The following is a 60,948-nucleotide window of genomic DNA, read 5'->3' on the forward strand; positions in this document are numbered from 1 at the left end:
AGCTAGGACAACGAACACAGTTGCATTTTATCGATGGCAATTTGAATGCACAGAGATACCGTGACGAGATCCTTAGGCCCATTGTCATGCCATTCACCCGCTATCACCTCATGTTTCAGCATGATAATACACAGCCCATGTCACAAGGATCTGTACACAATTCCTGGAAGCTGAAAATGTCCCAGTTCTTCCATGGCCTGCATACTCACCAGACATGTCACCCACTAACCGGTGCCCCCGCACATTGGCTACCCGGACTATTTGCATTGTGTCCCGCCACCCACCCACCAACCCCCTCTTTCATGCTGCTGCTACTCTGTTTATCATCTATGCATAGTCACTATCTATATAGTGGCTTGCGAAAGTATTCACCACCCTTGGCATTTTTGCTATTTTGTTGGCTTACAACCTGGAATTAAAATAGATTTTGGGGGGGTTTGTATCATTTGATTTACACAACATGCCTACCACTTTGAAGATGCAAAATATTTTTTACTGTGAAACAAACAAGAAATAAACCACCCCCCCCAAAGTCAATACTTTGTCTCTCAATATCTTTTGCAGCAATTACAGCTGTCTCTTGGGGTATGTCACCATAAGCTTGGCACATCTAGCCACTGGGATTTTTGCCCATTCTTCAAGGCAAAACTGCTCCAGCTCCTTCAAGTTGGATGGGTTCCGCTGGTGTACAGCAATCTTTGTCATACCACAGATTCTCAATTGGATTGAGGTCTGGGATTTTACTAGGCCATTCCAAGACATTTAAATGTTTCCCCCTAAACCACTCAAGTGTTGCTTTAGCAGTATGCTTAGGGTCATTGTCCTGCTGGAAGGTGAACCTCCGTCCCAGTCTCAAATCTCTGGAACACTGAAACAGGTTTCCCTCAAGAATTTCCCTGTATTTGTGCCATCCATCATTCCTTCAATTCTGACCAGTTTCCCAGTCCCTGCCGATGAAAAACATTCCCACAGCATGATGCTGCCACCACCATGCTTCACTGTGGGGATGATATTCTCGGCGTGACGAGAGGTTTGCACCATACATAAGGTTTTCCTTGATGGCCAAAAAGCTCAATTTTAGTCTCATCTGACCAGAGTACCTTCTTCCATATGTTTGGGGAGTCTCCCACATGTCTTTTGGCCAAAACCAAATGAGTTTGCTTGCTTTTTTCTGGCCACTCTTCCGTAAAGCCCAGCTCTGTGGAGTGTACAGCTTAAAGTGGTCCTATGGACAGATACTCCAATCTCCTCTGTGGAGCTTTGCAGCTCCGTCAGGGTTCTCTTTGTTGCCTCTCTGATTAATGCCCTCCTTGCCTGGTCTGTGAGTTTTGGTGGGCGGCCCTCAATTGGCAGGTTTGTTGTGGTGCCATATTCTTTCCATTTTTTTATAATAGATTTAATGGTGCTCCGTGGGATGTTCAAAGTTTCTGATATTTTTTTATAACCCAACCCTGATCTGTACTTCTCCACAACTTTGTCCCTGACCTGTTTGGCGAGCTCCTTGGTCTTCATGGTGCCACTTGCTTGGTGGTGCCCCTTGCTTAGTGGTGTTGCAGACTCTGGGGACTTTCAGAACAGGTGTATATAAACTGAGATCATGTGACACATCATGTGACACTTAGATTGCACACAGGTGGACTTTATTTAACTAATTATGTGACTTCTGAAGGTAATTGGTTGCACAGATATTATTTAGGGGCTTCATAGCAAAGGGGGTGAATACATGTGCACACCACCTTTACATTTTTTTTTGTTGTTTGTTTAAACAATTCATTTTTTTCATTTCACTTCACAAATTGACTATTTTGTGTATGTCCATTACATGAAATCCAAATATAAATTCATTTAAATTACAGGTTGTAATGCAACAAAAAACACCAAGGGGAGATGAATACTTCTGCAAGGCACTGTACCTACATATTACCTCAAGTAGCCCGACTAACCAGTGCCCCCGCACATTCACTCTGTACCAGTACCACCTGTATATAGCCTCGCTACTGTTAATTTCACTGTCATTTTACTGTTCTTTATGTTTATTTCTTTACTTATCTATTGTTTACCTAATACCAATTTTTTTACTTAAAAATTGCACTGTTGGTTAGGGCATTTCACTGTAAGGTCTACACCTGTTGTATTCGGCGCATGTGACAAATAAACTTTGATTTGAGCATGTTTGGGATGCTCTGGATCGGCGTGTATGACAGCGTGTTCCAGTTCCCTCCGATGTCCAGCAACTTCGCTCAGCCATTGAAGAGGAGTGGGACAACATTCCACAGGCCACAATCAATAGCCGGATGAACAATTTACTTCAATTGACTTATTCCTTATATGAACTGAAACTCAGTAAATCTTTGATAATGTTGCATTTATATTTTTGTTCCGTGTATTTGTGTCCTGTCATAATGAAAGGACAAAAAATAATCAACATGATGCTGTTCCATCATTATGTTGTGTCAGATTGCAAAAAGATTAGGCTTTTCAGAAGAAAAGTAGTTGTGGCACAGCCAGGACCGGTCCTAGGCATAAGCAACATAAGGCCCCACTTAAGGCCCCACGTGCTCAACCATATTTTTTTTAAATTTTGTATTTTTTTGGGGGGGGAGGGGGGGGGGGGGTGCTCAGTCGGTCTCAACTTACTGTTGAGAGTTATAATGGTAGAATACATAAAGTAACATTTTGAAATGTGGGTGTGCATCAGCAGTTTCTGTCTTGTTACTTGTATGTCAGTCACTGACAGTCACTCAATTGGCCCATGTCAGCTAAAACATTTTAGATTGGTAAATTAGCCTAGCCAGCTATCTAAAGTTGTAGTAATCATGGTCTAATTACTGACTGGGCACACAGGGTATGTGCCCAGGGGTTCTGAGCGCCAGGGGGACCCTATCAATTTGGTTAATTAACACTCACTCAGATATCATATTACACTGGGAAAGTCATGCCAAAATGTGTAGAATTGCAGGAAATGAACTCTAAAACGTATTCGTTTTTCTCTCCGCTGTCGAGGGGGGCCACTAAAATGTTTGCTTTGGGCTCCCAAAAGGCTAGGGCCGGCCCTGCATACAGCTGTTCAAGAAGTTTAATAACTAACTGTGAATTATATGCCATTTAATGTTTTGAATAAGTAAGTTATATCTTTAGATGCTTTGTCTCAAACAACATCTGTCTAATATATCGTAAAATAAATGAATTTGGCTATATATAGATTGTTTTATTTTGCCTCAACAGGTTGTCCACATACAGGACGAACTGGTCCCAGGAGAGTGTATGCCTGGTCCAAGGCCTCCTTACTGTCAGTAGGAACTTAATTTTTCACAGAATTTAATTTGATGTAGAATGAATTGCTATATATACATTTCATAAGCTCTGAGCTTCATCATCATTGCGCAATTGTATGTAACAATATTTGGTTCAAAAGTTAATTTATTTTACTTTTTGACAAGGTCATCTCCTTCCATACATTTTGTTCAGAGGCAGCCCACCGAGTCTCAGAATGTGGTTCTCCTCAGAGAGAAAGTGACTCTGATGGACAATGTCATCAAAGTCCTCGAGCGTTCACGAAGCCAAGATGGTTCAGCTCAAAAAGAGGCAGAAGGACGAGGAGCTGCAGCAGAATAGCCATTGGAAGCCCATGGCAAATAACCGTGAAACGTGGCATCAAACTAAATGAGAATATGTATAGAAGAAAGCAACGAGCCAAGGACATGAACTGGTGGTGGTTGTCCTTTTTTAATTTTTATTCCCTCTGAATCCCCTAGGTTCTTCTTTAAAAATGTACTTCCCCCTGCACCTCCCCACATCCCACCATTTACTCCTCTTTATTATTTCCTTTTCTCCCCCTCTGCCTTCTTATTTCCTTTTCTCCTTGCGACATCATCCAACATGTCTGGGAAGTTCAGTCCAAATCACTGTAACACAAACACAGCAGTTAGCTTTGGTTCTAAGACACTTATCAGTTCATGTATCAGAATTCAACACTTTTTATTATAACTTCTGAGACAGCTGTGACTGATATGGCATAGGAATAATACCCAGGGAGGTGGAAACAGATCATTTTCAGATGCAAAGCTATACTGTTCTGTCATATCTATTCTAGTTCCGAAGTCATGTTTAATAAGGTTATGAGCCTGGCATATCTAAATAACCTGTGAGACATACAACAAATCTGGAACAGCAGTTTCAGGTGCATGTTGACATGACTCCATAGCAACCTCTATTCAGATTTTATTGGTAGCTAAAGGGAAAGTTAAAGGGGGCATCTAGTGTCTTCTGCATTTAACCCAACCTTTGAATCAGAGAGGTGTGGAGGGGCTGCCTTAATCGAGATCCACGTCTTCGAAGCCCGGGGAAGAGTGCCTTGCTCAGGGGGAGAATGACAGATTTTTACCTTGTCAACCTGGTTCTATTCAGATTCTAAGGCTTGGTTCAACACTCACCATCAATCAGACTCATTCCATATCTGCCAGTCTGAATCCTCTTCTGATGTCTGTTTGTCTCTTCCTCCTCTTCGCATCATCTCTATCATTCTCTTCTCTATCAGTTTCATTTTCACTTCCCTCTCCTTTCCTTTCCTCTCTTTTCCTGCTCCTTTTTAATTTCCTTAGTTTAAGCGCTCTATTTTTTCCTCCTGCTTTTGTACCTTTTTCTCAGCTTCAGCCAACCTTTTCTCAGCTTCAGCCAACCTTTTCTCAGCTTCAGCCAACCTTTTCTCAGCTTCAGCCAACCTTTTCTCAGCTTCAGCCAACCTTTTCTCAGCTTCAGCCAACCTTTTCTCAGCTTCAGCCAACTTTTTCATTATCCTTCTTCTCTTTCTCCAGGCACTTATCATCTTGTTCTGCTTCACTCAAACTTTTCTTCTCCTTTTCTTTTAACTTCTCCTTCTCCAGGTTCTTTATTCTCCTTTTCTGCTTCAAACCTAAGTTTCTCATCCAGTTGTTCCTTAATCTCATTCTCAAGGATCTTCAATATCTCCTTCTCTTTTTTTCTTCCAATTTACATTTCTCCTCTTCTGTTTATTTCCTCTCATTCTCCAGGTTCTTAATCCTCTCTTTCTTTTTTATTCCTCCAACCTGAGTTTTTCCTCCTTTTCTTTTCCTTCTCCAGGAATATCATCCTCTCTCTTCATTTCTATCTTTGTCAAATGTCTCTATCTTAAATCCCTCAGCCTGTTTTATCTTAATTTCATCTAGACATTTATGACTTTCCTTCATCTGTTCTATCAATTTATTATCTTCCTGTTTTTCTCTTCCTTGATATCTACTTTCTGTCAATTGCTCCTCCCTGTTATATCCCTTCTCACCTGCGCTCTGCATCTCTGTACATTTTTTCTCCACCTCTTTTTCCACAGTTTCATGTATTCTGACCCTGTGGTTCTCCCTCTCCTCATCTATTGTCTTCATCAAACATCTCCTGCTCCATTTTCTGGATTATACAGGGGGGGGGGCTTGGTCAGGGAGGTGAACAAGAACCCACTGGTCACTCTGATAGAGCTCTACAGTTCTTCTGTGGAGATTGGAGAACCTTCCAGAAGGACAACAATCTCTGCAGCACTCCACCAATCAGGTCTTTCCCTCTATACCATTTGTATTTCATTAACATTTTGACTATTGGATGTTCTTATAGGCACTTTAGTATTGCCAGTGTAACAGTATAGCTTCCGTCCCTCTCCTCCCTGGGCTCGAACCAGCAACACAACGACAACAGCCACCATCGAAGCAGCGTTACCACTCCAAGGCTCCGAGCGAGTGAAGTTTGAAACGCTATTAAGCACGCGCTAACTAGCTAGCCATTTCACTTCGGTTACAGCAGCCACATCTCGGAAGTTAATAGGCTTGAAGTCATAAACAGGGCAATGCTTGACGCGCAACGAAGAGCTGCTGGCGAAACGCAGGAAAGTGCTGTTTGAATGAATGTTTACACGCCTGCTTCTGCCTACCACCAGATACTTGTATGCTTGTATGCTCAGTCAGATTATATGCAACGCAGGACACGCTAGATAATATCTAGTAATATCATCAACCATGTGTAGTTAACTAGTGATTATGATTGATTGTTTTTTATAAGATAAGTTTAATGCTAGCTAGCAACTTACCTTGGCTTACTGCATTCGCGTAACAGGCAGTCTCCTTGTGGAGTGCAACGAGAGAGAGCGAGAGGCAGGTCGTTATTGCGTTGGACTAGTTAACTGTAAGGTTGCAAGATTGGAAGGGGAAAATCTGTCGTTCTGCCCCTGAACAAGGCAGTTAAACCACTGTACCTAGGCCGTCATTGAAAATAAGAATGTGTTCTTAATTAACTGACTTGCCTAGTAAAATAAAGGTATACATTTTTTTTTTTACAAATCGGCGCCCAAAAATACCTATTTCCGATTGATATGAAAACTTGAAATCGGCCCTAATTAATCAGCCATTCCGATTAATCTGTCGACCTCTACCCTGGATTACTGATCTCTGACGGACTCTGAGCCTGCCTGCCGCTCTGTACTTTAGGGACTCTGCCCTGGACTACCGACCCCTGCCTGCCCTTGACCTGTCCTTTGCCTGCCCCCTGTTTATATAATAATCGTCCATTATTTGAACTGTCTGCATCTGGGTCTTTTCCTGAGCCGTAAAACATGATGTATTGTATGCAGAGGCTGTAAAACAGATTGGTGGAACTACAGTGTGGAATGATGTAGCTTCCATGGCTGGTTCTGTAGTAAGTGGACCTAATGTCGGGCTGGTGTTAACAATATTACTCGGGTTGTGGAAAGCAGAAATGCCAGGTTGAAGGTTATTGTGGTGGTCAGTGCCGTTTAAGATGAGGGAAGAAAAACATTATTTTTTTCATGAGCATGGCCTTATTTCTATTACGACATATTGGATTCATATTTCATTCACCCAGTTCAATGTAAAAGCGATAAGGTTAGGCTACTACATGATTCTCAAATTTTCCGTATCATTGGTCCAACATTTGCAAACAAGTTTCTATTGGACAAATTTGGGTATGTGTATCCCTGTTTTGTTCCGTTTGCTTCCATTTCAGAAATGTTTTTCAACAGAATTGGAGGAATGAATACACCCCTGATCACGAGTTAACACAGTTCACTTTCATAGCAGTCACGTTGTTTTACTTCTCACATCTATGCGCTTTCTTCCTCTCACCTTGTCCCTTCACTTGTGGACTTCAATGCACAACACATCAGCTCCATGTGATCAGGTGAAAAAGCCAAACCGAGGAAAACCACCCCACACAGCCTACATCGTTGTCACCATATTAGCTAAAGTAACGTCATAGTCAGCATAGCTAATAGAACTAACTCATTATTAAACCCGCCACAATCATGCAGTAATGTTAGTGTACAGTCAGTAAGCAGTTACACCGGCGAGCCCCGGTGGCAAATCATTAGTCAAACCAAAAGCTTACCTTGACTTGGAAGAGTTCCAGTGTTGTTGGAAAGTCATAGCCAGCTAGCTAGCATAGCATCCCTCTGTTTGAGCAGGGTTTTTTAGTAGGCTAAACTGGCTAGCTGCATTTGTTAGCTAAGTAAGTCAAACTGACTGTTTAAAAAAAAATACACTTTATTTCTCTCTTGCTTCTCCTTCATTTTGGAATAAATTAAATTGTTCAACTACTGTCTTTCTCTCTCTGAGTCAACTACTCAGCAACTTTTTACCCACTGCAGTGCTAGCTAGCTGTAGTTTATGCTTTCAGTGCTAGATGTATTCTCTGATCCTTTGATTGGGTGCAAGAGCTCTGATAGGTGGGAGGACATCCTCCGTAAGTTGTGATAATTACTGTGTAAGTCTATGGTATGGGGTGAGAACCATGAGCCTCCTAGGTTTTGTATTGAAGTCAATGTACCCAGAGAAGGACGGAAGCTGGCTGTTCTCCGGCTACACCATGGTGCTACCCTACTGAGTGCTGTTGAGGCTACTGTAGACCTTTGCAAAATAGTGTGTTTTAATTAATTATTTGGTGCCATGTGATTTATATTTAGTATAGTTTAATCTGAAAAGGACAACTTTAAAGGTTTTACCATTTTTATTCCTCCCCTTCCTCCTCTGAGGTGCCTCCACTGAGACAGCAAAAGAGATATTGGGGGTAACAGATGGGCTCCCGAGTTGCACAGCGGTCGAAGGCACTGCATCTCAGTGCTAGAGGCATCACTACAGACCCAGGTTTGATTCCAGGCTGTATCACAACTGGCAGTGATTGGAAGTCCCATAGTGCGGCGCACAATTGGCCCAGCGTCGTCTGGGTTTGGCTGGTGTAGGCCCGTCATTGTAAATAAGACTTGCCTAGTTAAATAAAACTAAAACAAAATAATGTTTACTGTTGAAATGGTTGATGACAATCCTAAGGATGGCGTGTTTCAGCATGATGTAGATAACGTTTATTTATTTTTGAGGATGTGGTAGGAGTTAGTATGGATTTATTTTTTATTTTATTTTTCATGGTAGAACAGAATTGGGCAGATCATGATTGATCGTACTTTCCAGCACAATAGGTGGCGGCAATGCACATAAACGATTGTTTGTGGACTGCAATGATCTCATAGAAGAAGAATCTTTGTTCAAGTGCAATGGGAAGTATCGCGAGAGCAGCGGGGCAGAAGGGGAAAGCGGAAGAGCGTAGCTAGTGATCGAACAAGCGTTATATTCGTTAATATTTACATAACATCCGATTTATAAATCCAATTTTGTAATTCTAAACATATGTTGAGAGTCTAAGTATTAATCGAACTACTGTCACACTCCATTAGACTACACAATGGATTCAAAGTCAATCAATCTGTCTCCGAGAGAAGAAGGGGAGCTCGAAGACGGAGAGATCTGCGATGATGACACCGAGGAAAAGGTGTTTGCGCAGCAGCAGGGTAAAAAGAGGCCTAGTAGCATGAAAAACAGCAACTTCTCACGGAATACACGAAAATCGAAACAACCGGCACGAACTTTACTACCTGTCGTGGGTAGCCAGCCTACAGATTTTCGACTTTTAATTCCATACAACCGCGGACCTCATTCGCACAGTTCCGGCTTTACCGCAAACCACAGACAGCAAGGCGGACCAAGTGGACCCGACCGGCCGCCACTGGGACCACGCTGTGACCAGAGCCCGCGTTCCAGTTTCTGGGAACGAAGTCACACCGCCCTGGATCGATTGAGGCACCGGGGGAAACTAGATGACGGTCGCGGGGATTGGGGACGAGGAGGCTGGGGAGACGGGTGTGGGGGAGGGAGAGAGGCTGGTAGGCCTCCCACTGGTCGTTATGGGCCCGGGGAGAATCACAGTAACAAGAGAGAATCTCCCTCGAGAAACAAACGTATCCTTTGGCATTCATCTCACGACATCTATGTGATTGTAAAGTGTGATACATTTGTTAGGCTTTTACCTTAACATTGTAACTACACATTATAACATTTGTTTGGCTGGTTGTAGCTTCTAGCCTTGAATATGCCTTGATTTAAGTGTAGTCATATAGGCCTTCGATTTCATTGTAGTCATAATGCATCTAACTAACAATAGATCTGCCGTTTTGTAATGACTTTTGATCATTACACAGTATTCCCCTCCCTATCATCAAGACTCAATTGATGACATTTTTTTTTTTTTTTTTTAAATCAATAACAAAATACCCAGTGTTATTGAGCTGGAAATTAGTTTTTGATTGAAATCCATTTTGCTATTAGGGTCCAAGTTTGTAGTCTAACCATGTCATCAAACTCATAATCGTGCCTTTCCTTCACTCCCCGACCATAGAGAAGGTAATGATGGGGAGGAATCAGGTAAGAAACCAACAGATGATGCACAACAACAATGTTGCCAAAGTCGAGAATGGGCTTGACGAGAGTTTTGAGGATCTGCTCACCAAGTACAAGCAGATTCAGCTGGAGCTGGAATGTATTAGAAAAGAAGAGAACCTGGTTCTGAAGCCCAAAGACCTGCCAGCTCAGAACGAGTCTGAGGTCTCTGCAAGTATTCCCCAAACCGAGCCATTACTCGACGCTAACAGTATTCCCAATGAAGCCGCTGCAGAGGACCTGCCAGGCCCAGAGAAGACGGAGGAGAAAAGGGCTTTTCAGGCGTTCAATCTCAAACCTCTACGTCAGAAACTCCTCACTCCTGCAGAAATTGACGCGCTCAAAACAAAAACGGAAAAGAAAGACTCAGAGAAGGAGGACAGTGACATGGAAAAAGGTCAAGTTGAACCAGCTGCTATCCCGGCTGCTACTCCCAAAGGTTTGTAACAAACACTATATAACACAACACTGCAGCAATGTGGGAACACAAACTGTGGCAACGCCATGAAGCAGATTTGACTCGACTATAATCAATAATGTATTGTTTTATTAGCCACAGTGTTAACACCCTGTGTGTGTTGTGTTCTGTCTTTTCAGGAGAGGAGGAAAAAGATGGTGTGGAGAAAGAGGCAGACAAAAAAGAGGGGGAGAAGGATGCAAAAATATGTTGTGTTTGCTGTGGCAGGGAATCAGATTACCTGAAGAAAGAAGGTGAGAAGGATACAAAAGTCTGCTGTGTGTGCTGCAGCAAATCATCAGAGGACTCCACTAAATCCCCTTTCAAGGTATGAATCTATTTAAAAAAGGCAAATACGTTTTCTCCTTACCCAGAGTCAAGTGAACTTGTGGATACTGTTTTTATGTCTCTGCATGCAGTTTGAATTAAGTTGAAGTTAGTTTCTGAAGCCATTGCTAAGTAGCGTTAGTGCAATGACTGGAAGTCTATGGGATCAGCTAGCTGATTGTGCTAATGCTAGCAGATTCCATAGACTTCCAGTTATTGCGCTAAATATAGTTAGTAATTCCAGAAATTAACTTCAACTTCCTTCAAACTACACACAGAGGTAGAAAATGGCGTCTGTAGCTAGGTAACCATCCAATTGGCGACAGATTTTTATGCGACGATTCTAAAATAACAATAAACTGCATTGTTTCCGAGATGTAGTGGTAGGGCCTCACGCCATATCATCGTTTGACTCCATGTTGACTTCGATAGGATGGTTATTATATCAATATTTGTGCATATAGGCATTTCCACCGCCATTTCTTGCTAAATACATTTTACCGACATAAATCCTACCATTTCGAACAAACAACTGATCGGTCGTCATTTTTAAAATTGGACCGACACTTCCTGTTTCCATTACAGCTGTCGTGATTTTTTAAAATACAGTATGACTTCACTCGCATAAAAACTGTGAATCGAAACGTGATTAATGAGTTCATCTGACTCTAGGTAAGTAAAAAAAAAAAAAAAGGTTTAATAGCCAAAATCTCAAACTATCCCCTTAAGGCATGGATCAAGAGTAAGTGATTCAAGGCACAAATATTAACTTGATGTGTGTTTGCAGCTCTTTTGAAAGTTTGTCTGAGTTGTGTCAATGTCAAGTTAGAATCTGGGTTGTCCGGCCCTCCTCTTGTCTCTCTGCAGCCTGAAGTGAAGGGGAGTAATGAAGATGAGGACATGTCTGAGCTGCAGCTGCGTCTCCTGGCCCTGCAGTCAGCCAGCAGGAAGTGGCAGCAGAAAGAACAGCAAGTGATGAAGGAGAGCAAAGATAAGATCACCAAGGCCAAGCCCGTCCAGGAGAAGAGCTCCTCCACCTCCAGTGCCAAACCACCAGAGAGGGGCAGAGTCACCACCAGGTCTGCCTCTGCTGCCTCGGAGAAGGCCAAAGCTCTGGCCAATAAGCCCCAGGAGAAGAACAAGGCTGGGGCGAAGCCTCCAGCGGAGAAAGGCAAAGCTCCGGTTAAGGGGTATCCAGGGAGGAAGACAGTCAGCCCAGGTGAGCAGGGCCTTTCTACTTATTCAGATCTAAACTGTCCTCTATGTTGGTTCCAAGCATTCCATCACAATGACATTCTGGTTTTGGAAATGTTGGTCACATCTTGTGCATTCTTGTGTATTTTGATCATGCATTTTATCTCTGTGAATATTTGTATTTTAGTGATGTAAAGTGATTGCCATTAAGTAAAGTAAATGGGTTTTGATCCCCTAGGCTCAGCAGCCAAGCAGGCATTCCGAAAGCAGCAGCTAAGGACGTGGAAGCTCCAACAGGAGAGAGATCAGGAGGAGCAGCGTAGACAGGAGGAGGAGGAGCGCCGCCGGAGGGAGGAAGAGATCCGCAAGATCCGGGACCTTTCCAATCAGGACGAGCAGTACAACCGCTTCATGAAGCTGGTGGGCGGTTCCAAGCCGCCGCGCAACCGGAGCAAGGTAAGACGGACAGGGAGAGAAAGACCTTGCCCCACTCCCAAGGCATTTCCTTTTAGGTTACCTGATTCCTTCAATTATATGTGAACCTTTTTTAAACTAGTCTCTGCTTAACACCTGCAATGTGGTATGTGGGGTTCTTTCTCTTAACTCTATTGGAATAGAGCTCTCCTACATTACTGTTAGTAGCATGAACATGCAACATGATTGAAGAAGAGAGCATGTGAGAGACTGAAATGTGTCATTTGTCTATCTCAGTCCAAGGACCGAGACCACACCAGGAAGTCTTCTGGTAAACAGGGATTGGACACCTCAGGGAACCTCTACCAGTACGACAACTATGACGAGGTTGCCATGGATACTGATAGTGAGACCAATTCCCCAGGTGAGCAACCAGCTCACCTGCCAATGCACTCACTGCACTATTGAACATATCTAAAGGGATTTTATAGAACCCATCCAACATGCTGAAAGGATTGTTTATAGCCAAGGACATGGCCATCAATTCAGGCCTCTTATTGCAATGTTTGACAGTTTATTTCTACGGCTGAATCTGATTTGTCTAAAATTCAGTTATTTTCTCTTTCAGCGTCTTCTCCAGTACATGATCCATTTGAGGTCCCAGGATGCTTCAGTCACATGCCCATGCCTTTCCCTATGGATTCCCCCACTCAATGCAGAATGGTACGTTCCACCCCAAATTCTAAACAAGGACTGTTCTATGCATCTCTTAAAGGGGTAACTAACAAGCTTCCTCTTTCTTTCCAGGATTTGGGACAGCCGCGTTTCCTGTCTGTCATTCCGTCTGCGCCCCCTCCACCCTTACCCCCAATGCCCCCACCCCCAGATGAGCTGGAGCCTCCCCCAAAGCCGCCTTTCGCTGACGAGGAAGAAGAAGAGGAGATGTTGCTCAGAGAGACCTGCCTCATGTCCATGGCCAACAAGAAGGTTCCACTACCCGAGGTACAACACTAGATGGCTCCACAGGAGGACCAAGTGCCATGCCTGTGTTATCTGTATTGTGATAGGAGTAGAGGAGGGTTCCATTAGGTCCTAGTCATCCTCTGGAAAGTTAATTAGTCTCAAAAGAAGATTAATATTTTTCACTCTTCTGTTAATTTACAAGTGTTCAAACTTATCTCGGTACCCTGCTATATCAGATGGGCAACTCTGTCATATCATTTTCCAGTTCTACAGCAGCACTTTGTCTTTGACCAGTGGACTTGGTGAATCTGTCTTTAAAAATGTATTTCTCCCCTGTAGGATATGAACCTTGACAGCAGCCCCCTCTCTCCCTCCCTCCTGGTCAGTCTGGTCCAACCAGTGCCCAGGAGCAGCCCTAGTGTGGTCAGCCTCAACACGGCACCCCAGCCATGGAGCAACAAGTTCAGCCGAGGGCACCACCTTCCCAGGCTACCACTGATGGTAAGGATAATACCATAGGAGGAAATCAAAACATTGAGTGATGGCCACATATCTACCCTCCTAGCCAGGCGAAGAAACCGTAGAGATCCAAATAGTTCACGTTTTTTAACGCCCTGCAGCGCTTTCACTCTTTCAACCACAATTTTCTGGAATAGAGTTCATTTGGTGCCATTTATTGACCTATATTCCAAACCGTTTCATACACTCATTGAAATATGCAGAAAATGTCAGTGGATTTGTGAATGATTCTTCTCTGAATGGGAAAACTGTCTTGTCTTGCATGTGCTGAAACATGTTTTAAAATATGCTCTTTTTAAATATTTTTACTTCAAAGTCATATTTTCCAACAATGAAGTTCTACTTTTTTCCCCCGGCTGAACTGTGTAAAACAGAAATTTGGAGGCCGTGGGTGTCTTTGCTCAGTAACTCCATGTAGTGTTGTCTTATGAGAACAATGAGTTGGCACTCACTCTGATACTGCCATAGGCAACACGGGTGGGGTCCCATAGACAGTACATTACAGCAGCACGTGTGCCCAATGACACCCGGCCTCAGCTATGTTCCCAGAGCACTCTGGTTTCTCACCCATGAACGATAAGCTCAACTTAGACTGCATCCCAAAGCTTCTCAGAGTAGGAGGGCTGATATAGGATAAATTTTGCCTTTCAGATCATAATAAGACAGAGGCGACCTGATTGGCATTCCTATTTTGAGATTAATGGATTTTGAGTTGTGAAGTCGGTGCCCATTCATCACAATGGCCAATTCAAATCATACTTTTTATTGTTTCCCCAGCTCCCACGGCACAAGGCGGTGGTGGTACAACTGAACGGTTCAGACGACAGTGACTCAGACATGGAGGCCTGCAGCAGCTCTACACAGACACAGTCTGTCTTTGGAGGCCTGGAGTTCATGATCAAGGAGGCACGCAGGAACGCAGAGGTACGTACGTGTGTGTCCCAACAGTTTGGCCTCTGAGGACGACCTGTCAATTTATATATGAATAGCAGAATCCTAATTTGAGATGTGTGATAATTGTATGTGGTTAAAGGGTGATGGGCTGTAATGCTCTTTCTCTCTAAACTTCCAGGCAGCGAAACCCAAACCGACTTCAGGACCTGAGAAGGAGAACAAGCCAGGCAGAACCCCGGAGGCGCTATCTGAAGAGAAGAAGACAGAGTATCAGCTGCTCAAAGAAGAAATAGCCAGGTATATTTTTTTGAAGAGAATGGTCTGACAAAGTGAGGTATAATTTTTCCACCCAAGCATTGTCTATGGATATGAAATTCATTAACGATTAATTAACATTCAGTGCAATATTAATGGCACCAAAGTGAGAGGATATTTCTTTAAAATGTCAATGATGGAACAGAGTGGACGACACTCACTGAAATCTAAACAATCTGTTTTTTTGTTGTCTGATGTAAGTAGGGAGAAGCAGAAGATTCTCAAGGACCACAGTCCCCAAGGTGTGCCCTCTCCTGCAGGCTCTGATCCTGATGTGGACTTTGCTGGAAAGGCAGCGGTTGAGCTGCAGCTGACCGAGGCAGAGACTAGGCTGACCAAACACGGGTGAGGCCCTCAAACACCAGAAGGAAAAAAACACCTAGATGAAGGCTGATGCCCAAACACAATGGTATTTTAAGTAATTGTCTCACATTAGGGAATTACTTGGACTTATGGTTTTCCATCTCTTTCCCTTCTGCTCACTCTACCCCTCCTCCTCTCAGGAACCTGCTCCTGAAGGATGAGGCCATCCTGAGGCAGCTCTTACAGCAGGAGCAGAAGAAGGAGGAGGCATTGAAGGCAGCTGAGGCCAAAGTGGCCAAGGTCAAAGAACAGCTCCTGGCCTCAGAGAAGATAGTCAGTGCCAACAAGACTCTCCTCAACAGACTCCAGGAACAGGTGGGAGTTAAGAGCCAGGAAGGAACCTAGAGGGAATGAAACTCAATGGGAATGAGCTGTTAAGTAAATTCCTAGCTGAGGTATTTGCGCCTGGGTGGCCATGTTTATAGCAATGAGTCGGATGGCTGAGGGTTTTAGTCAGTGGAAGCTGAATGATGGAATAGGAGATGTTTCTCCTGGTAATGTTTGGGAAAATGCCAAGCTAAAGGAATGTCTGTAAAGGACAAGACATTTCATTCCGTTCTTTTTTCCGTTGCCTTTGGAAGTGTATATAGCAGGTGTGGTCATGCCAACCCTCCTCCTTGGAGAGATACTGGGTGTGCTGGCTTTTACGCAACACCTGATTCAGCTAACCAAGGTTCTGATGAGATATGTGTGTGTATGTATACAGTGCCTTGCGAAAGTATTCGCCCCCCTTGAACTTTGCGACCTTTTGCCACATTTCAGGCTTCAAACATAAAGATATAAAACTGTATTTTTTTTGTGAAGAATCAACAACAAGTGGGACACAATCATGAAGTGGAACGACATTTATTGGATATTTTTTTTCTTTTTTAACAAATCAAAAACTGAAAAATTGGGCGTGCAAAATTATTCAGCCCCTTAAGTTAATACTTTGTAGCGCCACCTTTTGCAGCTGTAAGTCGCTTGGGGTATTTCTCTATCAGTTTTGCACATCGAGAGACTGAATTTTTTTCCCATTCCTCCTTGCAAAACAGCTCGAGCTCAGTGAGGTTGGATGGAGAGCAGTTGTGAACAGCAGTTTTCAGTTCTTTCCACAGATTCTCGATTGGATTCAGGTCTGGACTTTGACTTGGCCATTCTAACACCTGGATATGTTTATTTTTGAACCATTCCATTGTAGATTTTGCTTTATGTTTTGGATCATTGTCTTGTTGGAAGACAAATCTCCGTCCCAGTCTCAGGTCTTTTGCAGACTCCATCAGGTTTTCTTCCAGAATGGTCCTGTATTTGGCTCCATCCATCTTCCCATCAATTTTAACCATCTTCCCTGTCCCTGCTGAAGAAAAGCAGGCCCAAACCATGATGCTGCCACCACCATGTTTGACAGTGGTGATGGTGTGTTCAGGGTGATGAGCTGTGTTTCTTTTACACCAAACATAACATTTTGCATTGTTGCCAAAAAGTTCCATTTTGGTTTCATCTGACCAGAGCACCTTCTTCCACATGTTTGGTGTGTCTCCCAGGTGGCTTGTGGCAAACTTTAAACAACACTTTTTATGTATATCTTTAAGAAATGGCTTTCTTCTTGCCACTCTTCCATAAAGGCCAGATTTGTGTAATATATACAACTGATTGTTGTCCTATGGACAGAGTCTCCCACCTCAGCTGTAGATCTCTGCAGTTCATCCAGAGTGATCATGGGCCTCTTGGCTGCATCTCTGATCAGTCTTCTCCTTGTATGAGCTGAAAGTTTAGAGGGACGGCCAGGTCTTGGTAGATTTGCAGTGGTCTGATACTCCTTCCATTTCAATATTATCGCTTGCACAGTGCTCATTGGGATGTTTAAAGCTTGGGAAATCTTTTTGTATCCAAATCCGGCTTTAAACTTCTTCACAACAGTATCTCGGACCTGCCTGGTGTGTTCCTTGTTCTTCATGATGCTCTCTGCGCTTTTAACGGACCTCTGAGACTATCACAGTACAGGTGCATTTATACGGAGACTTGATTACACACAGGTGGATTGTATTTATCATCATTAGTCATTTAGGTCAACATTGGATCATTCAGAGATCCTCACTGAACTTCTGGAGAGAGTTTGCTGCACTGAAAGTAAAGGGGCTGAATAATTTAGCACGCCCAATTTTTCAGTTTTTGATTTGTTAAAAAAGTTTGAAATATCCAATAAATGTCGTTCCACTTCATGATTGTGTCCCACTTGTTGTTGATTCTTCACAAAAAAATACAGTTTTATCTTTGTTTGAAGCCTGAAATGTGGCACACGGTCGCAAAGTTCAAGGGGGCCGAATACAGTGCCTTGCGAAAGTATATCTCATTTGTTACCACCCTTTTAACATCTGTCATGTATGTTCCCACCCTGTAGGTTCATCGTGTTCAGCACCGCGTGTCAGTGAAGAAGAACCACAGCCTGAAGCTGGAGGAGGTGCTGGTCCAAGCCCAGGCCGCTGCAGGCAGAAAGCCAACTGGTCAGAAACGACGCACGGACATCAGCCACTCCTCGGTGAGCACCGTACCACACCTTACCGACCCACACTATACCATGCCAGGGCCCTTGTTGATTGATAAAGCACAGAAATGTGTTCAACAAGGACATGTCCACTAGGGAACATCATAAATTGCTTTGAAGCGGAAAATGACTCTTATCGGACTTATTGTTCTAACACTTCCTCTGTTTCAAAATGTATAGTCCGGTTTCCTTTCTACCAAACACCAACCATTCGTAAGTAAAAGCCAAAGTTCTCTAAAGCATCTTTCTGCCCACCCTCCATTCTTCAGCCTGTGAAACGTCTGTGTGTGGAAGTCTCCGGCGCTCCCCGCGGCTCAGAAAGGCACTTCGCCGACCTCCTTGCCCAGAAGCAGCGTCTGCAGCAGCTGGAGTCAGAATACGCCCTCAAGATCCAGAAACTAAAGGAGGCCCAGGCTCTCCACAACAGAGGGGCGGTCCCTGAACCCCCTCTACCCCAGGCAACCTCCACCCCTCTCCCCAGGGCTCGCCACCCCAGCATTCCCCCCACCAGCCCCTTCCCCCTGCCCCAGCCCTCCCTGCATGACCTCACCCAGGATAAACTCACCCTGGTCAGCAGCGAAGACCCTACCGAGACGGAGGAGTGCGACTTGGAACCTGCCGCCACAGCCAGGCCCTCAGCCCAGAGTGTTCGTAGACGCTCCTTCAGAGAGACCGGCTCCTTCACCAAGCCTAAGCTGGACTCTGGTGGGACTGGGCTGGTCAAGGATAGTCCAGCCAAGCCCGTCATTGTTAAGGCCTCGGGGCCCGGGGAGCTGTTCCTGGGGCTAGAGGTGGAGGCCCTGCAGAGGAGGGACCAGCAGCAGGCCAGGCTGGGAGAGCTGCTGCTGGGGGAACTACGGGCGCTAGGAGGCGCTGTGGAGAAACCCCCTTCTGGGAAGGTAAACAATAATATATCACTAACTGGCCTCGCAAACACCGAATTCAAATCCCCTTTTTTTGTGTGTTTTAAAAATTGCTCTCTTGACAGTTTTCTTATTTGGTTGATATGTGCAGTTACTGTAGCATACAGCACACATGTCGTGTCTAAAACTATGTTTTTCATTTATTCTCCATTGTTGGGAGACTGAAAGGTTTGTGTTCATTACTTTGATGTGCAGGTGATATCGGAGGATGTGGACACCATGGCTGCCCAATCAGGCCATGCCGAGCTGAAGCCTGTCCCGTTTGGACCATATCGCAGCCCTCTCCTGGTCTTCAAGTCTTATCGGTAGGTGGCTGGTTCACTGCTAGGGTTGCTCCCAATTGCTAGTGCCAAGAACAACACCCTGCCATCAATCAAACCTTTCCATCTTGTCCCTTTCTTCAGGTTCAGTCCATACTTTCGGACCAAGGAGAAGTTATCACTCAGTTCTGTGTCTTACAGCAATGTTGTAGCGCCCAAAAAGTGTTTCTGTCGCTTTGACCTCACGGGCACATGCAATGACGATGACTGCCAGTGGTAAGTCATTCCTCCTAGTGTGTGTGTAAACAGGCATGTGAATATAGACTCATGTCTGTTTCATTATAACCAACCAACCTCTCCCTTTGGGTGATCTGGTCTATGTTTCTAGGCAGCACATGAGAAACTGCACTTTTGGTGGAAACCAGCTGTTCCAGGATATCCTGTCGTACAACCTGGCCCTGATTGGCTGCTCTGAGAGCAGTACTAGTGATGTCATCAATGTTGCCACAGGTGATAGAACCACACTGCTATCTGGCAATATTTAAATACCATTGAGCTTAGAATGTATGTATTGGTGAGTGATAGATTCCAAAAAGTTCACTTTTCCATGATAAATACATGAGGCTTTTACTGACAATTGATCAACTGACAGTTGATTTGTTGTCCTATTTTCAGAGAAGTATATAAAACAGCTGTTTGGGGCTAACAACGATCGCATGGGGATGGACCAGAAGGCTGTTCTACTCGTCAGCAAAGTGAACGAAAGCAAAAGACATGGTGAGATTTCCATACCATTCATACTCTATCCTTACACTAAGCAGTTAGGGTTGAACACACTATTGAGCAGTTGATCTCTTTTAGAAAATGTTCAAGAATAGAACCCTTCTGACTTGTTCAACTTGTGTTTTGTCTAGTCCCTCCCTTCACCACGTGTAAGGATCTCAGGAGATGGAGGCCTCAGCCCGCTTACCAGGCGCGCCCAAACACAGGGGACGACAGCTGGGACGAGAGTAGAGACACTGGTCCAGTCAAATACGGTGAGAACTGGTTAGTCAGTAGGCTCATCTCCTAGCAACAAACCAGTCTTCCAAGCAGAATTACAACTTATCTGAAGCACAGTGTAAATAATGGAAGTAGCACTAACAGTGATTGCCTCTCTTCAGTTGTGCAGAACTGGAGATCTGACCTTAAACCTCTGCTGTTTGTCTGTTTCCTTCCTTGTCACAGATGGTTGTTCCAAGAGAAGTCTGTCTGCTACCCTGGATGTGTGTGTGACCCCTGACGACAAGCGCTACTTCATTAGTGAAACTGACGACATATCTAACCTGGAGACCAGTGTCCTAGAGAGCCCACGCAACGCACAGCTCTGGATCAAACTGGCCTTCAAATACCTCAGCCAGAAAGAAGTGTAAGTGGATGCCCCTCAAATACTGAGCCTCCGGAGTGTTAAGTTGTGTCACTGAGTGTATTTTTAACCTTAACCTGGTTTAGGCTGAATGAAAAATGTATTTGTATTTTTTGTATTTATTATGGATCCCCATTTATTATGGATCCCCATTTATTATGGATCCCCATTTATTATGGATCCCCATTAGCTGCCAAGCAGCAGCTACTCTTCTTGGGGTCCAGCAAAATTAAGGCAGTTTATACAATTTTAAAAACATTACAATACATTCACAGATTTCACAACACACTGTGTGCCCTCAGGCTCCTACTCCACCACTACCAGAAATGTACAGTACTAAATCCATGTGTATGTATAGTGCATATGTTATTGTGTGTGTGTGTCTGTGCCAATGTTTGTGTTGCTTCACAGTCCCCGCTGTTCCATAAGTTTTTTATTTTTTTTAATCCGTTTTTTAAAATCTAATTTTGCTGCTTGCGTCAGTTACTTGCGGATAGAGTTCCATGTAGTCATGGCTCTGTGTGCCTCCCATAGTCTGTTCTGGGGACTGTGAAGAGACATCTTGTGGCATGTCTTGTGGGGTATGCGTGGGTGTCTGAGCTGTGTGCTAATAGTTTAGACAGTCAGCTCGGTGCATTCAACATGACAATACCTCTCATAAATACAAGTAGTGATGAAGTCAATCTCTCCTCCACTTTCAGCCAGGAGAGATTGACAGGCATATATGATGTGATATGCAACATAATGTGTTATGTTGCTTCCTTGTAGGTCAGCGGCTGAGTGCCTGGATGCTTCGTTGAACACTCTGTCTCGGGCCCTGGAAGATAACCGGGACAACCCAGAGATCTGGTGCTATTACCTGTCTCTGTTCTCCCGCCGAGGGAAGAGGGATGAGGTGCAGGAGATGTGTGAGATGGCTGTGGAGCACGCCCCCGACTACCAAGTCTGGTGGAGTGTAAGTTCTCATGTCCAACCAACCCTCTGTCGACCTACTGTGGGGCATTTCCTCTACAGAGCTTTGTATGTCCAACTCTGAGGCCTGGTTGTAGAGCGCATAGTTCAGGACCTTTGGTTTCGCCGTCCTGATGGTTTTTATTTTCCTTGGACACTTGATGTTAATGATTGGCTGAAGATGACCACACCTGGTCTTCCAGGTAGAAGTGAGTCCCTTGTTAAATAGTACAGAAGAATATCAGCAGGACTGTATGTAACCGCTGTCTTTTCCCCTTTAGTACCTAACCACGGAGAGCTTGTTTGAGGGGAAGGACTATGTGTGTGGTCGTCTGCTGCAGTACCTGCTGGACTGTGTGGGGACTAGTGGTCTCTCTGAGAGGCTGTCCTTCCAGCTATTGGAGTCTCTACTCTACAGGGTCCAACTCAGTGTGTTCACAGGCCGGCTACAGAATGCCCTGGCCATCCTACAGGTAAGAGACTGCAAAAAAAGTCAGTCTTAGCTGCTACATCAATATTCTGTTCCAAGCCATATGACACCTTACTGCTGCAATCAGGCCAAACAAACTCATACCTCTTAGATTAGCTACTGCTATACAAAATGCACAAGGTTCCCAAGATGCTCAAGGGTGAACGATAACCTGTTAATTTCAGAATGCCTTGAAGTCAGTCACTGAGCGGTGCATTGCTGATTACCTGACCATAAGTGACCGTTGCCTGGTCTGGCTGTCCTTCATCCACCTGACTGAGTTTGACCGCCTGCCGGCCAGTCTGTACGACCCGGCTAACTCCAACCCCTCCAGGGTGGTCAGCATCGAGGCCTTCGCCCTCCCCTGGAGAACACCGCTCGACGTCCGCACAGAGCCTGACACACTAATCGCTGTGTTCGAAGGTGAGCCGTCATCATCGACACGGGGTTCAACTACACCCACATAGAAACTGTCCATGCTTTCCCCAGGTCTCCTACTTAGTTTTTTCACACAATTATGTTGACTTTTTCCACAGCTGCGCATGGTAGTTTATTTGTAGTTGTGCTATTTCCGCTCAGTCACTAGGCTTCATTTTTTCTGGCACAGTAGATCTGTAAATGTAGTGGACAGCTGAGAGAGAGGGGCATTGATTTCATACTGGTTTGTTCAACCCTTTAGATGCACTGCGACAGTGCACAGACCAGACTCTGCCTCCCAGTGAGAGAACCCTGGCCTGTCTGCCTCTACACACTAACCTCATCACTACCTATAGCCTGCTGGGAAGGTAAGCTCAACGCTGGCATTCTGATAGCTGTGTGTGTGCGCGCCGAACCTAATAAAATCAGGCTTGTGTGTTTGGGCATGCAAGTTGTTAACCCTTTACATTCGTACCCTTATACGGGTTAAAAATGGCAGATTTGGACACTGATAAGCATCTAAATTGGAACGTAGTGGCTGTACAGTAACATGCTATAAATGACATCAGAGCTCAGTCTCTGTGCTTCACCGTTCTGAACTTGAGCACCGCAAATGACAAGAAGTTTCCCTGATCCCTCTGACTAATTGGACAACTTTAGAAAATGTTTTTGTTGCCTGAGTGAGGGAAATGCTGTAAATGAAGAAGACTCAATGTATTTTGAAAGATGAGACGTTGAGGATTATAATAAATACTGATTTGATGTCATACAAGCAAGACAAACACCCGTGAGTCCAAATGTGTACTTCACATCATAAAACTCATGTCATATACTGTGTCAACGCTTATAATCACTATGTTTAATGTACAGTTACAAGATGACATGGCGTCATACCCTGGGTTGTTCTGAACAGAATAAGCTTGTTTGTTTATTGTGATGAACATTTGCCATGGCACACGCATCTGAATGAGCTCAGGGCTCATTTCTTTGCGCACCAGAATTGCGATCTGTTTCTCTGAATTGCCTTGTGAAAGCCTAACACTGCATCATAGTATTTTATAACCTATAAAACTCATATTGGTGGTCTAAAGCACTGCATCGCTACAGATCCTGGTTCGATATTGGGCTGTCGCAGCCGGCCGCAACTGGGAGACCCATGAGGTGACGCAGGGGAGGGTTTGGCCAGCCAGGATGTCCTTCTCCAATTGCGCACATGCACGCTGACACGGTCGCCAGGTGTACGGCACTTTCTCTGACACATTGGTGTGGCTGGCTTCTGGGTTAAGCGTGCTTTGTGTCAAGAAGCAGTGCGACTTGGCGGGGTTGTGTTTTGGAGGACGCATGGCTCTCGACCTTCGCCTCCCCCAAGTCCGTACGGGAGTTGCAGCGATGGGACAAGACTACCAATTGGATATGATGAAGTTGGGGAGAAAAAATAAAAATCATACTGCCGCTTTTCTGGATTGCGTAAACGACAGTAATTGTGTGATGGCTCGTTCTAGTTCCTCAATGGCACGGCTAGGCAAGCTTATCAAAGCACCTTATAGTGTAATGACTCTTTGTCATAAGCGCATTGAAATGTCTTAGGAACTGGGAACACTTTGGAGAGGTGTGTGGCCACGTGTAGACAGCAGTTCTCTCCCTCAACCTTGTTGTGTTATGTTGCACCTACCCCACATTTTCCAGGAATATTCTTATGTTACTGAATGTATCCAGAATATTTTCAGATTTTGTTATCAACAAATAAAAAGTGCAAAAAGTGCGTGCTTTTAAAATGCACATCAAATCAAGTGTTATGTTTGGATTCAGTCTTGTCAGGCAAACTGTGTACTCACCTTTTGGTCTAATCATTTTCCCAATAGCTCCAAACTGTTCTCTTTCAATTGCTCATATTTCTTCTGTAAGAAACATTTCAATTTACCACTATCCATATAGGCAAATTCCAACAAGGGTAAAAGGTTGTGTCTGTGTGTGTGTGCATTTTTGTTGTCATTAAACTCTAATAATGTTTCTGTTCGTCTTAACTAAAATGTAATAAAACTGACTTGCACCCTGTAGGTACGATGCAGGCCTGGAGCTGTGTGAGTCCCTGTTGGCGCTGTGCCCGCATTCATGTGCCCTGTTGGATGCCCTGTCAGGCCTGTACGTGGGGAAGGGGGATGGTGAGCAGGGTGTTGGGGTGTGGCTACGGGCGCTGTCCCAGTGTCCACACAACGCAGAGGTCTTCTACCACACCTGCAAGTTCCTCATGGCTCAGGTCAGTCTCCCTGTCAGTGGGCTGTGTGGAGCTGCCTTTTAATACAACTTTATGTATCCATCCCTTAGGGCCAATTAAGCAAGGTATAGTCAATGTACATTTAACTGTCATTCTGTGTCATCTCAACCAACATTCTCCGCAGGATTCAAAAGAAGATTTTTGAAATGACAAGACATTTTACCGTACTGTTTAAGAGCTGAATCCTTTCAATTTTGCGCTTGAATGTCTCATGTTGCTTGTACACAGTTTCTAGCATGACCTAGCTAGCCTGTCTGATGTATCTCTGAACAGGAGAAGTCCAGTTGCATCGCTCCTCTGTTCCGGGGGTTCGTCCTGTCTTTCTGTGACGAGGAGAGAAGTGAACAGCAACCTGTGGATGTGCTACGGTTAGTCATTTTCTCCTCAAACTTAAGCAGAAATTAATGTCCTAACTCCTAAAACGTCAGAATCAACCTGACTTTTTGCAATTGAAGTTGCTTCCTTTCTATAGTGGTATACGGTTGAATGTTCCATGAATTAATGTGATCTCCACTTCTTTTCAAGGTACATCCTTGGTATTCCAACAGTGGACATCCTAAGAGGCCCAGTTATCAAAAAACAACTTAAAGAGCAGCTTAGCCACCAGATGCCTTACCTAAACCTCGTCCATTGGTAATTATTGTGACGTGATATCCCGGCTGACCCTGCACTACGCGGAAGCCCAGCTCTTATTCTTATATGGCAGTTCAATGCACCGTCATTAACATTTATCGGTAACAGTTTACAATAAGGTTATAATTAGATTATTAAAAATGTAAAAATACAAGAAGACACGACGACGGTTGGGCTTCCTGATCATAATAATGTTTTACAGTGAGACAATATGTCATGTTTTGGTGTCTTGTCTTGCAGTCTGTGGCAGTGGGTGCACGGTAACGTTGGAGAGGCGATGGATGCGTTTGAGAGAGCCCTCGGAGCCGTAATACCGCTAGACGTTCTTCACAAGCTGTGGATAGAGTGAGTCTTGTCTTGCAACAAGTCCTCAGCATGTGACCGTTGCATTCAGCCTCTCACCCACCATTGTCATCCATAAGGATAGTACTATCATCCCATGGGGTTAACGGGACAACGTCTGAAGAGGGTCAAGCCATACTTAACCAGCCAGATTGGAAGATCCTTATAGCAATGATAGCAGGCACACTTAAAATAAAAGGACCTCAAGGTAGTACAAGCTTTAGTCAGGATGACAATCTAATCAGACCACAGTGTGGTTGGTTAGCAGCTAGCCTCTGAGGGGCTGCCATAGGAATGTCATGTCCACACATCCAGGTGGAGGAGGGCCCAGAGACCTAACCCAACTAACGGTCTAACTGTTCTCTCTCCAGTTATCTCCTCTTTACCAGCAGTAAGCTAGCTGGGAGCCGCCCCTCCAACAGCAGAGAGCTCCGGGTGTTATCAGACCTGGTTCAGCGTTGCCTAGTAACTGTCCCGTCTAGGCTTGAGGTTCCGTTCAGCTCGGCCCAGTACTGGAGCTGCTTCAGATTTCACAACAAGGTAGGTAACTGGGTCATGTTCAGCAGGGAATAACATTGTGAACGTACTGATAGAAATATACACAGTGTACAAAAAAACATTTTCATGACATAGACCAGGTGAAAGCTATGATCTCTTATCGATGTAACCTGTTAAATCCACTTCAGTCAGTGTAGGTGAATGAGAGGAGACCGGTTAAAGAACGATTTGTAAGCATTGAGACATGGATTGTATGTGTGCCATTCAGAGGGGAATGGGCCAGACAAAAGTTAAGTGCCTTTGAACAGCGTATGGTAGTAGGTGCCAGGCGCACCGGTTTGAGTATGTAAAGAACTGCAACGCTGCTGGTGTTTTTCACACCACCGTTTCCCGTGTGTATCAGTAATTGTCCACCACCCAAAAGGACATCCAGCCAACTTGACACAATTGTGGGAAGCATTGGAGTCATCATAAGCCAGCATCCCTGCAGAATGCTTGACACCTTGTAGAGTTCATGCCCTGATGAATTGAGACAGTTTTATGGGCAAAATGTGGGGTGCAATATATTAGAAAGGTGTTCGTAATGTTTTGTACACTCAGTGTACAATGTATGGCAAACATGCCTCTCTGAAATGTAAAATAAGCAATCATGTCAGCTCATTTCGATTTGCAAAGTTTGCCTATGGGCTTTGTCTTCCCTGTACTTGTCCACCTACATTAACCGTATGCCATGGACCAGATCACTCCAGATGGCAGAAATCAGTGGAGGTTGGTGGGATGAGCTATAGGAGGATATGCTCATTGTAATCACTAGAATGGAATGGTATCAAACATATGGAAACCACATCCATTCCGTTGATTCCATTCCAGACATTACAATGAGCCTGTCCAATAGCCCCGCCCCCCCACCAGCTTCCACTGCCAGAAATCCACCTAACCCCTCAGATCCTATGTTTGTCAGGAATTGACTCTCCTTGAATTGATAGTGTTTCACTTTCGTCGGTTAGTGGCATTGTTTGAGTCTTTAATTTAAACATGTTCATATTTGCAAACCTCTGGACTTGTGCTCGGCAGGTTGTCTCCCACTACCTGAGCTGTCTGCCTCATACCCAGCACCCCCACGTCCTGGAGAGACTACGATACACCATGCCCACCAATGCTGAACTTGCCCTGAGGTACCCAAAGCACCCGATAGACACAGCAGACAAACCAGGAGCCAATTGTATGCTAACTAGTTTGGCTTGCTTGGACATGGACAGAGGGTTATAGAGGTTGAAATCTATTCCAGTTGGAATTACAGTGCCTTGCGAAAGTATTCGGCCCCCTTGAACTTTGCGACCTTTTGCCACATTTCAGGCTTCAAACATAAAGATATATTTTTTGGTGAAGAATCAACAACAAGTGGGACACAATCATGAAGTGGAACGACATTTATTGGATATTTCAAACTTTTTTAACAAATCAAAAACTGAAAAATTGGGCGTGCAAAATTATTCAGCCCCTTTACTTTCAGTGCAGCAAACTCTCTCCAGAAGTTCAGTGAGGATCTCTGAATGATCCAATGTTGACCTAAATGACTAATGATGATAAATACAATCCACCTGTGTGTAATCAAGTCTCCGTATAAATGCACCTGCACTGTGATAGTCTCAGAGGTCCGTTAAAAGCGCAGAGAGCATCATGAAGAACAAGGAACACACCAGGCAGGTCCGAGATACTGTTGTGAAGAAGTTTAAAGCCGGATTTGGATACAAAAAGATTTCCCAAGCTTTAAACATCCCAATGAGCACTGTGCAAGCGATAATATTGAAATGGAAGGAGTATCAGACCACTGCAAATCTACCAAGACCTGGCCGTCCCTCTAAACTTTCAGCTCATACAAGGAGAAGACTGATCAGAGATGCAGCCAAGAGGCCCATGATCACTCTGGATGAACTGCAGAGATCTACAGCTGAGGTGGGAGACTCTGTCCATAGGACAACAATCAGTCGTATATTGCACAAATCTGGCCTTTATGGAAGAGTGGCAAGAAGAAAGCCATTTCTTAAAGATATCCATAAAAAGTGTCATTTAAAGTTTGCCACAAGCCACCTGGGAGACACACCAAACATGTGGAAGAAGGTGCTCTGGTCAGATTGGAAACCAAAATTTTGGCAACAATGCAAAACGTTATGTTTGGCGTAAAAGCAACACAGCTCATCACCCTGAACACACCATCCCCACTGTCAAACATGGTGGTGGCAGCATCATGGTTTGGGCCTGCTTTTCTTCAGCAGGGACAGGGAAGATGGTTAAAATTGATGGGAAGATGGATGGAGCCAAATACAGGACCATTCTGGAAGAAAACCTGATGGAGTCTGCAAAAGACCTGAGACTGGGACGGAGATTTGTCTTCCAACAAGACAATGATCCAAAACATAAAGCAAAATCTACAAGGGAATGGTTCAAAAATGAACATATCCAGGTGTTAGAATGGCCAAGTCAAAGTCCAGACCTGAATCCAATCGAGAATCTGTGGAAAGAACTGAAAACTGCTGTTCACATATGCTCTCCATCCAACCTCACTGAGCTCGAGCTGTTTTGCAAGGAGGAATGGGAAAAAATTCAGTCTCTCGATGTGCAAAACTGATAGACATACCGCAAGCGACTTACAGCTGTAATCGCAGCAAAAGGTGGCGCTACAAAGTATTAACTTAGGGGCTGAATAATTTTGCACGCCCAATTTTGCAGTTTTGGATTTGTTAAAAAAGTTTGAAATATCCAATAAATGTCATTACACTTCATGATTGTGTCCCACTTGTTGTTGATTCTTCACAAAAAAATACAGTTTTATATCTTTATGTTTGAAGCCTGAAATGTGGCAAAAGGTCGCAAAGTTCAAGGGGGCCGAATACTTTCGCAAGGCACTGTATGTTTTGGCAAATTATTAAACTGTAGACTGCTGGGTATATTAGTCACTGTATGGTTATGTCTGCGGAATATGTTAGTGTTATGGCTGGGTCTAATATTTCTTGTCTTGGGCCTGTAATATGCAGAAGGTTTGATTTGTTGTTGTATAGGTTGCTGCATCAAGAATGGCAGGATGGAAACATAGAACATCTGAAATTCCAAGCCAGAATGTTGAGCAGTAGCGTTCCAAACTGTCTGGCCAACTGGAAAATGTAAGTCCAACTCTCTCCCCTCGTTGAACAGCACTTGTGCTGCTGGTATGGCAACAAGGTGAATATTTTTTCTAGATGGATTCTCACTGTTCTAATGCACTTATCAAATGCCCTTTTTCACATACAAAATGTGGCTTCTGTCCGACTTCAATCGCAGCTTTGAAAAGCAGGCAGGAAATTCCTGCTATTCAAGTGCTGACAGGCTTTTGTGCTGTGTGTTTTTCGGCAGAGTGATCGCTGTGGAGAGGGAACTAAAGGAGCGCTCCGAGGTGAGTTGGTAGGGGTGGGCGGGCAGGGGGGAATGAAAGAAGTGAGTAGGGGCAGTGAGACGATTGAGTAAAGGAGTGGATGGATGAAGGTAATAGTTTAGGGAGAGGGATATTGACATGGAGGGAGAGAGGACTGTAAATCCGCAGGGGCTAGTTTGAATGGGAAGTAAATTATGCATGTGGGTCTGTTGATGATTCTGTGTTGCTGTCACAACCTCTTGTGTGTCGGTGGTTCACTTTGCATATTTACCTTGACCCAGCTGTCCCATGATCTTCCCTTCATTTTGTTGTAATCTATTTCTTCCCTACAGGCTATTGTCAGTGTTCGCCACAATGTAATGTATGACAGTTAAAAGGCTTACATCTGACCACGGTGACTAAATGGAATGGTTGGCTGTTGTATTAGAGTAAAAACTATACTAGTCACTAAAACCACTGACCTTATTCCATGCTGTTTGTCCTGTTTTGTCCTTGTCCTCCGCTAATCTGACATGTGGCTCCCCCTTGGTGTTTTCCTTTGTTGTAGGTCCGGCTTCTTTATCAGCAAGCCCTGCAAAACCTTCCACTGTGTGCCACCCTATGGAAAGATGTAATTCCCCATTCAGTTACTATCTCTCTAACACACACACCTCAGCAAAAAAAAAGTGTTTTTACTTTTTTGTTCCACCTGGCAGATAATGCACGCATGTTCAACTACCCCCCCTTCCCCTTCCCTCTCCTCTCTGTCCCTTTCCAGCGCCTGCTGTTTGAAGCTGCGGAGGGAGGTAAAACTGATAAACTGAGGAAACTTGTTGACAAGTGTCAAGAGGTGGGAGTGAGTCTAAGTGAGCCCCTAAATTTATGCTCGAGCAAAACGGAGGGAGAGGAGCACTGAGGATAAAAAAAAACTAGATTCAATCTATCAGACCAGACCACTGCCAAGTTTAGCCAGATAGGGGCAGACTCTGCTGCTAGCTGTCTTAGCAGCCCTCCCGCAGTAGCGCACTCCCTGGGCGGTCGGGAGGTGTCCGCCCCTACGCAGGACGGTTGTTCGGTCATCCCTGAAGCCAATGAATGAACTCCCTCCTCCCTGTCCAAACTCTGGGCCACGCACTCAGGGTTCTATCCCCTAACATCATGTACGTAAGTATAGACCTGCTAACTAAGTGACATCTTTGCTGTTCTGTTTTTCATTTACATGTTTTTTTTCTTCTCTCGTACTGTCAATTTTATTTTGGTTTTTATTTTTACCTTTATGTACGGGGGTGGAGTTGACAGACTATGACATCCTGACAGGGATGTTGACATGCGTCTGTCTTGAGTGTTTTTTAAAGGATGTTTTCCCCCAATAGTAACGCTCGCTGCTGCTATCTACAGTATGTGTAACTTTTTGTTTTCCAGTGTCTTCCAAGGGAAGAGATAAATTACTCGTTTATTTCGATATTTGTTTTAAGTGATAAAAATAAATAAAACAAGTAACCACATGAAAATGAAATGGCCAGCCATGGTGACAACAAAATGGCTGCCTGCATAAGTATTTCTATTTGGCCTCTATCATCACTGACACGTTTATTTTTGAGACTGCCAGCCACAGACTGCTGAATGCTGTGATCTCCTCTCCGCCAGTCGACCAGCGGGGAAGATCCTTTAAACGCATCACTAGGCGAGGATAGTCACAAACATTTACTAGTTTAAATGTTCTCATGTGCAATTTTGTTTTTGTAAAAAATATATTATAATGGGTAAAGAGTATTTGAGAGGAGGAGCCAAGGATGAAATTATTTCAACTGTTTTTGTATGTTGAAATTGAATGTGTTTATATTAAATTATTTTCTAATTAATTTATTCTGTTCTGTCTTCATTTGCTTTGTAAGATTTGGTTGGGTTTGGGCAAAGAGGGAACCTTGTCAACTGGAGTGAAAACAGATGTTGAATATGTTCCATCAAGCACATAGGAGTCAGACCATAAATAACAAACATGATCCAAATCATTTGCTTTATACGTTCCACATTTCAAACACTCTACATTTAAAACTTATTTGACCTTACTGTGACATTTGGTAATATCATTCAACTTGTAGCAATAAACAAACATGTCCTTACATTAGTGTTTGATTTATATTATTTTTGGTAAACAACTTGACAATATTACATTTCCTCTATTGGCCAACTGATGATTCACAAACCATAGATCAACTAGTAGGTCCAATCTTTCTAAATACTTAAGAAATATATATATTTACACCTAGAAAAAAGGGATGCAACAAAAATTATTAGCAATTATAATTCATTAAACTATTCCACAGAGGTCATATAATTGTCAAAGTATGGTGACAGTTACTGTGTGTGTGCTGATATTTCAAGTACTTGAGAGTTGCTTAAAAATAACACTGTTACAGACCACTTCCATGTGTATGTATCTGAGGGTCACCTCAATGTTATCTATACCTCATGATGACTTACCCATCCCCTAACTTGTCAACAGTGTCACTATATAACCATCACTGTTTCAGTGTGGGTCCCCCTGAGACTGGTGCTGATGTGACACTGCTTGTCACCTGGGTTAGAGTCTGGAGAGAGGTGTACTCCACATGGGAGTGGGCAGGGGGACTAGCACCAGCAAGGAGTTAAGCGTTCTCTTCCACTTACAGTGTGAGAGAGACAAGGGCTTGCATGGAGTCACATGACTGTTTCTCCATGTCTTCGGAGTTCACTGAGAAAAAATGTGTGTGGCGCTGCCCTTTCTTTAGCCTGTGTGTTGTCCAATAGAGAAGCCTGCTGAGATCTTCCCTGAAATGAGGGCTGAGGAGCATGTAGAGCAAGGGGTCCAGACAGGAGGGCAGGGGCCCCACGAACAGCAGGAGGGCCTTAGCCACCTTAGGGCTGGAGAGCTGGAGGAGGGAGGAGAAGGAGGGAAGTGTCACAGGGAGAGAGAGGAGGCAGTTGGTGAAGAGGAGGCAGGCCATAAGTTTGGTCACAGAGTAGTCCTGGACAGTGACTCCCTCTTTCTCTGCTGTGTCTCTGTCCATGTAACAGGAATGTCTGGTATAGATGGCTGTCATCAGGAGGTAACACAGGGAGTTGAGCAGTACCAGGGCCATGGCATAGCTGTAGCCCAAACGGGAAGAGTGTCCGTAGGGAGAGGCCATGCAGAGAGAGGAGACCCCATACTCACCCATAGTGAGGAGAGGTAAGGCGGCAATGGCTCCAGCCAGGAAGCAACACAGAGCTGAGATACCTTGAGCACACCCCCACCCCAATGGAATCCTCCTGGTCTCAGTCTCGGACCACTGTGAGCCACGGACAGTACATCCACGATATAAGAAAACTGCCATCAACAGGAAGACACTGGCCTCTGAGGAGAAGACTGACAAAAAGTCAAAGATCCAGCAACCTGGCCCACCCTCCCACCACGCACCATAATCGGTATAGTGGTCAAACGAAATGCCGTCTAGTACAGCCAGGGCGGCGCTAGAGACGCCATTGAGGAGGTGGACCCAGGCCAGGACTCCCAGTAGATGCTGGGTAGGAGAGATCGGGGATTTCGAGGAGAGGGCGATGGATACCAGGACCAGGGAGTTGGACACCAAGGAGAGGATGACGATAATCCAAACAGCGCCTCGCACCAGCCAGCTCCCAAATAAATTCTGACATGACTGGAACGGACCTGGGGACAAACAGTTGTCAATCAACTACCCCAGTATTAGATTCGTGACGGTGTCAAATGAAGTATGTATGGGAATGGAATCCACTACGGTCCTATAGAGATACAGAGTGTGTATGGGCATGGAATCCACTACGGTACTATAGAGGTACAGAGTGTGTATGGGCATGGAATCCACAACGGTACTATAGAGGTACACGGTGTGTATGGGCATGGAATCCACTACGGTCCTATAGAGGTACAGAGTGTGTATGGGCATGGAATCCACTACGGTCCTATAGAGGTACAGAGTGTGTATGGGCATGGAATCCACTATGGTCCTATAGAGGTACAGAGTGTGTATGGACATGGAATCCACTACAGTCCTATAGAGGTACAGAGTGTGTATGGGCATGGAATCCACTACGGTCCTATAGAGGTACAGAGTGTGTATGGGTATGGAATCCACTACGGTCCTATAGAGGTACAGAGTGTGTATGGGCATGGAATCCACTATGGTCCTATAGAGGTACAGAGTGTGTATGGGCATGGAATCCACTATGGTCCTATAGAGGTACAGAGTGTGTATGGGCATGGAATCCACTACGGTCCTATAGAGGTACAGAGTGTGTATGGACATGGAATCCACTACGGTCCTATAGAGGTACAGAGTGTGTATGGGCATGGAATCCACTACGGTCCTATAGAGGTACAGAGTGTGTATGGGCATGGAATCCACTACGGTCCTATAGAGGTACAGAGTGTGTATGGGCATGGAATTCACTATGGTCCTATAGAGGTACAGAGTGTGTATGGGCATGGAATCCACTACGGTCCTATAGAGGTACAGAGTGTGTATGGGCATGGAATCCACTACGGTCCTATAGAGGTACAGTGTGCAGGCTTTTGTTCCAGCTTAATATTAACACACCTGATTGAACCAATCACAGACCTACCTTGGGCTGGGGAACAGTGGACAGAGTGCTGGGGTCTGGCGTCTACCTCACTCTCCACCAGGAAGTTATTCTGGTCTCTAGCGTCCTCTATAAGCAAATGGTAAGTAATCATTACTTTCACTTAATACACCAACCAAAACACAAAACATATTTCAAGGATGGTTTTTGAAGGTATGTTCCTTGGTTGGCTATGATGTGTATTTCCTTTCCAGTGACGAGATCTTTACTGATGTTCTCCGTTTTCCAGATGTAGGGGGACTTTGAGTTTTCTCCGGGTACAAAGGCACAGCACTGGAAGGCGTAGGGCATCACCACTACCCTGAGAACAATGCATAGCTTATGGTAAGACAGCTGCACGCAACCCCATAACACTTACTGCACTACATTCACTCACACACTGTCTCACCTTGAGTTGAAATCATTTTTAAGGGGCCCAGTTTAATCATTAACTCTGTCCCCTACCTGAGTTTAGGTAGTCTCTGGACAGGTAGTGTGTGTCTCAGGGCAGTGTTGCCAGCGAGTCTGAGGTGTGTGAGGTCCTGAAAGCCTTCCATAGGGACGGAGGACAGCAGGTTGGAGCTGAGGTCACTGAGGGAATGGAAAACAGATAAAGAGAACTTTATTTCAATTGTATGTCTGCATGTCTATGTCAGAGTTTCTCAAACTCTGCCTTGGGGCCCCCTGGGTGCACATTTTGTTTTTTGCCCTAGCATTACACAGCGGATTCACATAATCAAAGATTGTTCGAATTAGCTGTGTAGTGTTCTGGCTGTTTTAAAGACTGTTCTTTTGTTATTTAATATCATTTACATTTAGAGGGAATACACACAGACACACAACAATGCCCATCTTTTAGAGTAGTTCTTGCAGAAAATGTGTAATAGGGAAAAAGTTCTGACATTCTTCGGGGAATTGCCAGGGACCTCACAATACCATATCACGATACATAGGTGTTGATACTATACGTATTGCGAATTCGATACTGTGATTCGATGTTACAAACATTTTGCTCACTGTGTCTGCTGCAGAGGGACAAGAGAGAGCCATGATAAAACACGTTTTGATCAGTCATGGAAATGCAAGAAATATCACACAGTAAAGAGGCCTCATTAATGATTTATTTCTGGCTTTCATTATTGTCCTGTTGCCATGCCAAGCTAGAATTTGTACATTGTATTGTCAGAAATGTCAAGTGTAGAAAAAGAGGTCTGCTAAGAAGGGTGGGTTTCTTTAGGATTCAGATTAGGCAGAGATGCTTGTAATGTCCAACTGGTTTAGTCATGATGATAACATTGACATAACATCATGACACCCTTCCAAGACCTCCAATACCTCCTCATGTATACACCAAATGCCATTCTGTTTGGGCTGTACATTGTGAGATGAATATCTCACATTAAAATGGGCACATCATTTTATTCTGTCTTTCATTATGGTCCTACATCATAAGTGTTGATGCTGTTCACATGGGAAACCATCAAACCAGGCTAATTTGAGTACATTTTGGATTTGGATTTGAGAGTCAATCTATCATAACTTGTACTACATATGAAATCTTTGGTTCAGGATTGTTTCACTTGAGCTGAATAGGCAATATGTAGTATTTATTTATTACGTTTATTTGTCAGGGACAATGTACAAAAAAACAAATCTCAGAATAAGTGATGTGTTTCACCAGATTTAGCTGACAGTTAATTTACATCTGCAGTCCCTGGGCAGGTGAACATACACTATATCAAAGCAATTTTTGGGGGTCACATACACATGGTTAGCAGATGTCATTGTGAGTGTAGTGAAATGCTTGTGCTTCTAGTTCCGACAGTGCAGTAATATCTAACAAGTAATTGAACAATTCCCCATCAACTACCTAATACACACAAATCTAAAGGGGTGAATGAGAATATGCACATATAAATATATGGATGAGCGATAGCCGAGCGGCACAGGCAAGGTGCAATAGATAGTATAAAATACAGTATATACATGTACTTACTGTATGATATGGGTAATGTAAGATATGTAAACATTTAAAGTGGCATTGCTTAAAGTGACTAGTGATCCATTTATTAAAGTGGCCAGTGATTGGGTCTCAAAGGCAGCAGCCTCTCTGAGTTAGTGATTGATATTTAGCAGTCTGATGACCTTGAGATAGAAGCTGTTTTTCATTCTCTCGGTCCCAGCTTTGATGCACCTGTACTGACCTCGCCTTCTGGATGGTAGCGGTGTGCAACCGCAGTGGCTCGGGTGGTTGTTGTCCTTGATCATCTTTTTGGCCTTTCTGTGACATCGGATGCTGTAGGTGTCATGGAGGGCAGGTAGTTTGCCCCCGGTGATGCGTTGTGCAGACCGCACCACCCTCTGGAGAGCCTTGCGGTTGAGGGCGGTGCAGTTGCCCTAACATATTGTGATACAGCCCGACAGGATGCTCTCGATTGTGCATCAGTAAACGTTTGTCAGGGTTTTGAGTGACAAGCCAAATTTCTTCAGCCTCCTGAGGTTGAAGAGGCGCTGTTGTGCCTTCTTCACCACACTGTCTTTGTGGGTGAACCATTTCAGTTTGTCTGTGATGTGTATGCCGAGTAACTTAAAACATTCCACCTGCTCCACTAATGTCCCTTCAATGTGGATAGGAGGGTGCTCCCTCTGCTGTTTCCTGAAGTACACAATCATCTCCTTTGTTATGTTGAAGTTAAGTGAGAGGTTGTTTTCCTGCCACCACACTCCGAGTGCCCTCATCTCCTCCCTGTAGGCTGTCTCGTCATTGTTGTTAATCAATCCCACTACTGTTGTGTCATCTGAAAACTTGATGATTGAGTTGGGGGTGTGAGGGTCAGCGAAGTGGAGATGTTGTTTCCTACCTTCACCACCTGGGGGTGGCCTGTCAAAGTCCAGGACCCAATTACACAGGGTGGGGTTGAGACCCAGGGCCTCCAGCTTGATGATGAGCTTGGAGGGTACTATGGTGTTGAATGCTGAGCTGTAGTCAATGAACAGCATTCTTACATAAGTATTCCTCTTGTCCAGATGGGCTAGGGCAGTGTGATCGTCTGTGAACCTGTTGGGGCGGTATCAAACTGAAGTGGGTCTAGGGTGGCCGGTAAGGTGGAGGTGATATGATCTTTGACTAGTCAAAGCACTTCGTAATGACAGAAGTGAGTGCTACGGGGCGGTAGTCATTTAGTTAAGTTATCTTTGCCTTCTTGGGTACAGGAACAATGGTGGCCATCTTGAAGCATGTGGGGACAGCAGACTGGGATAGATAGTGATTAAATATGTCTGTAAACACACCAGCAAGCTGGTCTGTGCATGCTCTGAGGACGCGGCAAGGGATGCCGTCTGGGCCAGCAGCCTTGCAAGCTTTAAAACGTTTAAATGTTTTACTCACATCGGCCACGGGGAGGAGGGGGGGGCGCAGTCCTTGTTAGCGGGGCGTGACAGTGGCACTGTATTGTCCTCAAAACAGGCAAAGAAGGTGTTTAGTTTGTCTGGAAGCGGGACTTCGGTGTCCGTGACGTGGCTTGTTTTCTTTTTGTAGTCCGTGGTTTCCTGTAGACCCTGCCACATTTGTCTCGTGTCTGAGCCGTTGAATTGCGACTCCACTTTGTCCCTGAACCGGCATTTCGCTTGTTTGATTGCGGTGGTTCGCGCGAATGCCGCCATCCATCCACGGTTTCTGGTTAGGGTAGGTTTTAATAGTCACAGTGGGTACAACATCTCCAATGCACTTCCTTATAAACTCACTCACCGAGTCAGCATATAGATCGATGTTGTTCTCTGAGGCTGACCAGAACATATCCAAGTCTGCGTGATCAAAAAAATCTTGAAGCGTAGATTCTGATTGGTCAGACCAGCGATTAATGGTTCTAGTCACTGGTACATCCTGTTTGAGTTTCTGCATACAAGACGGTAGGAGCAAGATTGCATCGTGGTCGGATTTGCCGAAGGGAGGGCGGGAGAGGTCTTTATATGCATAGACGGAATTTTGAGCAGCAGTGATCAAGTGTATTATCCCCACGAGTACTACAATCAATCTGCTGATATACTTTAGGTAGCCTTGTTCTCTAATTTGCTTTGTTAAAATCCCCAGCTACAATAAATGCAGCATCAGGATATATTGTTTCCAGTTTACATAGAGTCCAGTGAAGTTCCTTGAGGGTCATCGTGGTGTCTGCTTGAGGGTGAATGTACACAGCTGTGACGATAACTGACTATTATTCTCTTGGGAGGTAATATGGCCGGCATTTGATTGTGAGGAATTCTAGGTCGGGTGAGCAGAAGGACTTGAGTTCCTGTATGTTGTTATGATTACACCATGAGTCATTAATCCTGAAGCATACATTACCGACGTTCCTAGAGTGGTGTTTATCTCTGTCAGCGCGATGCATGGAGAAGCCCGGTGGCTGAACTGATTCCCGACAACATATCCAGAGGCATCCATGTTTCCGTGGCACAGAGGATGTTATAATCTCTGATGTCTCTCTGGAAGGCTACCCTTGCTTGAATTTCATCTACCTTATTGTCAAGAGTCTGTACATTGGCGAGTACTATACTCGGAAGCGGTGAGCGATGTGCAGGTCTATGGAACCTGACCAGGAGGCCGCTCCATCTGCCCCTTCTGCGGCACTGTTGTTTTGGGTTGGCTTCTGGGATTAGATCCATTGTCCTGGGTGGTGGTCCAAACAGAGGATCTGCTTCAGGAAAGTCGTATTTCTGGTCGTAATGTTGGTAAGTTGACGTTGCACTTATAGCCAATATTTCTTCCCGGTTGTATGTAATAAGACTTAAGATTTCCTGGGGTAACAATGTAAGAAATAATACATTAAAAAAACAAAATACTGCATAGTTTCCTTAGGACTCGAAGCGAGGCAACCATCTCTGTTGGAGCCATCTTGGTCAATCAAACATCAACAAAATTATGTGGACATCTGCTCGTCGAGCATCTCATTCAAAAATCATGGACATTAATATGGAGTTGGTCCCCCCTTTGCTGCACTCTACTGCCTCCACTCTTCTGTGAAGGCTTTCCACTAGATGTTGGAACATTGCTGCAGGGACTTTGTTCCATTCAGCCACCAGCATTAGTGAGGTTGGGCACTGATGTAGGGCAATTAGACTCGGCATGCAATCGGCGTTCCAATTCATCACAAAGGTGTTCAATGGGGTTGAGGTCCGAGCTCTGTGCAGGCCAGTCAAGTTCTTTCACACCGATCTCGACAAACCATTTCTGTATGGACCTCGCTTTGTGCACAGGGACATTGTGATGCTGAAACAGGAAAGGGCCTTCCCCAAACTGTTGCCACAAAGTTGGAAGCACAGAATTGTCTAGAATGTCATTGTATGCTGTTGCGTTTTGGCATGCGCCAAACCCAGATTAATCCGTTGGACTGCCAGATGGTGAAGTGTAATTCATCACTCCAGAGAACGCATTTCCACTGCTCCAGAGTCCAATGGCGGCGAGCTTAACACCACTCCAGCTGACGCTTGGCATTACGCATGATGATCTTAGGCTTGTGTGCACCTGCTCGGCCATGGAAACCCATGTCATGAAACTATTGACGAGCAGTTATTGCGCTGACACTGCTTCCAGATACAGTTTGGAACTCGTAGTGAGTATTGCAACTGAGGAAAGAGGATTTTTACGTGCTTCAGCACGCGGCAGTCCCGTTCTTTGAGCTTGTGTGGCCTACCCCTTCGGCTGAGCCATTGTTGCTCCTAGACGTTTCCACTTCACAATAACAAATCAAAATATATTTTATATTTTAGATTCTTCAAAGTAGCCACCCTTTGCTTTGATGACAGCCTTGCACACTCTTGGCATTCTCTCAACCAGCTTCACCTGGAATGCTTTTCCAACAGTCTTGAAGGAGTTCCCACATATGCTGAGCACTTGTTGGCTGCTTTTCCTTCACTCTGCGGTCCAACTCATCCCAAACCATCCCATTTGGGTTGAGGTCGGGTGATTGTGGAGGCCAGGTCATCCATGCTTTTACATCTGCATTGCTTGCTGTTTGGGGTTTTATGCTAGGTTTCTGTACAGTACTTTGTGACATCGGCTGATGTAAAAAGGGCTTTATAAATAAATGTGATTGATTGATGCATCACTCTCCTTCTTGGTCAAATTGCCCTTACACAGCCTGGAGGTGGGTTTTGGGTCATTGTCCTGTTGAAAAACAAATGATAGTGCCACTAAGCGCAAACCAACAGGGATGGCATATCGTTGCCGAATGCTATGGTAGCCATGCTGGTTAAGTGTCCCTTGAATTCTAAATAAATCACAGACTGTGTCACCAGCAAAGCACCATCACACCACCTCCTCCATGCTTCACAGTGGGAACCACACATGCGGAGATATTCCGTTCACCTACTCTGCATCTCACAAAGACATGGCGGTTGGAACCAAAAATCGCACATTTGGGCTCATCAAACCAAAGGACAGATTTCCACCGGTCTAATTTCCATTGCTCGTGTTTCTTGGCCCAAGCAAGTCTCTTCTTATTATTGGTGTACTTTAGTATTGGTTTATTTGCAGCAATTCGACCATGAAGGCCTGATTCACGCAGTCTCCTCTGAACAGTTGATGTTGGGATGTGTCTTTTACTTGAACCCTGAAGCATTTATTTGGTCTGCAATCTGAGGTGAGTTAACTCTATTGAACTTATCCTCTGCAGCAGAGGTAACTCTGGATCTTCCTTTCCTGTGGTGGTCCTCAGGAGAGACAGTTTCATCATAGCGCTTGATGGTGTTTGCGACTGCACTTGAAGAACCTTAAACATTTCTTGAAATTTTCCGGATTGACTGACTTTCATGTCTTAAAGTAATGGTGGACGGTTGTTTCTCCTTGCTTATTTGAGCTGTTCTTGACAGAATATGGACTTAGTATTTTACCATATAGGGCTATCTTATCACAACTCAACTGACTGGCTCAAACGCATTAAGAACTAAAGAAATTCCACATTAACAGGCAGTACTGTTAATTGAAATGCATTGCAGGTGACTACCTCATGAAGCTGGTTGAGAGAATGCCAAGAGTGTGTGTAACCATCAGCTCTAGGAAAGTGTCTGCTGGAACCTTGTGGATATGGTTTTGATGGAGGTGACTAAATACAGCAACACACATCACAAATGTCCCCTGGACTGTATTCATGGCTGGGTTGAGGACTAACAATAATGGTAACGAAGCCACTCACATTTTCTGGATCTTTCTGCAGCCACTGAAGCTGGGAAGATGCTGGATCCGGTTATGGGAGAGATCCCTGCAGGTACAGTGTTCATTATTGTTTATTTAAAATGATGTTTAGGATAACACAACATCTAATTTCTAAGATACTGAACCAAGAGATATTATAGTACCAAGAGATATTATAGTATCAATAGATATTTGGTCAATCAGCATAGGGACTTACAGCTGTATCAGGTTGGGTAACTGGTCACAGAGGGTACCTGGCAGTGATGAGATGTGTGTACCTGTGACAGCTCTGAATAGACAGAGGATTTGGTCATAGAAAGGACAGACTCAAACCACGTTTACATCCACAGTTTTTATGCGAGTAAAAGTCATATTGAATTTTTTTTTATATTACAAGAGCTGTGATGTAAACAGGACATTTTGGTGTAATTTTATAAATGTCTACAGGTCATTTCTTCATTCGACATGGTGAGATCTTTTTATGTCTGTAAAATGAATTATGCGGGAAATGGCGGTGGACACGACTTTATGCGCAATTTTGTATATAATAGCCATCACATCAAAATAAATTTGGAGTCAGGCAATAATATGATGTGTGGTCCTACCACTACAACTCGGGAAACCATGCAGTTTATTAGGCTAAAGATTAAATAAGTTAGGATGAACTTGCACAGTGATGAGCTTGACGCTCCTTTCCAATAACTATTGATGGTCTTATCATTTTTTATTTATTGTTTTACTGTTTTCAGTTTTTGTTTTCGGGGGTCTTATTCTGGTGACATGATGATCGAAGCTTGACTGCAATTTATCCATAATAATTTCTTCATGTAGACTAGCCAACCCGCACTGTATCTGTGAGCTGTTAGCACACGTGCCAAGACCAGAGTTGGCACATTTGCTATTTAACGCAACAGTTTTTGTGAGAAATGGAAATACATTGAACTTAAAAAAAATAAAAAATAAACTAAAAGGGATGCTTTGGGATTTTGGCAAGGAGGCCCTTTGTCTGCTTCCCAAGAGTCAGATGAACTCATGGATCCCATTTTTATGTCCCTGTGTCCAGTATGAAAGAAGTTAGAGGTAGTTTTGTAAGCCAATGCTAAAAAGCATTAGCACAATTAATGGAGTCTATTGGTATCTGCTAACATGCTAGTTAACAAGTTCCTTCAAACTGCACGCAAAGACATAAATGGTATCCAAAAGTTCATCTGACCTTGGGGAAGTAGGTAAAGGGCCTCATTGCCAAAATCCAGAAGTGAAAAAAGTGCATTAAGTGTGCATTACTTCATAACGCACTGGTTTTTATCCGCAACAAGTCCATTTGGTGGAAACTGGACATTGTTTCTTTTATGTGGATTCTGGAATATTCGCATGAAAATCTGTCTGCAATTGGATGGAAACCTAGCTAATGTGCTGAATCTGATTCATGAGAGCTGGGGTGTATTTAGGGACTTTTGAGGACTGAGACTTACAGGGTTTCCAACCTGTTTGTGCCAGTGAGGTCTGGAAACTCTGTGATATCTGTGGCTCCGTTGAGTGATCTATACAATAACAAAAAAGACGGACAAAAATGTGAAAATCACACCTGCTTAGCTTTCTTCAATTTTCATCTACTTCTTCTCAAATGAGGTAGGACAGAATGAAGAGGGATAATGGAGACTTACAGCATCCGTAGCGCTGGTAAATGCTGAAAAGCTGATTTGCCTACAAACTGGATGGGATTGTTGTAGAAGTATCTGTTAGAGAGAAAATAGAGCGCGATTGTCCGCGGGATCAAAATTACCTCACTCATCGAATCATTGTGAATCGATCATAATGATTGATTACTTATTCACGATCAACTTCACATCAGGACGTTGACGCAAGAGCACCTACATTGTGTCGAGGGATGGGTTTCCCACGAAGGCTTCCTCTGGGACAGATCTGATGTTGTTGCTATGGAAACTCCTTGGGGGCAAATATTTCAGATTTAGGATAACTGAAAATGTGATTTGTTCTATAAGTGGCAGCACTGGAGTGTAATGAGTTTCACTCACAGCTCTTTGAGGTTAGGGAGGGCTCTGATGGCCGTGGGAAACATGGCAAGGTCGTTGTAGTTCAAATCTCTGAGGGTCGGGGGAAAAAAGGAACACATTAATTATTACAGTTGTCTGCACTGATACAGTAACTTCCCTTACTCTACTTTCCTGTCAAGAATTCATGGCTGCAGTGAAGTACAGAAAGGTTCCAGACCCTCTATCTCTGTCCAGAGTTTATACCACTCATATTAGAGCCTCTTTCTCACATGAGGCTGCTTCCTGTTTGTCCAAACTAGATGCCTAGGAACCTATAGGTCTATGCTAAGAACTGTCAGGTCTGGATTGGCTCCCAGGCGGAGGAGGGTGAGGAGGATTTACAGTAGTTCACAACCTGTAGTTCACAACCCCTTCGTGGGCAAGGGACTATTGTACTGCTAAACATAATTTACACACATCAAGTACAGGGGGGGTTTCCTGGAACCATGTGAGGAACCATGTGAGGACATGAAGTGCCTTCAGAAAGTAGTCATACCTCTTGACTTATTCCACATTTTGTTGTCTTACAGCCTGAATTCAAAATGAATTAAATAGATTTTTAATCTTTTTAATACCCCATAATGACACAGGGAAAACATATTTTTTGACATTTTTGCAAATGTATTGAAAATGAAATACAGAAATATCTCATTTACATAAGTATTCACACCACTGAGTCAATACTTCGTAGAAGCAACTTTGGCAGCGATTACAGCTGTGAGTCTTTTTGGGTAAATCTCTAAGAGCTTTCCACACCTGGATTGTGCAACATTTGCCCATTATTCTTTTAGAAATTCTACAAGTTCTGTCAAATTGATTGTTGATCATTGCAAGGCAACCATTTTCAGGTCTTGTCATAGATTTTCAAGTAGATTTAAATCAAAACTAACTCTGCCACTCAGGAACATTCACTGTCTTCTTGGTACGCAACTCCAGTGTAGATTTGGCCTTGTGTTTTAGGCTATTGTCCTGTTGAAAGGTGAATTCATCTCCCAGTGTCTGGTGGAAAGCAGACTGAAGCAAGTTTTTCTCGAAGACAATGGTCACCAACCAGTCGACCACAGGGCATTCCTAGTCGATCACCAAATATGTTGAAAAGCCAACGATAAAGGCATAAAGGCTTGCGCTCCTTTTGTGTGTGTGGCGGACAGTGTTCCCATTTTGAACCATTTTATTTGTCTGAAAAGACAAATACGCCTACCCGGCAGACCGGGAGGTCTGTGGCTAAATCGAGGACGCCTACTGCACTGGCCAATTGGATAGCTCAAATCACCATGCCTACAGCGTCCACGACCCCAGCTACATCAAAGTTTGATACTGGTCTACTTGAAATTTCATAACTTTAAAATCATTACCGACCAGAGAGACTGTCAAAGAATACAGCCGAGTGCTTCTGTTTTTAAGAGTCAGTTGATGTCTAAGTATTTATTCAGCACTGCCAACACTGTTTTTATTCAACACTATTTATTACAAAACATAAAACGCGCTTCACCCTAGTTACACTCGTGCTGCGGGTGCAATGAATGAGTAGCCAAGTGTATCAGTTAATTGTATTATTATTAGCAGCTCGTTGTGTCTATTTTAATAGAAATAGGAATATTTAACTTTCTCTGGTCATAGGAGAACAACATGAACCCCTCTCTCTGGTCAGTCTCACCAGAGGAAAGGAAGGAGAGAGCAGGGACTGTGATGGGCAGACCCTCTGCTGCTCTCTCCCTACCTCCGCTGAGACTAATGTCGTGTTCAAAACAACTGGGGACTTGGAAATCTCCGACTTCAGTGCGTTCATGACAACTGGAAACTCGGAAAAATAATTTTGAAGGGTCATCCATCTCAGTCAAGTCAGAAACATGGGCATCTTTCTAGAGCGCCTACTTTCTCTACCTGAACATCACCATAATTTGCAAATAAATTCATAAAAAATCCTACAATGTGATTTTCTGGATTTTTTTCCTTCTCATTTTGTCTGTTATAGTTGAAGTGTACCTATGATGAAAATTACAGGCCTCTCTCATCTTTTTAAGTGGGAGAACTTGCACAATTGGTGGCTGACTAAATACTTTTTTGCCCCACTGTATGCTCAGCTCTGCCTCGCAAGTGCTACACCAACTGATTTAAAAAAAATCAAAGCTCCAGTTTTTAAATATAATAATGGTCTGAGAAGAAGAATGTTGTCAGTTCAGGCATATAGCCAATATACTCTGATAAAGTATTAGGCTTACTGCACAAACCACATTCCTACAAAACTGTTATATTAGGTTAATGTTACATTTTAGTCATGTTTAAAAAAATGTGGCTTTCTTTTTGACTGTGAAGGTGATCTTAACTCAGAAAAGGTTGGTGCCTGTGCTTAGCTCCATTCCGTTTCTTTTTATCCTGAAAAACTCCCCAGTCCTTAACGATTACAAGCATACCCTTAACACGATGCCACTACCACTATGCTTGAAAATATGGAGAGTGGTTCTCAGTAATGTGTTGTGTTGGATTTGCCCCAAACATAACACTTTGTATTCAGCTCAGAAAGGTGCTTTGCCACAAGTATTGCAGTATTACTTTAGTGCTTTGTTGCAGACAGGATGCATGTTTTGGAATATTTTGTTATTCTGCACAGGTTTCCTTCTTTTCACTCTGTCATTTAGGTTAGTATTGTGGAGTAACTACAATGTTGTTGATCCATCCTCAGTTTTCTCCTATCACAGCCATTACTCTGTAACTGTTTTAAAGTCACCCTTGGCCTCGTGGTGAAATCCCTCAACGAAGCTGTGTTTGAAATTCACTGTTTGACGGAGGGACCTTACAGATAATTGTATGTGTGGGGTACAGAGATGAGGTAGTCATTCAAAAATCATGTTGAACACTATTATTGCAAACAGGCCATGCAACTTAAGTGACTTTTTAAGCACATTTTTACTCCTGAACTTATTTAGGCTTGTCATAACAAATGGGATGAATGCTTATTGACGCAAGACATTTCAACTTTTTATTTTTAATTCATTTGTCAAAATGTAAATGTAAACCATTTTAAATGTAGGCTGTAACACAACAAAATGTTGAAAAAGTCAAGGGGTGTGAATACTTTCTGAAGGCACTGGGGGAGATAAAAATAACTACAAACAAAATATTGCAACAGAATAGCAGTCTGGGACTCTTGTACTGTACATTACAGTCGTTATAGAGTCGGTGGTACAGTATTTACTTCAGTTGACTCATACAGGGCTCATCTCATGTGTGCACTGACCGCAAGTTGTTCTGTGTTTTAAGGCTACAATAATGGGCCAATCTAGCAATATTTCAGCCCCCCCCCCCCCCCCGTTTGTAAATACAGTAGTCAGTACTGTAAATATAGTGCAAATACATATCATGTTTTAAATGTTTGTCTTTTTGATAGCAGTAACTTGTGAACTACTGCTGTATCTTCCAACATGACTCTGTTTTCTCTGGTAAGTAGTATAATGGGGGTTGTTAGTATACAGTACTGGTAGCCTGCACGTTGTTTGGCTATTACCCTGCTAACCCTCAGGAAACATGTGCTGCTAGATTCAGGGTAATTGGTAGAGTGCTGCATCATGCGGCCACACACTGAGATGCAGCAAATCGTTGTGATCGTTTGAACTGCAGTGGTGGCCGTCTTGTAAAAAAGGAAAATTCAGAGTTCTGTTCTGGCATGCAAATCCATAGCCTGGGTACCTGAGTGTCTAGCCTGGGTACCTGAGTGTCTAGCCTGGGTACCTGAGTGTCTAGCCTGGGTACCTGAGTGTCTAGCCGGGGTACCTGAGTGTCTAGCCTGGGTACCTGAGTGTCTAGCCGGGGTACCTGAGTGTCTAGCCGGGGTACCTGAGTGTCTAGCCTGGGTACCTGAGTGTCTAGCCAGGGTACCCAAGTGTCTAGCCTGGGCACCCGAGTGTCTAGCCTGGGTACCTGAGTGTCTAGCCTGGGTACCTGAGTGTCTAGCCTGGGTACCTGAGTGTCTAGCCTGGGTACCTGAGTGTCTAGCCGGGGTTCCTGAGTCTCTAGCCTGGGTACCCCAGTGTCTAGCCTGGGTACCTCAGTGTCTAGCCTGGGTACCCCAGTGTCTAGCCTGGGTACCTCAGTGTCTAGCCTGGGTACATATGTGTCTAGCCTGGGTACGTACGTGTCTAGCCTGGGTACGTACGTGTCTAGCCTGGGTACCTCAGTGTCTAGCCTGGGTACCTATGTGTTCAACAATAAAACGTTGGCTGAAGCAAAGAGAGACTGGCACCTAGACTTGCAAAAACATATGATGATGTGTGTCATCTTGAATCAAATAATTAATTAGTAGGTTATTAGTTCATTAGCTTTTTATAATCTAATGTCTCAGTAAATACCTGGTCATTTCTGTACTGTAAAAAATTGTGTCAATTAAGCCATAAGGTGATGAAGGTACATTTGAGGTAGAGGTGAACTCACAGAGTCTCCAGGCTGAGAAGCCCATCAAAACACCTATCACCCAACGACTGGATTTGGTTGTTATGGAGATGCCTAGGAAGAGATGCATGGAAAGATATCAAAAGAGTGTGAAGACCCAATAACGCCCTGCAGGGTTCTACACATTGGTAGAAAGGAAGTAGGTATGTGTAGGAGCAAAAGAGAGAGAAGGTAGAAAACAAAGAACATTGAAAGACGGAGAGAGCAAGGCTTCCCCTTAAACAACAGAAACAAATGATATAACAACCAACCGTTGGTCAATCCAACCATGCTACTCACAGGACCACCAGACTGGTGAGATTGGCGAAAGCGTGGTCTGGGATGTGGGTGATGCTGTTGAGGGCCAGGGTCACTGCCTGCAGAGTTGGCAGGATGGCCAGTGCATGGACGGGCACCTCCGTTAGGGTATTATCATCCAGCCACAGGTGGCGTAAGGACGCCAGGCCCCTAAAGGAGCTCTCAGGAACACTGGCAATTTGGTTGGCATCCAACCGCCTGACAGAGAGGAAGAGTGTTGCAGACAGTGTCCCATACATTCAGATTTTCCTTGAAAATACAGTAATCAATTACATTCAAAGTGCATTTTTAAGAATTCTCAAGTTATTTCTTTGGAGCGGACATGTTTATTCATTAACATTTATCTGTTTATTTAGATTAATTTCACAAACAAATTCATGCGCCATCTACTTCTTCTATAAATACATGGTTTTACATGGCGCATGCATGTCCAGTACATTAATGTAAAACATTTATATTCAAAGGTAGAAAATAAAGTTGTTTGGAAAACACAAAATAAATGTCGACCTTGTGCTTTAATTAATTTCTCATATTAAACAGCATCTCCAAGCTGCTTTTTATTCCAGAGAGACATCCTCGATCAGGGAGGTCTGTGCATTCTTTGGGTGCATGGTAGTAATTTCTGGTGTTGACATTCGCTGTAGGGACTTAGCTGTCTGACAAAGGGTCCTGGCACCACCACAAGCAGACAGCTCACTTGAGGTCATCCTTTGTCTGTCTGTCTAACGTGTGAACTTCAGATTGGTATGTCTAAACAACATGGATAGCTATTTACTCCAGCCAGAGCGTTCAAACACGAGCCTGATTGAGATGTGGAGGACAGAGGATCAGGTAAACATGTTTAGGGATGCCTCAGGGCTCAGTGTAACAACAGTTCAATTTGTAAGAGGATAATGACGGAGTGAGTTTCGTGTGTGTGTGGGGCGGCAGGTAGCCTGGTTAAGAGCATTAGGCCATTGACCGAAAGGTTGGTGGTTCGAATTCCCGAGCCAACTAGGTGAAAAATCTGTCAATGTGACCTTGAGCGAGACACTTAACCCTAGTCCCCCTGGATAACAGCATCTGCTAAAATGTGTGTGTGGCTATAATCCATTAGACTTTTCGTGGTTCTATATCATTTCGATTATAACATATTAAAGCTACTGAACTTTCAATATTAAGTGTAACTGAAGGTCGGTGTGTATGTGTGTGGCAGAGAGAAAACATTCCCACATTACCAACATTGTGCCATGTTTACAAATGACATGGACAATTACATTTGTGGCTCTCTAAGTGACCTTAACCACAAATTTTTCCTTGAATGTTGCATTGTGTTTTCTGTCTCTGGAGAATAATACTTCCAAACAGTGAGAGCATAAACCAAACATATGAAATAAACCTGAAAATTCAGTTTAGCGTCAAATAAGGTCCGTCTATCATCAGTGACTGTCAAAATTCCTAAATACAAGGAGACCCTTTTTTCAGATGGAATGACACAAAATAAGCTATTGGCGAAGGCTAAGACTGTGGACAGATGTACCAAGACTATAGAGTTAGAGGACAGACATAGGCAGCGCCCTTGAGGACAATTTTAAGTCGTCAACTGGGTGGGACATCCTATGGGTTAAGGAACGATCACATAATTCCATCCAGGTCACCAGGAGGGATCAGCTAATGAATTATACTCATGAGGAAACATTCCAGAATGGCAGGTGGTAAAAAAATGTCTTTATACCTGTTCAAACACACTCTATGTGGCAGTGTGGACCCTTTCAGTTTGTTTACCAACTCATAGAAGTAGTGGAAGAAAATGGACTACTTAGAAATGGAGATGGCCTCAATGGTGCTGCCCGTGCTCTCACAGACAATGATGCGATGTCTATCCAATGTCTATGGTAAAGACTCAATATGGAGGCATTTCTCTCCTCCTCTCCTTCCTCTATTCCCTGCTCAGCTCCTTCTCGAACAGAGGCTGCAGAGGGGCATCATACAGAGAAAACTAACTGGGTCTTGAATTAGCTAGTGTCATCTTGTGCATGTGTTCAGTTGTTCAGATATACTCACAGAGACTGTAGGTTCCTCAGGTTCTCAAGAGCCTTGCTGGGAACCTGCTTTAGGTGATTGTTCTGTAGCATTCTGTTCAGAAAGACAGAGGGTATTAATTCACAAAGATGCAGGTTTTTAGGAATTGATCATGTATGTATGAGCTAGTAAAATATGACTTACAATACTTTGAGATTGAAGAGGCCAGAGAAAGCCCCTTCAGGGATGTCTGTTAGGTAGTTTCCTGCTAGTCGTCTGCAGGGTGAGAAGCAGACGAAAGATACAAATGATGATATGGGTGTGGGAAATACACATGCACACATACTCATACTGTACTACATTACAGATTATTATTTGTTAACAACTGAACTTCCACTGATTCCCCCGGCACCAGTTTATTTCATTAATAAGCCAACCAGGCACCATAAACTGTAACCTGAGCCTGTTGTTGCTGAATTTCAATTTCCTGCCTTTCAACAGCTCCAACAGAAAGCTGTGTCATACATGTGCAAGAGAATGGAGTCTAATGTTAACATCATTACTGCTTCTGAATCCCGGTCCATTCTGATAGCACATCTATAGAGCCACATTGATCCGTCTGTTTTGTGTTTGTCTCTTACCCCATATTTACTGTCTGGTTCAAACTACATGTAGACTAGAGAGGGGGTTTTCAGCAGTGAGCAAACACTAACTCTGGGTTCTTTACTTGGGGATTTATTACAGACAATTTGGGGACCAGTGTAATACTCTTCAGCAGTCAGCATCAGACCAGAGACATTTTCCAACAGAGAAATCTAATCTCCAGGAAGGACAAAGCTTAAACTCTCAAACTCCTACTAAAGAGGGGTGCCATCTGTCCTAGACTAATACTCACAGCTCTTGGAGGAAGTGTAGGTTGGAGAGGGCTCTGTTGGGTAGCAGGGTGAGGTTGTTCATACTCAGATCACTGATGGAGGAACACAGAACAGTAACAGTTTGTTACACAGTAGCAGTGTGTTAGCATGACATGGGTGTGTTAGTGCCACAACTGGGCTCTCCAGCTGTCCATTCCACACATAGTAAAAGCCATCATACTTCCTGACTGATATGGGGGAGACATACAGAAAACATTAGGACACCCCACCATATACTGTACATAATTCTCAAAACCCTTGATGAAGGATTCTTGATCTGAAATTCAACACCACTTTTGAGATGTGTAATTTAAAAAATTCTGTTACGTTACAGACGTATTCTAAAAAAAAATTATGTTACGTTACAGACGTATTCTAAAATGGATTTTTTTTAAAACATTCTCATCAATCTACACACAATACCCCATAATGACAAACCGAAAACAGGTTGAGAAATTTTAGCAAGTGAATAAAAAATTAAAAACATCCTGTTTCCATTGATCATCCTTGAGATGTTTCTACAACTTGATTGGAGTCCATCTGTAGTAAATTCAATTGACTGGACATGAGAACATACCTGTCTATGTAAGTTACCACATTTGACCAAGACATGAGGTCGAAGGAATTGTCTGTAGAGCTCCGAGACAGGATTGTGTCGAAGCACAGATCTGGGGAAGGGTACCAAAACAATTCTGCAGCATTGAAGGTCCCCAAGAACACAGTGGCCTCCATCATTCTTTAATGGAAGGAGTTTGTATCCACCAAGACTCTTCCTAGAGCTGGCTGCCCGGCCAAACTGAGCAATCGGGGGTGAAGGGCAATGGTCAGGGACGGGACCAAGAACCCGATGACAGAGCTCCAGAGTTCCTCTGTGGAGATGGGAGAGCCATCCAGAAGGACAACCATCTCTGCAGCACTCCACCAATTAGGCCTTTTTGTTAGAATGACCAGATGGAAGCCACTCTTCAGTTAAAGGCACATGGACTCTCAGACCATGAGAAACAAGATTCTCTGGTCTGATGAAACCAAGATTGAACTCTTTGGCCTGAATGCCAAGCTTCACGTCTGGAGGAAACCAGGCACCGCTCATCAACTTTCCATTACCATCCCTACGGTGAAGCATGATAGTGGCACCATCATGCTGTGGGGATATTTTTCAGAGGCAGGGACTGGGAGACTAGTCAGGATCGAGGGAAAGATGGCATGCAGATCGGTAGAAATTGTAAGATAAATTGTAATTCCATATGAGAAAGGTTGCCGACTCCTCATGTAGCCTATTACTGTCAACTTCAGGAGAGTAATGGCAGAATCTGCGAAAGCCAGCCTCGGTGGTAGGAGAGTAGTTGGGTCAAGTTCCGTTCTTTTTCTTCTGGTTTTCTAGATCTCTAGCGCCCTCTTGGGGCATTTGTCTTACTTCATCAAACCCTAAGCTTTAAGCATCAGACAAGCTCAATGCATATAATTGATTTTATTAAAACACATAGGGTGTGTCTATATATGGTAAAATTCATGTCTAAACATTTCGGCCAATCGACTGGTATAAAAATAACAAACAACTTTTGCTCGACCAAGATTTTTTTTAGTAGGGGCCAGCCCTAGGCTGAGTACTTTGTTTTTGGGTCCCTTTGGCTGTCAGGCCTTGCAGCCTTGGGACCTTGATCAGTGACCCTGACCTCTAAAGACAATTTGCACAGTGTCCTCTCATGTATTTCATGGAATAATTTGGTCAATATCTGGTATGAATTGGTCATAAAATGTGATATTTCCATGGCGTATTTAAGGAACGAGCTCTAGAAATTGGGACCACTTAGGAAAATAGTAGATACTGCAGAGGAATGTCAGCAGAAAGAAAGTTCTCTGTTCAATTCCTTGTATTATAATGTGTTGTAATAAAACACTGCAACACCAGTGGAGTAGTCTTTGGAAGTTACAGTCCAGCAGGCATATACTATCTCTAAAGATTTGGACATGGGGATGAGGGCTGACAGTGTCTGTGTAAAGATTTAAGGAGGGATTTGTCCCCCTTTTCTAGAGAAAGGATGGACGATGTTGATGAGGCGTTGATTCTGTGTGGAGTCCTTAACATTTCACAAGTAAGACCCTCTGACATTAGCAAGGGTGTCATGATACAAAGCATGCTACTACAGTACCACAGTGTCCCTGTTAACCCCTTCCTCCCTAGGCAGTTGTAATGTTTTAGACTTCTCAAATCTAGAACCTAACTTTTAGAACTACAATGTATCTCTTTTCAAGCTTTTTCAAATAGTCGCAAGTCTAAAACACATAAACCCAGAATGTTCTTTAAATGTACTATCATGCATGCGCACATTCAAAAAACAGAAAGCTAACATAATGAGCCAGTACCCCAGTACACTTATGGTCTGGGACCAGAGGGGATGGATCGATTTAGATAGATTATCTCTATCTGTGACAGCCTGTCTGCTTTAGGCACTGCCGTACATGTAATGTTGTACTGTGCGATGTTAAGAAGAAAGGTATCTGTAAAAAATGTACATCATTTACCAATAATCTATACAGGTCTGAACTGAAAGAACGTGATTCTTCAATCTTAAACTTGATGGCGTAACATTTGTATAAATTTAACTACTGTACATCAAAATGGTTGGATGTGCACTGGAGGAACATTGCATTAGTGCTGCTAAGGGTGAAATGTGAGAAGCAGGCAACATGACTGACAAAATCATTCTGTTCGCAGGCTTTTAGTGGTGACAGAGAGGCATATGGCGGATGATGTCTTTCCCTTTTTGCTCTCTCCCATTTTCTCTCTTTCGCTCTCCCCCTCTCTTTCTTTCTTTCTTTCTTTCTTTCTTTCTTTCTTTCTTTCTTTCTTTCTTTCTTTCTTTCTTTCTTTCTTTCTTTCTTTCTTTCTTTCTTTCTTTCTTTCTTTCTTTCTTTCTTTCTTTCTTTCTTTCTTTCTTTCTTTCTTTCTTTCTTTCTTTCTTTCTTTCTTTCCTCTCTATTTTTATCTCCCCTTCTTTCTTTCTCTCTCTTCTCTCTCCACATAGTTCCCTCTGGTCCCTAACAAAGACCCCCTTTTCCTTCAACTTTCAGTTAACCATCTGCTATGTTGTACGTATGTCAGGAATCCATAGCATTTCCTATGAAAATCCCCCAGTTCCTGCATGGCTGTCTCCAGCAGGGAATGGGTTAATGAGCTGTCCTTTTTCATCCCTTTATTATGGACAAGCACAGTATATATGAAGCAGCACATACAGATCAGCATGTGTGTATTTACACACACACACACACACACACACACGTAATATATATAAACTCATCAAAAAAAGAAACATCCCTTTTTCAGGACCCTGTCTTTCAAATATAAGTTGTAAAAATCCAAATAACTTCACAGATCTTCATTGTAAAGGGTTTAAACACTGTTTCCCATGCTTGTTCAATGAACCATAAACAATTAATGAACATGCATCTGTGGAACGGTCGTTAAGATACTGACAGCTTACAGATGGTAGGCAATTTATGTCACAGTTATGAAAACTTAGGACACTAAAGAGGCCTTTCTACTGACTCTGAAAAACACCAAAAGAAAGATGCCTAGGGTCCCTGCTCATCTGAGTGAACGTGCATTAGGCATGCTGCAAGGAAGCATGAGGACTGCAGATGTGGCCAGGGCAAAAAATTGCAATGTCCGTATTGAGAGACACCTAAGACAGCGCTACAGGGAGACAGGACGGACAGCAGATCGTCTGCGCAGTGGCAGACCACGTGTAACAACACCTGCACATCCGAACATCTAGTACATCCGAACATCACACCTGCGGGACAGGTACAGGATGGCAAAAACAACTGCCCGAGTTACACCAGGAACGCACAATCCCTCCATCAGTGCTCAGACTGTCCACAATAGGCTGAGAGAGGCTGGACTGAGGGCTTGTAGGCCTATTGTAAGGCAGGTCCTCACCAGACATCACTGGCAACAACGTCGCCTATGGGCACAAATCCACCTTCACTGGACCAGACAGGACTGGCAAAAAGTGCTCTTCATTGACGAGTCGCGGATTTGTCTCACCAGGGGTGATGGTCGGATTCGCTTTTATCGTCGAAGGAATGAGCGTTACACCGAGGCCTGTACTCTGGAGCGGGATCGATTTGGAGGTGAAGGGTCGGTCATGGTCTGGGGCGGTGTGTCACAGCATCATCGGACTGAGCTTGTTGTTATTGCAGGCAATCTCAATGCTGTGCGTTACAGGGAAGACATCCTCCTCCCTCATGCGATACCCTTCCTGCAGGCTCATCCTGACATGACCCTCCCACATGACAATGCCACCAGTCATACTGCTCATTCTGTGCGTGATTTCCTGCAAGACAGGAATGTCAGTGTTCTGCCATGGCCAGCGAAGAGCCCGGATCTCAATCCCACTGAGCACGTCTTGGACCAGTTGGATCAGAGGGTGAGGGCTAGGGCCATTCCCCCCAGAAATGTCCAGGAACTTGCAGGTGCCTTGGTGGAATAGTGGGGTAACATCTCACAGCAAGAACTGGCAAATCTGGTGCAGTCCATGAGGAGGAGATGCACTGAGTACTTAATACATCTGGTGGCCACACCAGATACTGACTGTTACTTTTGGTTTAGAATAGAGGTCGGCCGATTATGATTTTCCAACGCCAATACCGATTATTGGAGGACCAATAAAAGCCGATACCAATTCTTTTTTTTTATATTGACAATTACAACAATACTGAATGAACACTTATTTGAACTTAATATAATACATCAATAAAATCAATTTAGCCTCAAATAAATAGTGAAACATGTTCAATTTGGTTTAAATAATGCAAAAACAAAGTGTTGGAGAAGAAAGTAAAAGTGCAATATCTGCCATGTAAGAAAGCTAACGTTTAAATGCCTTGCTCAGAACATGAGAACATATGAAAGCTGGTGGTTCCTTTTAACATGAGTCTTCAATATTCCCAGGTAAGAAGTTTTAGGTTGTAGTTATTATAGGAATTTTAGGACTATTTCTCTCTATACCATTTGTATTTCATTAACCTTTGACTATTGGATGTTCTTATAGGCACTTTAGTATTGCCAGTGTAACAGTATAGCACGAAAGTGCTGTTTGAATGAATGCTTACGAGCCTGCTGGTGCATACCACCGCAGTCAGACTGCTCTATCAAATCATAGAGCCTTAGGTCATTAATATGGTCGAATCCGGAAACTATTATCTCTAAAACAAGACGTTTATTCTTTTAGTGAAATACGGAACCATTAAATATTCCTGTTACATTGCACAACATTCAATGTTATGTCATAAATTCTGGCAAATTAGGCCGCCCAAACTGTTGCATATACACTGACTCTGCGTGCAATGAACGCAAGAGAAGTGACACAATTTCACCTGATTAATATTACCTGCTAACCTGGATTTCTTTTAGCTAAATATTCAGGTTTAAAAATATATACTTCTGTGTATTAATTTTAAGAAAGGCATTGATGTTTATGGTTAGGTACACATTGGAGCAACGACAGTCCTTTTTCGCGAATACGCACCGCATCGATTATATGCAACGCAGGACACGCTATATAAACTAGTAATATCATCAACCATGTGTAGTTAACTAGTGATTATGATTGATTGATTGATTGTTTTTTATAAGATAAGTTTAATGCTAGCTAGCAACTTACCTTGGCTTACTGCATTCGTGTAACAGGCAGGCTCTTCATGGAGTGTAATGTAATCAGTTGGTTAAAGCGTTGGACTAGTTAACTGTAAGGTTGCAAGATTGAATCCCCGAGCAGACAAAGTAAAAATCTGTCATTCTGCCCCTGAACAAGGCAGTTAACCCACCGTTCTTAGGCCATCATTAAAAATAAGAATGTGTTCTTAACTGACTTTCCTAGTTAAATAAAGAATAAATAAAGGTGTAAAAAATAAAATATACAGTGCCTTGCGAAAGTATTCGGCCCCCTTGAACTTTGCGACATTTCAGGCTTCAAACATAAAGATATAAAACTGTATTTTTTTGTGAACAATCAACAACAAGTGGGACACAATCATGAAGTGGAACGACATTTATTGGATATTTCAAACTTTTTTAACAAATCAAAAACTGAAAAATTGGGCGTGCAAAATTATTCAGCCCCTTTACTTTCAGTGCAGCAAACTCTCTCCAGAAGTTCAGTGAGGATCTCTGAATGATCCAATGTTGACCTAAATGACTAATGATGATAAATACAATCCACCTGTGTGTAATCAAGTCTCCGTATAAATGCACCTGCACTGTGATAGTCTCAGAGGTCCGTTAAAAGCGCAGAGAGCATCATGAAGAACAAGGAACACACCAGGCAGGTCCGAGATACTGTTGTGAAGAAGTTTAAAGCCGGATTTGGATACAAAAAGATTTCCCAAGCTTTAAACATCCCAAGGAGCACTGTGCAAGCGATAATATTGAAATGGAAGGAGTATCAGACCACTGCAAATCTACCAAGACCTGGCCGTCCCTCTAAACTTTCAGCTCATACAAGGAGAAGACTGATCAGAGATGCAGCCAAGAGGCCCATGATCACTCTGGATGAACTGCAGAGATCTACAGCTGAGGTGGGAGACTCTGTCCATAGGACAACAATCAGTCGTATATTGCACAAATCTGGCCTTTATGGAAGAGTGGCAAGAAGAAAGCCATTTCTTAAAGATATCCATAAAAAGTGTCATTTAAAGTTTGCCACAAGCCACCTGGGAGACACACCAAATATGTGGAAGAAGGTGCTCTGGTCAGATGAAACCAAAATTGAACTTTTTGGCAACAATGCAAAACGTTATGTTTGGCGTAAAAGCAACACAGCTCATCACCCTGAACACACCATCCCCACTGTCAAACATGGTGGTGGCAGCATCATGGTTTGGGCCTGCTTTTCTTCAGCAGGGACAGGGAAGATGGTTAAAATTGATGGGAAGATGGATGGAGCCAAATACAGGACCATTCTGGAAGAAAACCTGATGGAGTCTGCAAAAGACCTGAGACTGGGACGGAGATTTGTCTTCCAACAAGACAATGATCCAAAACATAAAGCAAAATCTACAAGGGAATGGTTCAAAAATAAACATATCCAGGTGTTAGAATGGCCAAGTCAAAGTCCAGACCTGAATCCAATCGAGAATCTGTGGAAAGAACTGAAAACTGCTGTTCACATATGCTCTCCATCCAACCTCACTGAGCTCGAGCTGTTTTGCAAGGAGGAATGGGAAAAAAATTCAGTCTCTCGATGTGCAAAACTGATAGAGACATACCGCAAGCGACTTACAGCTGTAATCGCAGCAAAAGGTGGCGCTACAAAGTATTAACTTAAGGGGGCTGAATAATTTTGCACGCCCAATTTTTCAGTTTTTGATTTGTTAAAAAAGTTTGAAATATCCAATAAATGTCATTCCACTTCATGATTGTGTCCCACTTGTTGTTGATTCTTCACAAAAAAATACAGTTTTATATCTTTATGTTTGAAGCCTGAAATGTGGCAAAAGGTCGCAAAGTTCAAGGGGGCCGAATACTTTCGCAAGGCACTGTATATATATATATTTTTTATCGGCCATATCGCTGTCCAAAAATACAGATTTCCGATTGTTATGAAAACTTGAAATCGGCCCTAATTAATCAGCCATTCCGATTATTCGGTCAACCTCTAATTTAGACCCTCCGCCTTTGTTCAGGGACACATAATTCCATTTCTGTTAGTCACATGTCTGTGGAACTTGTTCAGTTTATGTCTCAGTTTTTGAATCTTATGTTTATAAATAAAAATATTTTCCATTTGTTTTGTCTTTGTCTTACAATCCCCCAATTACTTGTTCATTATTTAACCCTCTGTTCCCCCATGTTTGTTTGTGAGTAATTGTTTTTTGTATTGCGGTCAGTATTTGTGGCCTTGTATTTATACGACGTGTATTGTGATATATTTTTGTAAAATTGCTTTCATTACTCATATCTGCTGTCCTGCGCCTGACTCATCTCACCAGCTACACACAGACACTTTACACATGGCCCAAAATGCAGGTGTTTCAACCTAGCTCAGTGCATCTGTGGTGGTGGGGCGAGCCAGCAAAAAATAGGAGCATTGCGCCGTGATTGGTACAGTGTTCTGTCATTCATGGGGACACTACGTCATTGCGAAGTTTATGCCCTTAGTAAGGGTAGACATCCAAAATTTCAGCCCTTTGGGTCCTGCCATAGAGTTAGATTACAAGTGCTCTTCCAATAAGGCTCAAAATCATTGGTCACAGATAAAATGACATCAAATCACGTCATATGTACAGTAGCTTTGATTGGACTGTCAACATCTTACTTTCAAAGTCTTAGCTAGCAGTCATTATCATGAAACAAGTTGACAATCTACTGGCAGATCCTTTTTAATCCTTGTCATATGAAGAGAAATAATGAAGAGAAATTATAGATAAAACGTATCGGTGCTCATTGGACATAAAGATTACACAACTATTTGGAAATCGCAAATTCAACAATGAGTTGTTTGGAAGGAATCAGAGGCTAACTGCAAGCAGTGCAAAGCAACCAGTAGCCTGCTTTTCATTGTCTGCTTATATGCCCCCTTTATTTATCCAATGGTTCTGATTTGGTGTACAGGGAAAATACTGTAAGATCAGGCCATGTTCTGCATTCTGTCCCTGTACATCTCAAAAGTGCTGAACACATAGTTATATCGTCGCTCGCTCATTAATGTCTTAATCGAAATTACGGAATGCCTCTTATCCGCTCATCATTACCTTATGCCATAGTTTGTACATCTCAATTGTCAGTAGAAACCACATTTGTTTAAGTAAGTTAGCCATATCAGCTGTTTTTTTAAGGCAATAAACAAGGCTGAATAATTGTTTAGCTGCCCGACAAGGCTCCGCTGATAGCCAGGTGTAGTCGTGGTAAGGATTCACTTCATTGTGCTGGAAAGAAAGCTCTGCTGGGACAGCTTTATATAGACCCTAACAGTTTGTGGGCATCGTCTGTCTTCATTATAGTTCAATTCATGTATTGTTTAGTGTTGTGTAGTGTCTTTGCTGGCATGCATCTAAAAAAAATCCCACCAAAAATGACATGCTAAAATCGCCACTGACACACACACACACACACAAACATCAACAATGAAAAGTATGTTGTGAATGTTCTGATATTTGGATGTCATGTCTGTGACCTGGCTCAGAAAGAGGTCAGTCCTTTGGTCTTTCAACTCTTGTCAAGAACCATTACAGTAATCCTACTCAAGGCTGGCACTGACAGGGTCAGAGTGTCCTCACAGTAGAACTCTACAGACTTCTGAGAGAACCTGCAGGGTTGCTTGTTTTAGCGTTGGTATTTAGTGTTTTATCCCCTGCTGAAAAGACAGATGCAAACGTGTATGGAGAGCATCCATAATACAGTAAATGTTACACTCAACAGTTGCCAGCATACGAACAAGTTATGAATATAATTTAAACTTACAGGTAGGAAGTAAATACGCTCAATGTTGACGGCAACTCCGCGAGACCGAGGTCCACACAGTCCACGCGCAGAAGCATGCCGTCGTCTTCACAATTACAAAGCGACGGGCAGTCGGTGTCAAGAACCCCGGTCCGTTCTGTGCCCGCGCAGTCCGCCACTCCAAGCAGAAAAGTGAGCATAATAATTGCAAGAAACCACATAATAACCATACACAGAAATGTTTTTCAGATAACACTTTGCAGTTGTTTAACTAGTGTTGGACTTGTCCCCTCTTGGTTTCTTTGCAATGGCTTGCCTGGCTAGAGTAATGCAACATTCATGACAAAGTCAACAATAATAGACAGATGTGGACAAAAGCCGGAGTAGGGAGGAGGAGCCCACATTGTATTGTTATTACCATACAGTAGTAATACCATGTGTCAGTGTGGGCTACTGTAGACTTCTGTAGATTGCTACCATCTCGTGGTGTATTAAAATACCCCACTCTTATTGCATGCCTTCTTTCTCAAAGAATTGTAGAGCCTGGTGGAAGCAGAGCTGCCTGGAGGTGAGTCTGAGATTGCACTCTACATCCTCTTCAACACCAAGGTTACTTTCTAAATGTAATCCGTTACAGTTACTAATCCATCAAACTCATTTGGTTGGAGCTAGGAACAC

The 60,948-nt window shown here is 43.4% G+C and overlaps 2 protein-coding genes across 4 annotated transcripts; one reads left to right on the plus strand and one right to left on the minus strand.

Moving 5' to 3' along the window:
* Positions 1-8,560: 8,560 nt before the first annotated feature.
* LOC109867782 (zinc finger C3H1 domain-containing protein) lies at positions 8,561-31,172 on the plus strand. Of its 3 annotated transcripts, none has more exons than XM_020457067.2 (35): positions 8,561-9,301; positions 9,739-10,218; positions 10,377-10,564; positions 11,431-11,782; positions 11,996-12,213; positions 12,469-12,595; positions 12,800-12,894; positions 12,979-13,173; positions 13,474-13,635; positions 14,431-14,577; positions 14,726-14,844; positions 15,064-15,207; positions 15,366-15,540; positions 17,606-17,743; positions 18,019-18,648; positions 18,868-18,977; positions 19,077-19,208; positions 19,321-19,442; positions 19,608-19,709; positions 19,847-19,969; positions 20,160-20,340; positions 21,106-21,292; positions 21,570-21,761; positions 21,943-22,180; positions 22,437-22,542; positions 24,233-24,431; positions 24,723-24,817; positions 24,975-25,082; positions 25,323-25,427; positions 25,796-25,964; positions 26,997-27,097; positions 28,982-29,083; positions 29,313-29,352; positions 29,879-29,941; positions 30,089-31,172. In XM_020457067.2, exons 1-35 carry the CDS (start codon positions 8,749-8,751, stop codon positions 30,224-30,226), a joined length of 6,336 nt encoding a protein of 2,111 aa, XP_020312656.1. In that variant the 5' UTR covers positions 8,561-8,748; the 3' UTR covers positions 30,227-31,172. The 3 variants fall into 3 exon arrangements, with proteins under 3 accessions (XP_020312656.1, XP_031657207.1, XP_031657208.1); XM_031801347.1 differs by having other exon boundaries at positions 15,067-15,207; XM_031801348.1 differs by having other exon boundaries at positions 12,469-12,577.
* Positions 31,173-31,249: 77 nt separating this feature from the next.
* LOC109867784 (leucine-rich repeat-containing G-protein coupled receptor 5-like) lies at positions 31,250-60,603 on the minus strand. The gene is made up of 16 exons (XM_020457070.2): positions 60,292-60,603; positions 50,810-50,881; positions 50,119-50,190; positions 49,957-50,028; positions 47,896-48,111; positions 47,599-47,670; positions 43,153-43,221; positions 42,992-43,063; positions 42,781-42,852; positions 42,589-42,657; positions 41,334-41,405; positions 41,118-41,183; positions 34,393-34,518; positions 34,158-34,249; positions 33,931-34,017; positions 31,250-32,998 (listed from the first exon to the last, which is right to left on the minus strand). The coding sequence occupies exons 1-16, from the start codon at positions 60,498-60,500 to the stop codon at positions 31,977-31,979; spliced, it is 2,460 nt and encodes an 819-aa protein (XP_020312659.1). The 5' UTR covers positions 60,501-60,603; the 3' UTR covers positions 31,250-31,976.
* Positions 60,604-60,948: the final 345 nt, after the last annotated feature.

Source organism: Oncorhynchus kisutch, linkage group LG22, assembly GCF_002021735.2.
Source record: "Oncorhynchus kisutch isolate 150728-3 linkage group LG22, Okis_V2, whole genome shotgun sequence".
NCBI lineage: Eukaryota > Metazoa > Chordata > Actinopteri > Salmoniformes > Salmonidae > Oncorhynchus > Oncorhynchus kisutch.

Coding starts and splice junctions, on each gene's coding strand:
- LOC109867784 (XM_020457070.2), bottom strand. CDS start 60,500: ATGGTTATTATGTGGTTTCTTGCAATTATTATGCTCACTTTTCTGCTT. Junction 43,064..43,152: donor CTCCCTAACCTCAAAGAGCT/GTGAGTGAAACT, acceptor TTTGCCCCCAAG/GAGTTTCCATAGCAACAACA. Junction 41,406..42,588: donor ACAAACAGGTTGGAAACCCT/GTAAGTCTCAGT, acceptor CTGTCTATTCAG/AGCTGTCACAGGTACACACA.
- LOC109867782 (XM_020457067.2), top strand. CDS start 8,749: ATGGATTCAAAGTCAATCAATCTGTCTCCGAGAGAAGAAGGGGAGCTC. Junction 17,744..18,018: donor CGGACATCAGCCACTCCTCG/GTGAGCACCGTA, acceptor TCCATTCTTCAG/CCTGTGAAACGTCTGTGTGT. Junction 19,209..19,320: donor AATGACGATGACTGCCAGTG/GTAAGTCATTCC, acceptor CTATGTTTCTAG/GCAGCACATGAGAAACTGCA.